This window comes from Schistocerca cancellata, chromosome 5, assembly GCF_023864275.1.
Source record: "Schistocerca cancellata isolate TAMUIC-IGC-003103 chromosome 5, iqSchCanc2.1, whole genome shotgun sequence".
In the NCBI taxonomy this organism is placed as follows: domain Eukaryota; kingdom Metazoa; phylum Arthropoda; class Insecta; order Orthoptera; family Acrididae; genus Schistocerca; species Schistocerca cancellata.
Genome location: NC_064630.1, coordinates 237,751,667 through 237,823,755, shown reverse-complemented (window position 1 = coordinate 237,823,755; position 72,089 = coordinate 237,751,667).

Sequence of the window (72,089 nt, the reverse complement as noted above, 5' to 3'; positions counted from 1 at the left end):
TCATCTTTATAATGACTTGCAATTTATACTTTTCATGACAGCGAGAAAAAAAACTCGTGTTTATAGATTTTGGAATTCACCATAAACTGAAGAAATGAGGCCGAACAGAAGTTGCAACGCATAATTAAATGGGTTTTGTCCTTGGTCAATAAAAGCTGTAATGCATTAACATGGCCACAATAAAGTAGTATCTCATCTAGAGAACACATCACAGTCATAAAAATGTAACACAATGTACCTTGAGAAAACTGTTTGCATCACTGTTAAGGATTCAGTTGCTTTATGAATGTGTATGATTATTGTAGCATGCATGAAAAAGTATTTCAGTATGCTGTAAGGATACCCAATAGCCAAATGCAGAATGTGTCTATAAAACTCCTGCAGTGTCTGAATCGAATATGCAAGGTCCCCCCTCTCATGCAAAGAATCTATTAGTTTTGTTTCCTAACAGCCTAATAATCACTTAAAATCAAGTTCACTGTAACAGCTTAGAGTTCCCATGTCTCGTGTGAAAATACCACATGATGACAATGGAAGATACATTATTCTATGAGTGTTCAAAAATCAAACTTTCAAAATTGTGAACTGTTTTCTGCAAGGGGTCTAATATTTTCATTTTGCAAAGGTTAGTTTGAAACTCACCACATACCGGAGATACTGATGCACAGAGAAGCCCAACAAAAATACTGCTATATCTCTGACCTTTCAGACGAAAGGGCCTTGTTCGTCGCCAGACACAGTGCTCATTTGTGAGGCAGTTGTGGTTGCATGAATATGTTTGTGATGGTGTGTATATTTTCTGTGTTAGAAGAAGACCTTCCAGCAAAAGCTCAAATATATACCAGGACTTTTGTTGTGCCTCTCAGCGACTCTGCAGCTCATCTATATGGTATCAGTCTATCCTTTCTTGATATCACGGTTATTCCATGCTGGATATTCTAGTGTTTGATTTCAATGTTGAAAATATTTTCACACTGTGGTACATGTTCGATTAACCAGAAAGAATTTATCTTAGCTGGTCAGTGTAGAACACACATTAAGAATTATGTATTGTATAGATACTGTAGTGGGAGCTTCTGCCACAGAATGTAACAGCAACACCTAATTTAGTGGGAAGAGGTAGAAAGCACCATGTTAAGACTCGTTCGTGCTTCCCAAGTGAGTTATTGTTTCCAGTTACAGTGCCCCCATTCCTCTGCGTCTCTGGATCCTGCAATGCTTAGGACACCGCTGTCCCCAAAACGACTTGGCACAGAATGGCTGCCTCAGCGACCCATGCACGCCCTGCTGTGTGGTCAGGCTCGTACGGCAGCAGAGTTGCAGCAGCGTCAGAATGCCGGCAGTCGACTCAGTGATCTGCGTCCCTGCTGACTCAGCGTTGCTCCGTGTGAGCCTCAAGCAGCCAGCTCTGTGCTTCTCACCGGCGTGGCTAAGATCGCGGCGACAACAAGCGCCTGCAATCCGGTGTCCGAATCTATGGCCCTCGCCTCAGGATGCCTCCAGCGTATGTTGGAATCCAGGACGACTGCCCGCGGTAGCAAGCCACGGAGTGGCCCCCAAGTGGCAGGCTACAGACCCCACGTCAGCCTCAGAGGGTCGAACCAGCGACCTGCCATGGCCTGCAACGCTGGCGCCCCATCTGCTGCTGCATGTAGCTGGTGATGTGACACACTCGCCATCCAGGAGAGCTGCCACACTTGAATGAATCTCGTTAGAAACTCGCTCCTATTTATAGGCAGCTGTGCGCCTCTGTTTTGCCATACGTGCTGCTTCGCATCAAGTACTAATATCATGCTAGGTTGGCCAGTGGGCCCCTCCTTCCTGTGATTTGCGACATGCAAAAACGCTACGTATACTCTTTCAGAAATTTGACGGCCCTGTGGCCTCTGTTCTACTTCGTAACTGCAATCCAGCCTGCACCTGGCTGTGACTTGTGTTCAGAATATTGCACAAAACTAATTTTCCCTATCCTAAACGGTGATGCCGCTATGACACAATGAGGTAGCAATGAAAGTTGTCAACACTAGTTCACAACTCAAGCAGCCATAGGTATTATGCAGGAATAGGCAGCAGTATAAAACAGTCAGATATTTGTGATGGATGAGAGCTGGGAACATACATTGTGTACTTTTGCTGAGAAGCAATGCAGCACCATTTGTAAGGTGTACATCACTATATAACATTGCTAGGATAACGCTTTAATTTACTTATTCGTATCAGTCTTCATAAGTGATGAGCTTTCAATGGTACCATTTCGTATTCCCAAAGAGTAATTTTAATTATGTGAAATGGGCAAAGTAATCAGTAAGATACAAATTCTGTAACAATACACTTTTACTGACTGAGTAAAATTCTTATAACTATGAGGTCTGACTAAAACAATGGGAATAAGTTGTATGTGACCTACTATTCGGTATCGGTAGTTCAAAATAATCAATCAGTTGTCTTTGGTAGGGTGATACACTCAACAGTTTATTAATAACAAAGTTTTGTGGTTACGAATGATTTCACTTTTGACTGTCATAAATTATTAAAGGACTTTCAGTGCTTACTAAAATGAGAGATTAAACTCTGAATATTTAAAGAAAACTAAAAACTTTTCCCACTGCATGGAAAATTTAAATCTTTCTCAGAAGCTTTGAAGCAAATAAGACAATTCTGGTATGATTACTTTTTTAGGGAGCCAAGTGGTGGAAATTTTATATATCGACCACGGCCTCTCAGCCCGGAAGTTTTAACTGAAGACAACACCAGCCGTGAAAGCATACATTGTATGATCAAGTATTTTAATTGAAGAAATGCAACTAAAATTATCTAAAGCTGAAAATCAGTATTTGCTTAGTAAAGGTCACACAAAACAACGAAGTATCAGGCAAACCCACAAATAATACATGAATTTACTTTGTACATTAAATTAAGCCCTACGTTGGGTGTCAAAATGTAATAAATTAGGGTAGGGATATGACATCACATAGACGTTACGTAAGAAAATCATAATATGGGCACCAAAAATACAGTAAATTGGGAATAGGAGCCGGCCGAGTGGTTCTAGGCGCTTAAGTCTGGAACCGTGCGACCGCTACGGTTGCAGGTTCGAATCCTGCATCGGGCATGGATGTGTGTGATGTCGTTAGGTTAGTTAGGTTTAAGTAGTTCTACTTTCTAGGGGACTGATGACCTCAGAAGTTAAGTCTCATAGTGCTCAGAGTCATTTGAACCATTTTTTTGGGAATAGGATCTGCAAATACCATTAATCAAAACATGAGAAATGAGTTACCACAGTAACACTCATTCAGTTGCACTGAAACACATAGGCTACAAGCTACAAGCTCTAAGCTCTCACAGGGATCAGAATAGATACACAGTTTTAGATCCAGGTACATACAATAATAGCGAGGACGACCACAGATGTATGAGTGGACTACTGCAGAGCTCCAACACATAATACATTGATGGTTTATTTTTGATTGGCACAACAGCCTCAGTAAACTTTAAGGAGAACAATATTCCACCAGACTGTATTTTAAATTACACTGGTGAACAATGCAACTCATGCAAATCTACTTCACTTTAACACTATAAGCTTCCAGTCCAAAGGAAGTAACGCACAACAGCAATGTTAATAATTCAAAAGCGCTAAGCTACTTCCAGTGTGCCTGCTCAAACTTGGAAAAAAACTTCCCTGAGAATTCCTGGTGTGAGGAGGATGACTGTGTCAATACGCTGCTGATAAAGTAAAGGTAAGAGGGGAAGGGGATGGCAGAAGCGCACACCTAAGGTTTTTCTTTTCTCTCAGTTTAACTACAGTTTTGAAACATCGATAGTTTATATTGAATAACATTGACATAATTAACATATATTGAAACTGGAATGTCACGTAGCCAAAAAATTGTGACATCGTCGGAGGCAAAATTAGGTGCTACTCGAAAGTATATCTACATCTACATCTACATTTATACTCAGCAAGCCACCCAACGGTGTGTGGCGGAAGGCACTTTACATGCCACTGTCATTACCTCCCTTTCCTGTTCCAGTCGCGTATGTCTCGCGGGAAGAACGACTGTCTGAAAGCCTCCGTGCGCGCTCTAATCTCTCTAATTTTACATTCGTGATCTCCTCGTGAGATATAAGTGCGGGGAAGCAATATATTCGATACCTCGTCCTAAAAACACATCCTCTCGAAAATTGGCGAGCAAGCTACACCACGATGCAGAGCGCCTCTCTGGCAGAGTCTGCCACTTGAGTTTGTTAAACATCTCCGTAACGCTATCACGGTTACCAAATAACCCTAAGACGAAACGCGCCGCTCTTCTTTGGATCTTCTCTATCTCCTCCCTCAACCCGATCTGGTACGGATCCCACACTGATGAGCAATACTCAAGTATAGGTCGAACGAGTGTTTTGTAAGCCACCTCCTTTGTTGATGGACTACATTTTCTAAGGACTCTCCCAATGAATCTCAACCTGGTACCCGCCTTACCAACAATTAATTTTATATGATCATTCCACTTCAAATCGTTCCGCACGCATACTCCCAGATATTTTACAGAAGTAACTGCTTCCTACATAGTAGATTCTGGGTTTCCAAAAACGACATGATACTCGAGCAAAAAACATGTTCTAAAATTCTACAACAGATCGACGTGAGAGATATAGGTCTATAGTTTTGCGCATCTGCTCGACGACCCTTCTTGAAGACTGAGACTACCTGTGCTCTTTTCCAATCATTTGGAACCTTCCGTTCCTCTAGAGACTTGCGGGACACGGCTGTTAGAAGGGGGGCAAGTTCTTTCGCGTACTCTGTGTAGAATCGAATTGGTATCCCATCAGGTACAGTGGACTTTCCTCTGTTGAGTGATTCCAGTTGCTTTTCTATTCCTTGGACACTTATTTCGATGTCAGCCATTTTTTTCGTTTGTGCGAGGATATAGAGAAGGAATTGCAGTGCGGTCTTCCTCTGTGAAACAGCTTTGGAAAAAGGTGTGTAGTATTTCAGCTTTACGCGTGTCATCCTCTGTTTCAATGCCTTCATCATCCCGGAGTGTCTGGATACGCTGTTTCGAGCCACTTACTGATTTAACGTAAGACCAGAACTTCCTAGGATTTTCTGTCAAGTCGGTACATAGAATTTTACTTTCGAATTCACTGAACGCTTCACGCATAGCCCTCCTTACACTAACTTTGACATCGTTTAGCTTCTGTTTGTCTGAGAGGTTTCGGCTGCGTTTAAACTTGGAGTGAAGCTCTCTTTGCTTTCGCAGTAGTTTCGTAACTTTGTTGCTGTACCACGGTGGGTTTTTCCCGTCCCTCACAGTTTTACTCGGCACGTACCTGTCTAAGACGCATTTTACGATTGCCTTTAACTTTTTCCATACACACTCAACATTGTCAGTGTCGGAACAGAAATTTTCCTTTTGATTTGTTAGGTAGTCTGAAATCTGCCTTCTATTACTCTTGCTAAACAGATAAACCTTCTTCCCTTTTTTTATATTCCTATTAACTTCCATATTCAGGGATGCTGCAACGGCCTTATGATCACTGATTCCCTGTTCTGCACTTACAGAATCGAAAAGTTCGGGTCTGTTTGTTATCAGTAGGTCCAAGATGTTATCTCCACGAGTCGGTTCTCTGTTTAATTGCTCGAGGTAATTTTCGGATAGTGCACTCAGTATAATGTTACTCGATGCTCTGTCCCTACCACCCGTCCTAAACATCTGAGTGTCCCAGTCTATATCTGGTAAATTGAAATCTCCACCTAAGACTATAACATGCTGAGAAAATTTATGTGAAATGTATTCCAAATGTTCTCTCAGTTGTTCTGCCACTAATGCTGCTGAGTCGGGAGGTCGGTAAAAGGAGCCAATTATTAACCTAGCAAGGTTGTTGAGTGTATAGAAGCAGTTATTTCAGTGTCCCAGAAAGGAGTCACAAAAGAAAACTTGTACTACAGAGGAGGCTAATTTCTACAAAGAAAACAGAACATCATGCTACATCCTAAAGCAATGGCCTTCAGCTATGCTTTCACATTCTTGTGCTGTTAGATTCAAATGACTTAAGCCAGTGTGAGTCGACACAATGTTAGCAACGCACCTTCCTTCATTATTGAGGACTTTCGTACCAGCGGGGCACTTACCATTAATTTTATTAATACCTACAATTTTAGGTATCTTATCTCTTCACCTCTGAAGATAAACAGACATGAACGATGGCAACCATTCATACAGGTTGAGTAGTCGCCAACAAACTTAGGGCCACGATGTTTGATGAATCTGGATTGTGTAGCGCACTACTTTTTCTCTTTCCACTTTCAAAATTCACCTTTACTAGAGAACTCCCGATATCCAGATTTCACACGGAGAGGATTGAAGATGACAAATCCAACACATTTTAGACACAGCTTCAAATGTACACATCCACACTTCAACCTCCTCTGCTGCTGCATTACGCCATGAATGATTTGTTGGTGGTGTTTTAAACTTCTTTCCAAATAAAACTGTTGTCGAATATATACACTACGTGATCAAAAATATCCGGACACCCCCAAAAACATACGTTTCTCATATTAGGAGCATTGTGCTGACACCTATTGCCAGGTACTGCATATCAGCGACATCAGTAGTCATTAGACTCGTGAGGGAGTACAATGGGGCGCTCCGCAGAACTCACGGACTTAGAACGTGGTCTGGTGATGGGGTGTCACATGTGTCGTACGTCTGTGCGCGAGATTTCCTTACTCCTAAACATCCCTGGGTTCCCTATTCCCGGTGTGATAGTGAAGTGGAAACGTGAAGGGACACGTACAGCACAAAAGCGTACAGGCCGACGTCGTCTGTTGACTGACAGATACCGCCGACAATTGAAGAGAGTCGTGTTGTGCAATAGGCATACATCTATATAGTCCATCACACAGGAATTCCAAACCACATAAGGCCGGCCGGAGGGGCCGAGCGGTTAAAGGTGCTACAGTCTGGAACCGCACGACAGCTACGGTCGCAGGTTCGAATCCTGCCTCGGGCATGGATGTGTGTGATGTCCTTAGGTTAGTTAGGTTTAAGTAGTTCTACTGTCTAGGGGACTTACGACCACAGCAGTTGAGTTCCATAGTGCTCAGAGCCATTAGAACCATTTGAAGCCAAACCACATCAGGATCCACTGCGAGTACTATGACATTTAGGCGTGAGGTGAGAAAACTTGGATTTCATGGTCGAGCGGCTCCTCATAACCCACACATCACGCCGGTGAAGGTCGAAAGATGCCTCATTTGAAGTAAGTAACGTAAACATTGGACGATTGAACTGTGGAAAAGGCGGCCGTGGTCGTCAAGAGGTTCTAGGCACTTCAGTCCGGAACCGTGTGACTGCTACGGTCGCAGGTTCGAATTCTGCCTCGGGCATGGATGTTTGTCATGTCCTTAGGGTAGTTTGGTTTAAGTAGTTCTACGTTCTAGGGGATTAATGACCTCAGATGTTAAGTCCCATAGTGGTCAGAGCCATTTGAACCATTATAACAGTGGAAAAACGTTGTTTGGAGTGACGGATCACGGTAAACAATGTGGGGATCCGATGGCAGGGTGTGGGTTCATATGGTTCACATGGCTCTGAGCACTATGGGACTGAGAACTTAGAATTACTTATACCTAACTAACCTAAGGACATCACACACATCCATGCCCGAGGCAGGATTTGAACCTGCGACCGTAGCGGTCGGTCGGTTCCAGATTGTAGCGCTAGAACCGCTCGGCCACTTCGGACCGGACCGGTCGGCTGCAGCCAGATTCAGGGGGGGGGGGGGGGGGGGGACTGTGACGCGATGCACAGCTCTGTCTCAAAGGACGCCACCATCACGCCGCCCCAAAGATAAGCCATTGGAAATACTATCGAGAGATCGACATGGAGCCTCCAAGTTCAGTAACTGAAACATGTCGCGTCGAAGATAAGAATTTCTTCAACAGCAACTACCGTCCACTGCAATCTTTGCTACATCAGTCTTGAATTCCCTTTTTCCTCAGTATATGAGGGTTTATGATGCCTACAAAAAAATCCAACCAGGGAATAACGTTATCATTACATTTTGTTAACAAGACATATACGAGGCGCTGCACTCTGTCATTGTTGGTTAATCCTGTCGCCTGGTCTTTTCTGCAGGACGTTATACTTGTCATAGGAGGTTGCTCCAACTGAGCTCGTCGGATTCTGGACTATAGTTTGACGACTGCGACATAATTCTCAGTTGACTGAGTGTAAGCAAATTGGTACTGTAGATCGATACATTTCTTCTTCGCCATTCTCCGTTATCTCCTCATGCTCACCTCCCCCTTGGCAGTCCCCTCCCGGTGATGTGAATGGAGGAATAGTCAGGATCCCCTCCAGAAGATGTGACTGCGGGACTAGTCCATAATCTTTTTCCGAAGAAGCGACCATTAAAATACTTTTCAATTAGAGACCATGTGTCCTGTGGATACACGTTAGGTGTCTTCAATGATGAAGTTTCCATTGCCTTCTTCATACTCAAGCCGTTGAGCATTGCTAATTCTTCAGCCTTTTCGGGGCGTTTTCCTAAACTTGTGTCCGCTCCTCCGCTCTCTTTTACAAGGCAATCGATAGAATGAGAGTAACGTTTCATGCCAGAAGTCGTCGGCTGGCACTGATGATGATTTTTACTCAAAATTTAAGCAGTAATGCGGTTCTAAACCGGTCCCAAGGACTTTTGATTATTAACGAAAGAGACTACCTCTTCTTTTCTTATCAGAATGACTTGGTACTGTCGTGCCACTTCAGTAGACCATAATCATATCATCAAATAATATAAGCTGCAAATAGAAGAAGAAATTAATTATGATCACAGAATAGTAAATTAAAGAAGAAATGAAAAAAACCGAAAACGTAGGCGACAAACCACCACCAGGCCCTCATGATCTGTATTAACAATTGTATTTATATATCTTTTGTAATATTTTAGTAGTTTCTAATTTTATTTTGTATTTTTTATGTCGAATGTAAGAGCAGGACGACGAAATCAGATTATATTCTGAATCGCAGACTAAGAGAAATCCCAATTTAATTTCAAGGATTGTATAGGCACATACGTATATATACTTCATCTATAAACGTTTTAAAATAGAACTGGAGCGATGCTGAATCAAAACACAAAACGAAACTAACAGGGAAACTAGGAGAGAACAAGCCGAAGCAAATCATATTTGAAAATACATAACAAAGAAAAACACTTATCATCAGAAGAATGAAACTAACCAACACCTTGTCGACGTAACACAAGATTCAACATGTTGGCGAAGAAGTCTCTATATTGAGGCAAACGAAATTATATGCAATAGGCCGCGAACACGTACTGCGTGAAGTTCATGTGATCTTGCACCTTCCAGAACACAATAAACGAAGTGTCCCAGAAACCACATTACGGCATGGGTTTTCAACCATGTAAAGAGGGAAGAAATTGGGCCCAGTATGATGTCCTTAGTGCATACAGTCTCATAAAAAAATGGCTCTGAGAACTATGCGACTTAATTTCTGAGGTCATCAGTCGCCTAGAACTTAGACCTAATTAAACCTAACTAACCTAAGGACATCACACACATCCATGCCCGAGGCAGGATTCGAATCTGCGACCGTAGCGGTCGCTCGGTTCCAGACTTTAGCGCCTAGAACCGCACGGCCACTCCGGCCGGCACAGTCTCCGAAGATCGAATAAGAAAGGCCAACTGTATCCCACCCAAGACGAATTTGCCATACGGCCTCCACAAGTAAAGCATTGCCGTATCGTATCTGTGGACGCACAACAAATACACAAATCCGTGTCGCTAAGCCCAATACAGAAAAGTCGCTCGTTCGTTGGAACCAAGTTATTTACTACCTTACCAAATGAGCTACCCAAGCACGACACACGACCCGCCCTCACAGCTTCAATTCTACCAGTACCTCGTCTCCTACCTTACAAAGTTCACTGAAGCTCTTCTGGGAACCTTGCAGAACTAGCACTCCTGGAAGAAAGGATATTGCTGAGACATGGCTTAGACACAGCCTTGGGAATATTTCCAGAATGAGATTTTCACTCTGCAGCGGAGTGAGCGCTGATATGAACCTTCCCGAGATATTAAAACTGTATGCCGGACCGAGACTCGAGCTCAGGACCTTTGCTTTTCGCGGAAAAGTGCTCTACCACTCCGCTGCAGAGTGAAAATCTCATGCTGGAATCATCCCCCAGCCTGTAGCTACGCCATGTCTCCGCAATATCCTTTCTTCTAGGAGTGCTAGTTATGTAAGGTTCGCGGAAGAGCTTCTGTGAAGTTTGGAAGGTAGGAGACGAGGTACTGGCAGAATTGAAGCTGTGAGGGCGGTTCTTGAGTAGTGAGTCGTGAGCCTATATCTCCTGCTGTCAATGTGGAAACGAAAACCAATAGGCACATATTATATTAGACAATGCAATTGAATACCCGTACCCACAAACAAAGAAAAGTTGGTTCAAATTGCATAAGTTTCCGAAGAAAATTCAAACGCTTGTAACACAATAGGGGCAGTGGATGGGAAGCATGCTACTAAGTGCATCCGACTATGACAGCCGGTGACAAAATTTCATATTAAAGGAGCCACAGAGGCCTTGTAGGAAGCTCTTGTGGTGAAAGATGTAATACCAGATGGATTCATCATGTTGTACCGCTCCATCAAGGAAATGCAACAAGAAAGATTAGGGTAAAATAATTGCGCCCAATTCCCGAATGTGGTCCGTATGGCAGCTGTGGAAAACTACCATGCCCTCATCTATTTCATACACCTGGTTGAAACGGAAAGAATTGATGGCTTTATGACAGACAGAACTGTCACACCGAGTGCACAAGAGACATAAAAGCCGTGAATGTCAGCATAGTCTTCTGACTCGTTTCATGCGGTCCACCACGAATTCCTCTCTTTTGCCAACCTTTTCATCTCAGAGTAGCGCTTGCAACTTGCAATGTCTAAACATATGTCCTATCATCCTGTCTCTTCTTCTTGTTAGTGCTTTCCGTATATTCCTTTCCTCGCCGATTTTGTCGAGAAGCTCCTCATTTCTTACCTGATCAGCCCACCTAATTTTTAACATTCTTCTGTAGCATCACATATCAAATGCTTATCTTCTCTTCAGTTCTGGTTTTCCCGCAGTCTATGTCTCACTGCCACCCAATACCAAACGTACATTCTCATGTATTTCTTCTTCAAATTAAGACCGCCGTTTGATACTAGTGGATTTTTCTTGGTCAGAGGCGCCCTTTCTGCCTGTGCTAGTCTCCTTTGTACGTCGCCACAGACCTCTACTTCTACCTCGGTTTTATTCAAGCAACATTTCAAGAAGCAGGGATAGAGAAGTAAAGCGATCTGTAATGTCTGTAAATTTTTCTAATCTACAACTGCTAGCAAATAAAAATAGTTCGTAATGGCCACGTTGTGTACTAAACAGGTCTTCACTTTCTGGTGACCCTCCTTCAGAGATTTAGAAATAGTTTTTCACGTCTCTGTTATTATTTTTGTTAATGTGCAGTGAGGTATTCGATTGCTCTATTGTAAACTAGAGTAGCGTCCTAATGTTCCGAGAAGTCGTAGCGTTATTGGAAGTCTGTCTTTTGCTGGAATAGCTTTTCCGAGGTGAGTGTTCTGCTTCATAACATGAGGAGCCAGTTTCCTGGGCACATATTGAAGTGTACTCTCGTCCGTTCTCAAATAATTTTCTTGATACCTTACGTCCTTGACTTGCAACTTCCGTAACAAATTTTGTTTGATACTTTTATTACTTCTTCGTAAAACCCATGGCTTCAGCCTAGTATATTTTCTTTTTTTCTGCTCCTCTTCCAAATATAAACACAGCGAAACTGTAGCACACGCAGAGCAGAACACAGTAACAATATTTCGTCAACCATTCTGAAGGAACTACGACAAAATATTTTATGTCAACGTAATACGCGTTTTCTACGTCAGAGATCTTTGTGAAAGAAATATGATGAATATTTCTTCAAATTTCGATGTCAGAGTATCTGATAATGTAATGCCGGCGTTATGAAAGATGTGCTGCCCGTATTCCGGTTCCTGTCGTCGTAAGCGATGACTTTTTCGTTGAGCAATTGGAGCAGCAGTGACGTAGATGAGTCGAATTACGGGTACCTGACGTGTACGTAAAACAATAGCACGTCGTAACGACAATCAAGTCCAAATTCAATTGAAAGCTCGTCAATGACATGCAACATTTAGCCTGAAAGCACAATTATTTCCGAACCAACGTACGGACGGAAGTCTCCTGCACGGAGGGAGCTAATATTTATACAAACATAGAATTTTTCAGAGTATGCAAAAATTATGAACTTAAGAAATTTCAGAAATCTACTAGAAATGTACATATCACTTTCAGTATAAGTACAAAAACAGTGTGCGACTAAAACTTAATAAACTGTAGATCTGTTATTAGGCTACTGTGAGAATCTATGCCTAGTATGTGGACTTACTTTACAGCTCCACAGCCAAATAAACACTAAAAATGTCTTAGCATGGTGGAGCGTCTTTGGTTGTAAACAAAAGCAATCTGTGTGAAGCACATGTGAAAGACGTCACTCTCATGAGGGTTAATGTGAAACGTTCGTCTGCCACAGTTTACTGTGTGAAGTGTGGGTGCTGCCTGCAAACGAAATATTTTTGCTTCCTTCCTAAAATGCATATTGAAAAGAAAGCGACAAAACCTTATCGGCTAGAAAAGATGTATTAGCAAAAGACTCACTTTATTTGTTCTCAGTTGCATGAACGTTAGCGTTTCGTCTATAATATACAACTTATTCCCACTTAACACACGTAATGTGGCGCTAACGGCATGCTGCTGATTACTCAACTATAATAAGTGTACTCGCGCCCATGATATGACGAAACTGGTCATGGTAATAAAGTGAAATTTCTGAAAAAATTTTGTAGATCAATGCAGATTTTGTTCAACAAATTTGGACACTCACAGGCAATACAGCTTCCGTTCTTCTTCATCTAGCATGTGAGAAGATATGTGTGAGGTAAGGAGATTCAATGCGAGAAAGTTTATTCTCAGCGCTTTTGGAGGCTGCTCTGAGATACATCAATTGGAAAAGAAGATGGAAAACGTTTAGTGGAAAACGTCTTACCCACTTCCGTTTCGCTGATGACATTACTCTGTTTACGTCTAAAGGAGATGAAATACAACAACTAATGGAAGAGCCTAAGAACGGTAGTATCAAACTTGAAATCAATTACAATTACAATAAAATAATTAGTAATCGACACGCTGGAGACTGTTCCTTTGTGAAAAATGTCTATACATAGCTATACAACTAACGTTACTCATGAAGTACAAATAGTATATATTATATAAACGATTACATTTAACACAAGAAAAGCCACAGTAGTCCCACTTTAGTTGAATAGTGTGTTCTCATTGTTATCGATCAGAGTAAACAGCTTCCATCATTCGTTTGAAGTGATGGTAATCGCCGGCCTGTTTAGTCACCTATAGAACGTTTTCATTCAAAGCAATGCTGAGTATGGGCGGAACAGGTGCGTGGAGTGCAAATAGCGACATGTCGTGGTGAAATTTATTGGTGGTTGGAACTGTTACCACTGTCCGCGCACACAAGCCATCCACAACAGGGCGACAGTTTAATTTGTCCTGTACCATTAACACATAGCCCGTAATTACTAAGCACTACTACAGCAAATTTGTCGTCCTTTTCTTTACGCTAGAGATACGTAATTTCAAGTACTGTTCCGTAGATTACCATCTGCATCAAAACATCGTCGATATAACTGCATACTAACTGCACAATAATAGTCACTTTCACTGCTAGAGGAATCGACGTTTCACTCGTTGCACTTACATTTGTAGAGTTGTAATGGGGAACGTAGACATCGAAACCAATAATTTTAGACACAGATTCTATAGACAACCAAAACCAAATCTGAAACAGACCAAGTCGCTTTCTTATTCAAAGTGATCGAGTTCGGTTATACCAAACTGAGACTAAAATCTCCATGAAGAGATGGGAGCATTGACAGGATTTATCGAGTAGTGGCATATACTTACAGCCAGTCTAATATATTATGGTGATTTTGGTATAGTTTAAATAGAACCAGTCATCAAGAATCAGTAAAATACACCTCGGAAATTCGAAGGCAGTAGTTTAGAACTAAAAACGTCGAAATGTATCATAACAAATGATGATTGGGAACATTGGGGCGAAAGAAGGAATATTTGCTTCGGATGAGGAAGTCATAAATAATATTCGGGGACTAAAGGGTAATGAATTGCTATTTAACCTTGCAAGGTGAAAACGTGATTAAAATTGCATTTTGTTTGACTTGCCACTGAGGATACATGTAGGTTAATAAGAACTGTCTTTGCGGAAAACGAAAAGAAAGTCCTAAGTTGTCGATGCAACAGTCCCCAAACCTCCTGAATCATGTCCTTCGGTATCAATTGTTCGCAGTGGACGAATTTAAATAGCCTTTTATTTTGCGTCCGTTAGGACGCAGTTCTCAAATGAGTATTTGTAATATGTGTGTATGTACCAGTTGTGGAATCAAATACGAAAAATAAATCAGCCACTGGTTTTTCCGTCAAAAGAACGGAAATACTTGCCAAGCACCGATCAAGTCAGGAAATGGTAAAATTTTTGGGGGCTTCACTAGTATACAAAATAAGAAAACACCAGATGGTTAAAGGTGGATGGCACACAACGTAAGTGAACTACCAGACATTACAGTTAAGTGAATGACAGAAAGGGTATCTTCAACAGCAGTGATCAAGCGTACTACGGTTAAAAGTGTACAACCGTACTGGAAAATGTACAGCGAGATACAAGGCTAGAAACACTTCTGATTCCTGCAGGCTTTGGCAACAGGTATTTAGAACCTTGGTGAAATTATTATTATGAACATTATATAGTGGTCCGAGGCATATTATTGTTCCAAACGTTACTGCTTCTAATGCTAGAGGCATCATCAAAAAAGGAAGAGAACTGAAATTAAAAGAAGCTGTAGAACTTAATGCAAAATAAATAAAATGGCACGAGCTCTTCTCCATCACAATCTCCATAACACACGTCGGTGCAAATCTGCTATTTTAAAAAGGGCCTGATGACTTCACAGTCCGATTGTTACTTGGATACATACAAAAGTTCGGCTTGTTAAGCTTATTTAAGTTCGAAACTGTTATCTTAGTCTTTCCAGCCTCTGATGATTACTCGAGCATCGAGATACGTAACATTAGGCACAGAAATAGGCCTCAGACCACGGTCAAATCGGGAATTATCAGAATCAGTGAAATGACATAGTAGGACTACACACTTTAACTAACGTCGTTTATCCTTGAAATACAACAACTTTTACTTGTACATTTATTCTTTGATAATAATTCCCCTCTGAGGAACATGTAGTAAAATTGAATTAATTTATCATTACGGGCGTACATAATACTGAGTAAGACAGGCGTTAAAATGAAATAATACACTAAAACAAGATCTTAAGAATATTGGCCTTTTCTTAAATTTTTAGATTAAAAAATTCTAAACAAAAGAGCCAATTACAATAATTAAAACAGTTCTAGGCGATTTTCTTCAAGCTAATTCTAGTCCAAGACTTTAGTCGGACCGCCAATAGGTAAATACTATCAAAAATAACATAGGGGTTACGGGAAAGGTTATTCAAAAAATTTGCAATATGACCTACAACCAGAATACAACATGTATTGAACATTAGAGAGAAAATTTCCTGTACAAAGCCAGTTCAAGGCCTCTTGGCAGTCAAGAAACCTCGTTTACAGTGCAAGTGAGATAAAGATACTCAACTTGAGCACAGACAGCCAGACGCGCGACTCTAATCAAACGACCAGCCGCGGCAGGAACCGCTCGATAACCGAACACAGGGCCGTAGGTAGGCCAGTCCCGCGCGGCAAGAAGCCGCCGACACGTAACACTCTCCCAGCAACATAGTAAGTGCAGATAACAAATAAGAAAGAAAAGTGTCTCACTGGATCATACTGCTAGTAAAGTTATCGTTAAATTATGATTGCACTTGCAGAGCGTTTTCATTTAGCTGATATGCCGTAATTAATAAGCTTCACTAAGAGAAATACAGAAATGGAGCTATAATTTTTCCAGGAAGAAATGTGGCCAGCCGATGTGGTCGAGCGGTTCTAGGCGCTTCAGTCCGGAACCGCGCTGCTACTATAGTCACAGGTTCGAATCCTGCCTCGGGCCTTAATGTGTGTGATATCCTCAGGATAGTTAGGTTTAAGTAATTTTAAGCCTAGGGGACTGATGACCTCAGATGTTAAGTCCCATAGTGCTTAGAGTCATTTGCATTTGACGAAATGTAATAAACGACTCGCTAGGGTGTTACCATTAGCCGTACCTCACAACATGCTTAAAACGTCCAGCTAACAACAATACCAGAGAGCCCACAAGCTTCTCAAACATCGTGTAAAGCCGGCCGGAGTGGCCGAGCGGTTCTAGGCGCTACAGTACCGAAACGTGCGACCACTACGGTCGCAGCTTCGAATCCTGCCTCGGGCATGGATGTCTATGACGTCCTTAGGTTAGTTAGGTTTAAGTAGTTCTAAGTTCAAGGGGACTGATGACGTTAGATGTTAAGTCCTGTAGTGCTCACAGCCATCTGAGAGCCATCGTGAAAACAGACATTCAAACTTAGAACAATTGGCTCTCTTGCATAAGGATTTTAATTTCTATTTTTTTAAACTAGATAAGACCTAAACCCCGATATAGCTATGCGTGACAACTGCACCCGCTAGATAAAATGGTTCAATTGGGACTCAACATCTGAGGTCACCAGTCCCCTAGAATTAGAACTACTTAAACCTAACTAACCTAAGGACATCACACACATCCATGCCCTAGGCAGGATTCGATACTGCGACCGTAGCGCTCGCGCCGTTCCAGACTGAAGCTCCTAGAACCACTCGGCCACTCCGCCCGGCCGTTAGATTATCATAACAACATTAAACGTGGAAAATTCTTTGAGAGAGAACGCTAGACAGAAGATTAGGACAAGTAACTTAAAAATCGCACAGAGCAGACAGGGAAATACACTGTTGCCAGTCACAGAATCAAGTAGCAAGGCGTGCATGACAACTCAATGAAACACAAACGCGAACATCTGCTCAAACAGCTTGTGTTGTGTGATGTCCTTATGCTAGTTAGGTTTAAGTAGTTCTAAGTTCTAGGGGACTGATGACCATAGATGTTAAGTCGCATAGTGCTCAGAGCCATTTTTTCAAACAGCTTGTGGAGCATGAAATCGGTGCACAGAGCTGAAAACTAGTTGCGCACAACATAATCGAAACAGACCTTGCCTTCTGCCCAGTCCTGGCGAGGTACAGTGAACGACAACTCGAGAAATGCGTCGTGCCTATCCACAACTCGCGCGCGCGCGCCGGAAGCACTGCTTCTGCCTCCGGCTCCACGCTGTCCGGAAACTCCCGACAACTGCCAACTCTGCGTTCTTCGGAGGCCTCTCTCCCCAGTCGCGACTCTAGTGACCGCTTTTGAAGACTGAGCGAGGCAACGATAGCCGCACAGTGGAGTAATCCCCGCCTACTGGTAAGACGGCTACTAAAACTTATCGACAGTGAAATGAGCCGCCACGGCTCACGAGGCTTAAGGCCCACAAAACTAAATTTAGTAAAAATGGAGTGATATTTTCTATTTAGTACCCCAGTTTTTGTGGCTGACGTATATATAACGTCTCTAATCATACTAGGTGATCAAAAAGTCAGTATAAATTTGAAAACAGAATAAATCCCGGAATAATGTAGATAGGGAGGTACAAATTGACACACATGCTTGGAATGACATGAGGTTTTATAAGAACCAAAAAAATACAAAAGTTCAAAAAATGTCCGACGCATGGCGCTTCATCTGATCAGAATAGTAACAAGTAGCATAACAGAGTAAGACAAAGCAAAGATGATGTTCTTTACATGAAATGCTCAATATGTCCACCATCATTTCTCAATAGCTCTAGTCGAGGAATAATGTTGTGAACAGCACTATAAAGCATGTCCGGAGTTATGGTGAGGCATTGGCTTCGGATGTTGTCTTTCATCATCCCTAGAGATGTCGGTCGATCACGATACACTTGCGACTTCAGGTAACCCCAAAGCCAATAATCGCACGGACTGAGGTCTGGGTCCTGGGAGGCCAAGCATGACGAAAGTGGTGGCTGAGCACACGATCATCACCAAACGACGAGTGCAAGAGATCTTTCACGCGTCTAGCAATATGGGGTGGTTCTAATAAAACCCCATGTCATTCCAAGCATGTGTGTTAATTTTTACCTCCCGATCTACATTATTCCGTGGTTTATTAACTTTTCAAATTTATACTAACTTTTTGATCACCCGGAACATATAATTCGCAGTTGTTACAATAATAACTACGTATGACAACATAATTATTAGCCTAATTTTTATTTTATTGTGCAAAGTATACTGTAATAAAATAGTTAAAGCAGCATGTAATATCCTTTCTTCTTAGTGAAACATCTCCCCGACATTACGCTCTCAAACACCTTAATTGCAGATTGAATGTTCACTCTGCGGAGTCGTATGTGCTGATTGGAAAATTCTTGCCAGATGAAAACTGTGTTCCGAACTAGAAGTGCAACACAAGAGCTTTGCAAAGTTCCCAGGTTTGAGTCCCGGTCTGACACACAGTTTTTATCTGCCACGAAGTGTAGCCCCTTACCGGCCGGAGTGGCCGAGAGGTTCTAGACGCTACAGTCTGGAGCCGTGCGACCGCTACGGTCGCAGGTTCGAATCCTGCCTCGGGCATGGATTTGTGTGATGTCCTTAGGTTAGTTAGGCTTAAGTATTTCTACGTTCTAGGGGACTGATGACCTTAGAAGTTAAGTTCCATAGTGCTCAGAGCCTTTGAACCATTTTATGTAGCCCCCTAATGTGTATATTATCATATTTTTAAAACACATATGAGTAGAGTTTGCTTCAAAACCAGAACATTTCTAAAAAGAGATACGGGACAATGCACATACACACTTCTCTATCTACCAATTAACAGAAGCAGCGATGAAGGAACATCCAGATAAAAGTCAAGAACAAGTGCTTTAGTATAAATCATTCACCTTAATAGATGTACAGTCTCATAAATATAGCACCCAAAAGTGGTAAATGTAACAATAAAGAGTCGCATATTAGGGAACGTAGGCTAAAATCCTATGGGTATATTAAAAGAACGAAACCAACTAGATTAACTAAACAGTAAAGCTAAAATGTGACTTTCAGTGTTGTAAAAATCATGTACATCTAATGTTACAGGATCCGTCGACGACAGCGTAGATCTGTCGAAACCAGAAAGAATTATTAACGGTATTGACAAACTTCATTCTTCAAAAACAATACAATAAAACAGAAGAAGGAGCTTATGGGCGCTCAGCGCCAAGGTTTTCAGAGTACAATAAAATGGATTACTGAATTTAAAAAAAAGACCTGGAGGAAGAGGAATAACACAATTTAAGTAGCAGACAGAACAAGTATTTGGCAGAATCTTTACGACTGGCCAGTTCGCCTGGCAGGAGGAGAGTCCGAAACAGTTTGGTCTGATGAGCGGAAATGAACACAACTGAGAGAATGAAATTAACGTGGTCACAAAGAATAGCTGGAAGAACTCTGAAACTATCTCTTCCAGTAGGGGCTAAACATGAATAATACTAAAACTACTCTACCGAAACATACATAGTAATGTAAACATGAATTTGTCTTTCTTCTTGTTAACAACACGGTTAAAAGAGAAATGAGTAATATAATAAGATCAAAAAAATTAGAATGAAATTTTCACTCTACAGCGAAGTGTGCGTTGATATGAAACTTCCTGGCAGATTAAAACTGTGTGCCGGACCGAGTTCGAGTCTCGGTGCGGCACACAGTTTTAATCTGCCAGGAAGTTTTAAATAAAATTACATTTTCTGTAGGCTAGCTTGGATCGGGCACTTTAGTGTGTGAGGTTCGTGTGCACTCTTAGTACTCGCATATCACTATGGTATTACTTATTTTTATACCTCTTTTTCATTCACGTTCAGTCTGACAGTTTATCGATGGTAAATACGTGATACTTGGTCGAGTAATATCCAGCTGTTGAGTGAGCAGGAATAGTGAAGTCGACAACAAAAGAACTAAGAGTAGTAGTGTTAGACCTGCCCGGCTTCCTAACACTTAACTGTTCTCGATGAGGCGTTGAAGTCGTGAAAAGAAATATTTATACTGGACATTCGATTAACATTTGAACTCAGTATGAGAGGAACGCATTGCAGAACGAAGCAGTGCATCTGCGCGTCAGGAACAGACACTGCGGCGAAAAAAAGTGTTCTATCATTTGAGAGATACAGAGGCGAGCGAGCGTGCAGGGACTTACCCCAATTCACTGCTAGTAGCGCCAGGTCAGCGTAAAGCGTCTGCACGTAGCACACAAGTATTACACCATAATTAAAATTAAAATTAAAAGTTTAAGTTGCTTTTCCACACCTTGTCAACATATTCTTTAAAGTAATAATGCTTTAAATGTCAAGTGTCAGATTGATTAGGTAAATGTTTTACCTGAATACTTCGTTTTAAGAAAAAAATGGCGCTAAATAATAAAGCTAGAAAGCCAGAAATTGGTCATAATGTGCAGAGGTACGTCAAAATTAACTGGTGCCAGTCTCAACGTGATTATACAAAAATTGTGGTCAGTATCTACGTTTTTAAGAAAAATTGAAGGCGCTAAATATTAGACTTAGAAATGTGAAAATTTGTATGACGCTTCAGTTCAACATAAAAATTATAACGACGTGACCCCATTAAGCTACCTCTAATAATTTTCGAGTAATTTAATGAAAACTAAATTTGGAACTAAAACGTCCATATTTGTAGTACATTAAGTATGTTATATTAATGCTAGAAAGTTTTGCTTACAGCACATGAGAAAACCTACTAAGTAATAGAGCTATAACAAGCGTGATGTTAACAACAACCAGTGCAAGGTCTCTTAAAGTTATAGTTCAGAGGTGATGATCTATTGTCAATTCCGTTTTAAAAATTCTAGAAGGCAAAGTTTTTATGCAAGCGAGCTGAACCTTCTTCTGAGATTTCAACCAACTTACCTCCACGCATGCAAAAATGAAGAAGATTCTAAATTAATTCATAACTTTGTTATTAAATACTGTGTGTGTGAGAAAGCGCCGTCCGTCATATTTACAAATCCATGTGGCAAGTGCTGATAATTATTTGCCACTTTTATGGCAAACATTTATTTTCATTATTAGTAGTTAGGGCGAAAGAAATTTGGTAGGAACTGCTCATAGTGCTGTTTAGGATAGAGAGTTTTATTGTCAGTATGAACAGAATGAATACTACATTGTTATGGATGTGAACTTTACCAAATATATGTATCAGTTAGAATTCTAAATCTTCATATATAATTATAGTCCTGATCCCGCTAAGCAAGAACAGAAACATTTCTTTCAGTGGGCTGGACAAGAATGTGGACTACCAGACTGTAAACTATGGTCTGTGTGATCTTCGTCGCTATGTATGTCGAGGCTCAGTCTTTTGCGTTTCATTGTGTATTGCTAAAGGCCGCTCGATGAGAGCTGCACAGGTCAAATAAGGATCAGGATCCCAAATTTCACTTTTCTTGTATTAGAAGCTTCATTATCCAATGCATTATGGAATGTCATTGATTTGGCGAGTAGCAGAGGGGGACGAGTGAAACTAAATGCTACAGGTACTACCACCACCAGTACATCGCAGAAGAATTGTAGTAAGTGGTAAGTGCGGAAATCCGGACAAAAACAGGTAGGGAGCAAAAATCAGAAAGCAGGGGTATCAATCGAAGGTTAACTGTTTCAAGACAGATAACAACAGACAGATCACAAACGATTAACTCATAACGTAAAGCGGAGGAGGAGCGGAGGTGTAAGACGAAGGATCGAACTGCAAGCCATGAGTTTGGGTTTATCTGTGAGTACAGTGTGAATGCCACATCATTACGAAGCAGCACATACCAAAAAACAAAAAAAAAACGGTCATAGAGATTATGTGATTCACTTAATATTTACGAAACAATCATATCTTTATCAAACTGACAGTGGGGAAAGAAGGGGCAGCGATGGGTAGGAAAGTCGTGACTTCAAACAGCACAAGACATTGTAGTAATGCAATGGCGAAAGTTGAATACTTGGGACGGACCGGAACACGAATCCACACTTAGCGCTTCTCATGAGCGCTTGCCTTAGCCTCTTTTCTTTTCATAGCAGTAATTTATTGAGTAATTGACAAGTACAGTTAACTTACATTGAAATAAATATATTAAACTTGGGTATCACACAGTTTACGTACATGAAAATAGATTTAATTAGATGAATCACAAGAGAAGTATTTGAATATTCGTCAGAACAGAAAGTAACATTTTACGAAAAGCAGTCAGTAATGGTTACAATACACTTCAGGCTGTTGGAGACAAATTGTTCAGTGGTCTAAACCCGAGGTCTAACCACGATACCTCCTCTCCCCACTTCCCTCCATCCTTTCATTGAGCTACTCTTTCACATGGGTCCTTTTTTGGTTCCTCTTAATTGTCCCAAAACAATACCGGGTAGTGCGAAAGGATGGAATATAGAGGAAAAACAGAAACAAGAAAACAAAACGCAATTAAGGCAGCAGCTACTGCCTGAACCAATCAACGCCCTGTCTTTGAAGGGTACTACTCAGCATGCTGGTAAAAAGCTGCTCCCTGCCGCTGTTGGATAAGCAGCTGCCAGCAGCAAGTCGTATACTTCTAGCTCACTTATTTGTTACATAGTTTAATTCTTAATTTCTTTGCGTGTTTTTGGGTATTTGCATTGTTTACTTCATAAATTTCGGGCGTATTATAGTATTTGAGAGTTGTAGCATCGCGCTTTAGTACCTGAATAGTGTAAATTCGCGTAGTCGTTTGTCTTCTGTTTTTGTTTTGAACGGCCAGTGTCGGTTGGTCACAGCCAGTGTACTCCCTGCCGCCGTTCGATAGCAGCTGCCAGCAGCAAGTCGTATACTCCCAGTTCACTTATTTGTTACATAGTTTCGTATAGGAGGTGTAATTTCGAGTTTTAGTTACTGTAATCGTAAATTCAGGCAGATTGTAGCACAGTCGTTAGGCATTTGTACAGGTCAGTTCATACATTCTTTGCGTGTTTCCCTTGCGTTATCTAGGCACGAACTCGTGTTTCAGTAACTGTTGTTCAACATCGATTAGAATGGGCAGGGACTGTCATTGCTGTGTTCGGATGAGGGCTGAGTTGGCATCCCTTCGCTCACAGTTGCAGGCGGCGCTGACTTCGGTCAAGGCAGCTTGAGGCTGTTGCCAATGGGCACCACTGTGGGGAGCCGGACTTGGGTTCAAATGGCTCTGAGCACTATGCGACTCAACTGCTGAGGTCATCAGTCGCCTAGAACTTAGAACTAATTAAACCTAACTGACCTAAGGACACCACACACATCAATGCCAGAGGCAGGATTCGAACCTGCGACCGTACCGGTCACGCGGTTCCAGACTGAAGCGCCTTTAACCGGACGGCCACACCGGCCGGCCGCCGGGCTTCGGTATCACGGGGATGTCAACCTCGTCCCGTCTGTTCCCAGATCGGTCTGCCACTGTGGTTGCCCCGGTTGCTGTCCGCAGTGGGGCTGAGCCCTCGCCTGTGGTTGATTGGGAGGTCGTTCCAAGGCGTGGCAGGCAGCGACAGACGTCCCCGGAGGCTGATCAGAAAGCCTCCCCGGTGCGTCTGACAAACAGGTTTCTGGTACTGTCTCTGGCTGAGCCAGATGCAGCTACCTGCCCTGTTTCAGAGTATGATTCTCAGCCTTCAACGTCCGAGCAATCACAGAGGGTGGGCCTATTGGTAGTTGGGAGCTCCAATATTATGCGCGTAATGGGGCTAAGGAGGGGAAGAAATCCAGTGTGCACTCCGTGTGCATTCCGGGTGAAGTCATTCCTGATGTGGAAAGGGTCCTTCCGGATACCACGAAGAGCACAGGGTGCAGCCAGCTGCAGGTGGTGGCACATGTCGGCAATATGACGTGTGTCGCTTTGGATCTGAGGAAATTCTCTCTGGATTCCAGCGGCTATCTGATTTGGTGAAGGCTGCCGATCTTGCTTACGAGATGAAGGCAGAGCTCACCATCTGCAGCATCGTTGACAGAACCGACTGCGGACCTTTGGTGCAGAGACGGGTGGAGGGTCTGAATCAAAGGCTCAGACGGTTTTACGACCGTGTTGGCTGCAGATTCCTTGACTTGCGCCATGGGGTGGTGGGGTTTCGGGTTCCGCTGAATAGGTCAGAAGTTCACTACACTCAGCTGGCGGCTACACGGGTAGCGGAGACTGTGTGGCGTGGACTGGGCGGTTTTTTAGGTCAGAAGACCTCGGGAAAGTACGGGGTGGGCAGCAATCTCAAAGGGTGCATGGCAAATACAGGACGTGCTTGGATCAAGGAACAGTCGGAATTGTAGTTGTAAATTGTTGTAGTTGTGTTGGGAAAGTCCCTGAGCTTCAAGCGCTAATAGAAAGCACAGAAGCTGAAATCGTTATAGGTACAGAAAGCTGGCTAAAGCCTGAAATAAGTTCTGCAGAAGTTTTTACGAAGTCTCAGACGGTGTTCAGGAAAGATAGATTAGGCAGAATTGGTGGTGGAGTGTTTGTGTCTGTCAGTAGTGGTTTATCTTGTAGTGAAAGCGAAGTAGATACTCCGTGCGAATTGGTATGGGTGGAGGTTACACTTAACAGCCGAACTAAGTTAGTAATTGGGTCCTTCTACCCGCCCCCAGACTCCGATGATATAGTTGCTGAACAGCTCAGAGAAAATTTGAGTCTCGTAATAAATAAATACCCCACTCATACGGTAATAGTTGGTGGGGACTTCAACCTTCCCTCGATATGTTGGCAAAAATACTTGTTCAAAACCGGTGGTAGGCAGAAAACATCTTCCGAGATTGTCCTAAATGCTTTTTCCGAAAATTATTTCGAGCAGTTAGTCCAGGAACCCACGCGAATTGTAAATGGTTGCGAAAACACACTTTACCTCTTAGCCACAAACAATACAGAGCTAATAGAGAGAATCATGAATGATACAGGGATTAGTGATCACAAGGTCGTTGTAGCTAGGCTCAATACCGTTTCTTCCAAATCCACCTGAAACAAACGAAAATAATTTTATTTAAAAAAGCGGATAAAGTGTCACTAGAAGCTTTCCTAAGAGAGGATCTCCATTCCTTCCGAACTGACTATGCAAATGTAGACAAGATGTGGCTCAAATTCAAAGATATAGTAGCAACAGCAATTGAGAGATTTATACCGCATAAATTGGTAAGAGATGGAACTGATGCCCCGTGGTACACAAAACAGGTCCGAACGCTATTGCAGAGGCAACGGAAAAAGCATGCGAAGTTCAGAAGAACTCGAAATCCCGAAGATTGGTTAAAATTTACAGACGCGCGAAATTTGGCACGGAGTTCAATGCGAGATGCCTTTAATAGGTTTCACAATGAAACATTGTCTCGAAATTTGGTAGCAAATCCGAAGAAATTCTGGTTGTATGTAAAGTACACAAGCGACAAGACTCAGTCAATACCGTCGCTGCGCAGTGCCGTTGGTACTGTTACCGACGACTGTGCCGCTAAAGCGGAGTTATTGAGCGCAGTTTTCCGAAATTCCTTCACCAGGGAAGACGAATGGAATATTCCAGAATTTGAAACACGAACAGCTGCTACCAAGAGTTTCTTAGAAGTAGATACCTTAGGGTTTGCGAAGCAACTCAAATCGCTTGATACGGGCAAGTCTTCAGGTCCAGATTGTATACCGATTAGGTTCCTATATCATTGAAGTCGGTGTGCAGTAGGGTTTTGGAACATATACTGTATTCACCTCGAGGGGAACGATCTATTGATACGTAATCAGCATGGTTTCAGGAAACATCGTTCTTGTGCAACGCAGCTAGCTCTTTATTCGCACGAAGTAATGGCCGCTATCGACAGGGGATCTCAAGTTGATTCCGTATTTCTAGAATTCCGGAAAGCTTTTGACACCGTTCCTCACAAGCGACTTCTAATCAAGCTGCGGGCCTATGGGATATCGTCTCTGTTGTGCGACTGGATTCGTGATTTCCTGTCAGGAAGGTCGCAGTTCGTAGTAATAGACGGCAAATCATCGAGTAAAACTGAAGTGATATCAGGTGTTTCCCAGGGAAGCGTCCTGGGACCTCTGCTGTTCCTGATCTATATAAATGACCTGGGTGACAATCTGAGCAGTTCTCTTAGGTTGTTCGCAGATGATGCTGTAATTTACCGTTTAGTAAGGTCATCCGAAGACCAGTATCAGTTGCAAAGTGATTTAGAAAAGATTGCTGTATGGTGTGGCAGGTGGCAGTTGACGCTAAATAACGAAAGGTGTGAGGTGATCCACATGAGTTCCAAAAGAAATCCATTGGAATTCGACTACTCGATAAATAGTACAATTCTCAAGGCTGTCAATTCAACTAAGTACCTGGGTGTAAAAATTACGAACAACTTCAGTTGGTAAGACAACATAGATAATATTGTGGGGAAGGCGAGCCAAAGTTTGCGTTTCATTGGCAGGACACTTAGAAGATGCAACAAGTCCACTACAGATACGGCTAACACTACACTCGTTCGTCCTCTGTTTGAATATTTCTGCGCCGTGTGGGATCCTTACCAGGTGGGATTGACGGAGGACATCGAAAGGGTGAAAAAAAGGACAGCTCGTTTTGTATTATCGCGTAATAGGGGAGAGAGTGTGGCAGATATGATACGCGAGTTGGGATAGAAGTCATTAAAGCAAAGACGTTTTTCGTCGCGGCGAGATCTATTTACGAAATTTCAGTCACCAACTTTCTCTTCCAAATGCGAAAATATTTTGTTGAGCCAAACCTACATATGTAGGAATGATCATCAAAATAAAGTAAGAGAAATCAGAGCTCGAACAGAGCCCTGTTCGGGAGTGGAATGGTAGAGAGATAGTATGATTGTGGTTCGATGAACCCTCTGCCAAGAACTTAAATGTGAATTGCAGAGTAATCATGTAGATGTCTCGAAATCTGGGCACTTGTAAGCTGGACCAGTAAGCCAAAAAGTGACGAAACACCGACTGGTCATCACTACACTCACCATCAACGACGAAACGTATAAAGTGGCTAAGCAACTCAGTGATCGTATTAATCTTTGTCCTCGGAAAAAAAGAAGTAGCCGGCAGCAGAATCATATCAGTGCAATATGCAGCTTCGGCATACCTTGTGACGAAAGCCAATTCCTTCCTGAGCCAAGACCAGTTTCCTAGGTGATAACGACAATCGACCAGTGCTGAATGGTATCTAGGAACGCACACCTATTGTATTTATGTGTGTCAATAATCCCTATACGATACCGACGCTCGTTGACGGAAATCAAATCGTTGACCACCCCGTTCTATGAAGACGCCGCTGCCATTGTTAGAAAAGGGTGGCTGATGCTGGTCCATACAGTTTTCCAGGATATTCGCGGTGATAATTGTTCACCGGGGTTGGGGGGAGTTCCTCCCCAGCAGGGAAATAAAAACTTCGTCGCGAGCACCGGACGCTATAAATGTCAGCCACCAAAGAGCTCACGGCTATGCAGAACTCTCGAATTTACAACTTCAAATGGTTCAAATGGCTCTGAGCACTATGGGACTTAACAACTGAAGTCATCAGTCCCCTAGAACTTAGAACTACTTAAACCTAACTACCCTAAGGACATCACACACATCCATGCCTGAGGCAGGATTCGAACCTGCGACCGTAGTGGTCGCGCGGTTCCAGACTGAAGCGCCTAGAACCGCTTAGCCACAGAGACCGGCTAATTTACAACTCAGACGAGCTTCGTGAACAAGGGAACAGGACTCGCTGGACGCGCTAAAGTGAACAGCTGAGACGTAAAGGTATACGAGTCTGAGTGATCGTCAAAACGGTGCGTCAGACCCATAAGACTGACTCCTTCCTCTTAATGTGAGAAAGATCCAATTCCCCGAGGGAACGTGGCTTCGTCAGAATCTCTTATCGCAAGTTGAAAATAAGGCGCTTCCATAAAGAGCGACCAGACAGCTGCTTCAGTTTCTTAGTCATCATGGAAGGAAGTGAGGAAATTATGTACAACGTAATATGCCTTGCATAAAATGTAGGTACCCAACATTCGTACCCTCTGCAATAGGGTAGGAGAGTTGTTCCAGTATTGCCCACTGGATCTTATCAGTAATCGATTACCAATTGAGAGTAGTTCTTTTTAGCAGACAACGATTAATAATAAATCACATTACAACGAACCTTCTATAGCAGGAGGAGAGGTGATGCTCCTACGTGGCGCATCCCATGTGGCGGATAGGAAAGTGCTCACCGGTTTACCGGCGGACTTGAGTGAAATAAAATAGCTTTTGCGGACCAAACATACCCTTTGTGGTTAACAACCGTAGTTGTTAATCGGAGCTTGTTCCAACTAAAGTTGACAACCTTCGAAAGTCAAAAATGGAAAGGTCTTTCAGGAAAAAAAAATTCCACCGTCCTGCTCAAAAAGGCAGGAAAAGGCTACATCGTATTCGGTGGGTAGTCAACTAGAAGACAGCAACGAATCGGAGTGTCTGCAACCATCAATATGCACACTAAAACACAAAAAGAAGATTAAACATGAGCAGATAAATTATATAGTAACACACAACATAAACTCACTACTTCAGACCGGAAAACTCAAGGAGGTCACAGATGAACTAAATAAACCAAAAAAATTTAATAACAGGGATCCAAGAATTGCGAAACACCACAGAGGACCCATTCGAATGACAAGGATACAGAATTTATAATGGGAAACCAGGACCAAGGGCAATGAAACAATGTCCCCAGTTTGGAAAAGGGTTTATGCAAACATAAAAATAATAGATTCAGTAACGGATTTCCAAGCAGTATCACCAAGAATTGTGACTCTAAGCTTTAAAATAATCAATAAAACCTATACAATAATAAATGCTCATGCCCCAACAAATAAACAAAATTGTTTAACTAAAACAAAGGAAGAGGTAGATAAATTTTGGGACCTTCTAGAACAAACTGTGAACAGAGTAAATAAAAAGAATATAAAAATCTTATTGGTAGATTTCAATGCTCAGTTGAGAAAAGAAAGGAAATATAAAGATATACTTGAAAAATGGTGTCCACATAAATTTACGAACAAAAACGGTCAAAGCCTTGTAGAACTCTGCAGAGAACACAACCTTATATCTAAATCAACATACTTTAAGAGGATGTCAAGTACACTTAAAACATGGAGACATCCAGGCTGGAGGAAGGGCGAGTGGCAGCTAGACCATGTCTGTATGGACAAAAATTTTCATAAGGAGATCCACAATGTTAATGTACTGAGAGGAGTAGACACAGGCTCAGACCATTTGATAGTTAAAATTAAAATCAAATTAACTCCGTTAAAGAAGAGGACCGGAAAAACTAATAAAGTAAAAAGGAGGTTTGACCCACATCAGCTAATTAAAAATAATAAATACCAAAAAATAACACAAACAATGAAATTAACAGATAATCTAGAACAAATAGTGCCTAATCTTAAAAAAGAAGCAGAGAATCCAGCTCCCTTGAACAAACAAAGGAAACATGCATGGTGGACATCAGAATGTGACAAATTCCATGAAGAAAGACATCAAGCATGGTTAAAGTTTCAAACATGTAAAACTGAAGAAAATGCCATCAACCTAAAAAATGAAAAAATATTCGCACAAAATATTGGAAGAATCAAGAGAGGTTTCCATAAAGATATTATAAACTCTATAGAAGGTAGTTATCATAAAACCAACTCCAAGAACTACTATAAAATCTTTGGGAAACAACTACAACCATATGAGACCCTTACACTAATACTGAAAGATGAAGATAGGAAGAATGACACACAGTAACAAGGAAAATGCAGAAATCATGACAAAAGCATTTAACAAACTTCTGAATTGCGAGGAACCCAAAGAGCCATTACAAATCAACATAAATACCACAATAAAAACCAGCCTAGCAAACTAGACCCTCCAACTTTCCAAAAAGTAGAAAAAATTCTTAAAGAACAAAAAAAATTATAAGGCATGTGGAGAAGATCAGGTTTTTGTTGAAATGTGGAAATATTCAAGTGACACAGTCAAGACCTCCTTACACATGGCTCTAACAAAGATTTGGGTAACAGAACGATTCCCCGTACATTGGACCACAGCTATCATCCACCCACTACACAAAAAGGGAGATAAGAGCAACCCAGACAACTACAGAGGAATCTCTCTCCTAGATTGCACATACAAAATTCTATCCAAGATCCAATATGAAACAATCAAGGAGCAATTAGAACAGGAGTTAGGGGATTATCAGGGAGGCTTCTGACCATGGAGAAGCTGTGCAGAGCAGATAATTAGTTTAAAACTAATAATGGCATACTACAAGAAAACCGAGCGGTGTGGCGCAGTGGTTAGACACTGGACTCGCATTCGGGAGGACGACGGTTCAATCCCGCGTCCGGCCATCCTGATTTAGGTTTTCCGTGATTTCCCTAAATCACTCCAGGCAAATGCCGGGATGGTTCCTCTGAAAGGGCACGGCCGACTTCCTTCCCAATCCTTCCCTAATCCGATGAGACCGATGACCACGCTGTCTGGTCTCCTTCCCCAAACCAACCAACCAACCAACTACAAGAAACGGAACAAATCTCTGGCAATAACATTTGTAGATTTTAAGAAGGCATATGATTGTCTCCAGAGACCTTCAGTATTAAAACTGTAAGAAATCTAGTCTACATCTAAAACAAATTAGCCAGCCTGGGTGGCCGAGCGGTTCTAGGCGCTAAAGTCTGGAACCGTGCGACCGCTACGGTCGCAGGTTCGAATCCTGTCTCGGGCATGGATGTGTGTGATGTCCTTAGGTTAGTTAGGTCTAAGTAGTTCTAAGTTCTACGCGACTGATGACCTCAGAAGTTACGTCCCATACTGCTCAGAGCCATTTGAACCATTTTTTTAAAACTAATCAAAATAATACAACTCACTCTAACCAACACCAAATCAAAAGTGAAGTTTAGAGGAGAAATTGCGGAACAATTCTTCATAAAAACAGGCTTAAGGCAAGGTGATTGCCTATCACCATTACTGTTCAACTGTGCACTGGTATACATCATCAGAGAATGGTACAAGGACAATCCAAATATGTTAAGAATTGGAAGTCCGAAAGATGATATTAGCTTAAACTGCTTGGGATTCGCTGATGATCTTGCTCTCCTAGCTTACACCGCTTAAGAAGCCAGGTAACAAGTGAAATCACTACAAGAAATAGCAGATAAAGTAGGCCTTAGAATATCATTTGAAAAACGGAGATTATGCCAACTGATCCACCACTTGCAAACAAAATTACAATAGGAGAACAGGAAATCAAAATTGTTGACAAAATTTAAATATTTAGGCGAAATAATAACATACAATCTAAATGAGAAGCCATCATGGTAGAATAGAATAAGAAAACTGAACTACGCAAATTACATTACCAAGACTACATCTATCTATAGATGCAAAATTAAAACACTATAAAACAGTTACACAACCAGGAATAACGGATGCAGCTGAAACTATCTTCAAAACAACTAAGACAGCAGAAATTGACAGAGTACTGAAAACAGAAAGGAGAATAATTAGGACATGTATAAATAAACAGTATAAAATAAATGGACATTGGAGAATAGCATCAAATGAAACAGTATATAAGAAAATATAACCAGTCATGAGCACGATCAGGAAGAAACACATCTCATTCTTTGGACATCTGATGGGAACTCCAGAAAACAGAATTAGTAAATAAATAATACAAAAATTGTGGAATAGCAAGAGCGACATTAAATGGATCACAGAAATTACGGAAGATGTAAAAGAACTCCAAATTACAGTAGATGAGTGTTCTCTATGAGCCTCAACACTAAACACTATCTCCTAAATGCGAAGCAGAAATTCATTATTTACGCAATCGAAACCCTTATTAATATCCAAAAAGAGGCACAATGGATAGAAGTAATGGCAGCAACAGAAACCGGCGATATTCTGCCACAGGTGTAAGAATAGAGCGACCAGGAAGCTTTGATACTCGCCGAAAACAGTCGCCAGCGTAGCAGACATTCTGCGATATACTGCCATCGCTACTGAATTTGAAGATAATGCAATAACCTGAGAGGACTAAAATCGTCAACTACAACCAGAATGTTCAGATATCAACGGAATTTTCCCCATCGCGAATATAGCACGGCACAACTAATCCCTACACCACCCCCCTCCCCCTTCGTCTTATCAGGTCATTAAACACAGACGTAAATATGACACTCAAGAGAGGCCAAAAATGCGTATAAAGTTTCATGGGGAGCCCACTCATACGTGTCAATTTGTGAAATGCAGAATGAACAATACATCATATACGTCATCTGGGTGAACGGTGGCCAAGAATTTCATATTCTACTCAGGCTTGAGTGGCTTACCTAGGATCCCAACTGCCGGGTCGAAGGAAATATCGCTAAATGCATCCGCATCGTAAAGATCTACATAGTAGTGATGCAAGATGTGAACTGGGTCAGCCTGTGCTGTCGGTTGAAGGCCATCAGCTGTTGTAAGAGAAGTGAATCAACTTGATGTCGAAGCAGTCAGTTCTCCTCCACTTGTGATTGTCATTTCGATCGCACCAGAAACCCTTCCATCTGTCAGTGCTTTAGCTGGAATAGCTGTGTTTAATATATCGTGTAGTCTGCAGGGGGTCGCGACCTGTACCGATATTCAAGTCGCGGCAGAGAGAATAACAGAATTCATTATTTCTCCAAAGTTCTTCGCCCTAGCAGCACAATAAGTGATCAATCTTAGACGGAGCTTCAGCTTTAAAAGAGGACAGTCCATCACTCCAAAGTGGTAGTGTCTCTCCCAGCAAATGGAGGACTACACTCCGGTACATTGTGTATCGTATCATTGAAAGAAGGCTCAGCCATGTGTGAGTCATTCAACATCAACGAGGAACAGAGTAGTTTTACCGGTTGCCTATCAAGTTGGAGAACGGAGGACAAACCACAGTACTCATAAAAGCTAGTAAGGAGAACAACGACTGCAAGAATGACATAGTGCAAGCAAACCGATAAGTAATGTCGATCAGTCCTGTTACTCGTAGCAGGAAAATGTGTAAGTCTGACCAAAGTCGGATGTTAACACTGCCAAACTTCTTTCAAGTGCATAAAATGAATCTACTCGTTCAAATCCGAACAATAGTTAAAAAGGGGAGAGTGATCAACAGGACGCAGAACGTGGTTAAAATCATCACCAAGCAACGGACCCCAAGGACTCTTACGTAAAAGGTGAATAATTCCTCTTCATCAAACGCCTACATTCCATTGTGTAACGAGAACCAGAAGGAGCATAAAAGGTAACGAACGTGAAGTCAAAAAGTCTACAGCGTATCCCTTCTGTGAGACACAAGAACCTCTACCTCAACGATGGGAATGCTTTCCGGAAAAAATTAAGCATTTCCCGTCAAAAATTCGGGCGCCGCATTAAAAGCAGTTTAAATACAAGGATAGGGGAACTGGGAAATAAAACTTTTTGCAGGAACAATATATCTGCGATAGAGTCATATAAAAATGTAGCAGCGAAGCACACTACATTTAGTGAGATAAACGTTCAAGCTTGAGATATCAAACAAAAAACCACAGAAAGAACAACACAGCAACATGACTATTTTGCTAGTTGCCCCTCGAGTCGAGTCCACTGCAGAGTCCAGTACCGAATCTGAGAGAGGGGAGCAGTACTGGCCCCAGCTGAAACTTTACCCCTGCTGTTTTGCGCGTCGCTTCACGCTCGGACTATACTCGTTGTTTAACCCGGCTAAGAGGGATAAAACCGGCAGCGTAGGCGGATGTTGTACCACGTCCATATCAATGTGTGACTTCCCAGGGTCAGAGGTCTGCCCCACAGAAAGGTCATTGTGCAAGTCACGCAGACTTCCTAATGCAGTAATCAGAGAGAATCTCAGAGACTAATCTGGGGTAACAGTTTCCGCAACGGGAGTCACAATAGGTAGCAAATCACGATTCCCATCGTTTAGAGCAGTCAGAGGAAAAGGAGGGCGTTGAGGCATTATCGATTGCACTTGTGGTAGAGGCTGCGAAGGAGAGATGGAGACGACTCCGACACGCCCCATATGACCCACCTCTGCAGCAGCATGAGTACTAGAGGCTACCTCACCTCTGCAGGGTTACGTGGTACCACGTACTGGTAGGAGTGACAGACAGACACGCTCAGGTGAAGGTGGGACAGGGGAAGGCAGAACTAAATCATCACCCTCTTGAATGCGCCGCCCTCTATTATAAATCACGCCCGCCGCCGTGCAAGCAGTAGCAGGAGTGGGATCAAGCTTTTGCCTGCTACGACGGTAAGTCACCCGCAGATACCCGAGAGTTGCCGGATGATCACCAGAAACAAGGGAAGATGTAGTCCAAAATTCGTTACCGAGGTGGACATCGTCAGCAAGGCTCAACATACGGACCTGTTTCAAGGAAGACCGTAAAGAGAAACCTCTCCGCCGGCAGCTGAGTGTCAGATGGCCTCTTTCATTTCACAGGAAACACATTCCCACCCTCTGCTGCAGGCAACATGAATACCCTAGCCAAAACTTGCAAATGAAACGTAATGTTCCTTTTGAGTAGCATCTCCAGCAAATGTGTGTCGCTATAACACGGTGGCTTTCGTCGACTTGACCAACGTTCACGGCAAATGCCTCTCACGCCACCATATTGCACTAAGGCGTCCTTGAGATCAATATCCTCTACCGCCACTCAGTATTCGAAGATTGGTACACTGAATGTCCGTATTCGCAAGCAGCACCATACTGACCGCACCATCTTTATGCTGGAAATCAACCTGATTACCATGCTTTAATAGGAACTACGAATTTCGAAAAGAACAATTAAATCTCAGTGTCGAAACAGGTGGTATGCACTTGGTCCAAGGTAACATGGAAAGTATCAGTAAGTAGTCATAGATTTCTAAGCAGTCGGCTGTAGATTATGTGTTGACTTATCAAATGATGAACTATAGCTATCTTTACGAGGAACACACTTACGGACTAGGCATCTGTTAGACAGGCACTCAACGAGGGACGAGACAAGACAACAACGATATCGCACACGCACACGCAAAGGCACAAACACCACTGAGGTGATAAACTCTCAAACCTTTGCGACGCTACAGTGGAGCGGTTAAAAAGTAAACAACGACCAGATCGCTCGGCGCAAAAGGCGGAATTATAGCTTCCGCCATCCAGATACCTTATCTATTCACCCAAATTTCCAACTAATGGCACACTGCAATCCAGAGTTCCTCGTCCATCAGCCTCCTACTCGCAAATTATTCAATCACGTAAGAGTTCGGACGATATTAGTGCATTCGCACTGAAACAAACGTCAAGGAGCCGTCGGGCGCTTGCAGAAATGTATAGATCGGAGTAGCGGTTGCCCTGTCGGACACGTCCGCAGAGCGTATATCTACATCTGCATATACGTGATTACTGAGCTATTCACAAAAAAGTGCCTGGCAGAGGGCTCAATGAACCACCTTCAAGCTGTCTCTCTACCGTTCCACTCACGAACGGCATGCGGTAAACACGAGTACTTAAATTTCTCTGTGCGAGCCCCGATTTCTCTTATTTTATCGTGATGATCATCTCCTCCTATGTAAGTGGGTGCCCACAGAATGTTTGTACAATCGGAGGAGAAAACTGATGATTGAAATTACGGGAGAAGATTCCGTCGCAACGAGAAACGCCTGTGTTTTAATGTTGGCCACTCCACGTATCATGTCTGTGGCACTATCTCCCCTATTTCGCGATGATACAAAACGAGCTGATCTTCTTTGTACTTTTTTGATGCCATCCTTCAGTCCCACCTGATGCATATACCTCACCGCACAGCAATACTCCAGAATAGGGCGGACATGCGTAGTGGAAGTTGACTTTTTAGTAGACCTGTTGCACCTTCTAAGTGTTCTGCCAATGAATCGCAGTCTTTGGTTTTCTCTGCCTACAAGATTATCTCTGCGATCGTTCCATTTCAGATTATTTGTGTAATCCATAAATATTTAGTATAATTTACAGCTTTCAGATTTGTGTGAATTATCGTATAATCGAAATTTACTTGATTTCTTTTAGTACTCATGTGAATAACTTCACTTTTCTTTACTCAGTGTCAACTGCCACTTCTCACATCATACAGATATCTTACCTAAATCATTATTATATATTACTATATATTATTCAGAAATATACATGCGGGAATAACGATTATTTGAGAACTGAATTTAAAGGACGCTCTATAGTTATGTGAGATAAGTTGGAAATATGTGTTTTTCAAGAGAAGTGTCCGGATGGCCGAGGCCATTAACAAAACTGCTCATGAGGTATATAGGGGTCCCAGTCCCTGTCCGGAACAATTTTCCAGCTCTCCCCATTGCATTACGACAATTTCCACGCCTTCTCTTTCTTTCTCCAGTCTCCGTTTCATAGAAATGTATGCACCAGCCGCGTCGTCAGGGGTGATGTCTATTCTCTCTTATTCTCTCGGATATGTTCGATAGAACAGACGTCAATCACATGTCTACTGTCATATCTACATTTCGCAATGCCGTAGTCGGGTCCGATCGGAAAGAGACCATCTTCAGATTGGAGGCAATGTTACAAGCTGTTCCGTCACGTTACCAACAATAATGAAGGCCGGAACTTTATGAAGCCCCATATCACTTGCCGTGGGGCAGCTTCTGTGCTCTACAAAATCTAGAAATGGTTAACTTGACACAGATAGGAGCTTTACTGGGGGAGAATAGTAGGAATAGAGAAAGAGTACTTACTCTTATTCTCCTAGCCCCACAAACGGTTTTGGCTCGTCAAGTTGTCTCTTGCACAGTATTTTCTCTTCGGCATCATCTTCCTTTGCTCCCAGTAGCTGGAGATCCTTAGCATCCTGGTCTCTCCGTCTGATTTTCGGCCTTCCTAGAGGTCTTCGTCCTTCCAGTTTACTCTCTGAGACTTCTCTCAGTAAAGATCCCTGTTTTTTTTATATAAACGTGGCCGGTCTATCTTAGTCTTCTTGTCTTGGCTTCCACAACTACATCTGATTCTTTTTTATAGCTCCCTGAGCTGCCCCTTCTTTCTTCTACTTTGTTCTCCTCCCTCCTAGATTGCTAAAAATATCTTTCGCAGGATTTTATTTTTCAAAACTTTTATCTTTCTCTCCGTGTATTCATCTATTCTCCACATTTCTGCTCCATATATAGTAATAGTGGTCTGATTATCGTTATATATATATATATATATATATGTATATATATAAAACGATAATCAGACCACTATTACTATATATGGAGCAGAAATGTGGAGAATAGATGAATACACGGAGAGAAAGATAAAAGTTTTGAAAAATAAAATCCTGCGAAAGATATTTTCAATAGGAACCAAAGTAATATATATATATATATATATATATATATATATATATATATATATATATATATATATATATATATATATATATATATATATATATTACTTTGGTTCCTATTGAAAACATTTTAGATGGCAGTAGTTTGTTGAGTGTGTATTATGTTCTAGATGCAACATTGATCCTCGCCTCTATTTCTTGCTTCTCATCGTTAATATTGTTTTCTGTTACCCCCATATATTTAAACTCAACTACCTCATCAGACATCTGTTTATCGATCGGCAGATTTTCCCGTCTTTATGTTTTATGAATTCTTTCTACTCTCATGAATTTTGTTTTCTCATTATTTACTTCTAATCCAGATTCCCTTTTTTTTAAAGAGCCTTTTTGCCAGATTTTCAGCGAGTAGTGCTACCTCATCTTAATTCTCTCTTCTGCTCCACTTGCTGCGTCCAGCGCTTCCAGTATTACAATCGTGAACAAGAGGAGTGAAATTCCATCTTCTTGCCTCACTGCTGTTTTTATGTCAAACACCTTAGAATATTCTCCACCCATTTTCCTTACCACTTTCGAGCATTTCAGTGCCACTTTCAGAAGACTTATAACCTTCTTCCATATTCGAATCTCTGCATTTTCTCCCACAACTTGTCCCTAGATATACTGTCACAGGCTTTCTTAAAATCAACAAATAGTAATGTTTTGTTATACTGCCAAAATTTGGATATGGCTTCTTTCAGTATGAATATCTGGTCAGTAGTTGAAAGATTCTTCATAAACCCCCTTGTTTTTCGTTTATTAACTCTTTTAAATATGGTTCTAAAGTTCTAATTTTTCTGGAGGATCTTGGACAACACTTTATAGGCGGTGCTAATTAATAAGACGCCTCTGTAAATCTTGCATTGTTGTTTGTCGCCCTTTTTATGAATTGGTATTATTATCGCTTCTGTTCACTATTCTGGTATTCTTTCTTCATTACAGATGATCGTAACAACTTTGTGTATTAATTTTGCAATTTTCATTACTCCCTTCTTGAACGATTCAGTTGTTATGCCATCTCTCCCTGGAGCTTTGTTGTTTTTTTAGTATTCTGGTTGAGTCTGTTGTCTCTTTCAATGTCGGCGGTTCCACGAAGGGCTGCACACTCTCGTAATCTTGTTGTTGCTCCATTTCTGCACTTCTGGCTGCAATATTTAGAAGCTCCTCAAAATATTCCCTTCTAATTTCCATACCTGCGGATCTTTCCAGAACTGTATTGACACTTTTATCTCTAAGGGGAGTTGGAACCCCCTATCCTGACAATGTTAAATATAGTAACATGGCTTCCCTGTATTTTAGGAACCACTGTAGCCATTGACGTGAAACTCTTACAGGACATTAAACTGTATGTTCTGAGTCTACGGAACTACAATAATTGCATTTCAGCCACTGCTTTCGGAAATACAATGTTTTTAAGTACATAGTTAAAATTTTGTGCACTTCTCTGTACTTCATCCCAAATAATTTTACATGTACATAACATTATGCTCTTATTTTAGTTCAGTAGACTTAGGATATGTGTCTTATTAGTTCCTGAAAAATGAATACTCTTCTCGAAGCGGTTTCTGGGATTTTGGGAAAAACACGACAGAAAATGTAAATTTTCAGGAATGGCGGAAAAACGCGACAGAAAATGTGAATTTTCAGGAATGGCTTCTAAAGATTCAAAAGACAGTAACTCACTTAATATATGCTCAATTCTTTAGTTTTAGTCACTCAGAAGCACCCTGCACCATACTGTACATCATAATCCACTTGATCGTTTTCCAAGTTTTTTCCTATTTTTTTTCTCTCTGCACTCTTTAGTAGCCAACTGTTCTGCATGCTCTGCTTTAGCAATGCGAACCTTGTTCATCCGTTCAAGTTTTCTGATGCAGTTTGCTCCAGGATTAATTCCCATATGCTGTAGCACTTTCACCCTACCAATGTTGCCATCATTAAAAGCAATAACAGCAACACTGACCCACCCCCCCCAATTCGGTGTATTCATTCAAACAGAAACATTTTGATGTAAGCGAGTCCATATAAGATTATTGAACGACTCATTGGGATTTTGAATCTGACCATGCAGACACTTCTTCAGTAATTCAGGATTTTCCAGGTCTCTGTAAATAGGTTTTACGATATCCATGACATCTGCTGGGATGGAATGTTTATGGTTGTATGAAATATTTGAGTATTGGGCATTACGGTAATTGCACCTTCAATGAGGTCCAGGAGGGCAAAGGTGGTGTACTGGGTTGACGGTCTGGGAAACTAGGTAGCCTATACTGCTTGCTTCATTTTCAACAAATCCTCAGTATTATTTCTAATAGCCATCCCATAATACTGCCTTACTTCATCCTTCATTTTGTTTGACAGCCTGCCTCTTATGATTTTACCATCAGAAAGTTTCTTGTCTCTCAAACTTTGTTTCAACTTTCTCAATATGGTGCCCATCCTCTTCTGGACATGACTAACACATTCCAATTTCCTGATAATCTTCTCACTATAAAGCTGAGCGGCTACTGCTTTTGAGTCTCCAACACCTAAGAACTTAATGTAACACACTCCCCTTTCATTCACAGATCGACTAAAAATTTCAGTAGCTGCAGAGGCCTCCATCACACCACTTGTTCCTTCATAATTTCTGTCACAGATATGCCCTTCTTCATTCCCTGATTTATACTGATAACAATGTTTGGGTAAAATCTGTAAATCTAATACGTTTCAAGTATCCACCCTAGTCACCGTAGCAACAGAATAAATTCTTAGAACAGTAGCCGCACTTCTGCCAAGTGCCATCAAAAGCTACTGGTATGTCAGTCATACAAACATTTATTTCAACAGCTTCGTCCGCAGCACCCTTCGTTGACTCACATGCAACAGATTCCACAGCAGCTCCAATAAATCCCGCATACTTGTCGATTTTACAAGGTGGGTATAGCATATTCATTACGGCACACATTGTTTCTGCTGCCGTGTGCCCTTTGCCAATAGCTCCCAATCCATAAAAACACCTAACATTTACTTCAAAATGATTACCTTTGAACTTACCAGAATTTCGGAATGAAAGAGTCTATTTACAACTAGCACAATTAATGATGAGTTTCCTGTCTAGTCCATATTATGCCTCATTGTCTTCATGGAATCTAACTGGCCACCCACATATTCTACAACACACACATCACCTAACGCCCTTCTTACGATGTGTAAATCTATTAGAATATTACCTAACCTATCATTTTTGTCACTTTCGTTTTGAGAAAACTGTGAATCACAACATTTTATTTGAATCTTCGAAGCACTAACGGGTGTTTCTCTATATACTGACGAGTTTACCGGTATTTCATTGTCTGTAACTTTACACGCCATATGCTGAATACAATGTTTCCCTTTATTCGAAAACCTATTACCACGAAACCACTGTTTCTTAAACACTTCGGTTTGGCGTCATACTTTACCTTTTAGGAGATTTACCAATCTATTCGTCACTTTTCCGCAGAAAAACGTTAGCACTTCGACATACAACGCTTGTTTATACTACAAAACGATACGATACTGTTTTTGACAGTGCTGCCAATACAAACACATAATTGAACCTTTATAACACAGCAAACCGCAGCCTTCTGTATAAAAAATTACCGATTTTATTAGATCTGGAAGTAATAAATGTAAAAATTTTAAAATTTTTAACTAGTGTAGATTACCTTTAAAATATAAAATAAAATACTTCCCATATAAGTGATGTATATATAATTTTATTCACAAAATTGCAAATTTTGTAATGAGATAAAAATCCGAAAATGTGAAAAAAAACTATTTCTTTCTGTTCTAACTCTCCTTAATGCCATACATCCGTGGTATATATATTTATCCGAGAAATCTGAGTGGTCTGAAAAAACCTTTTCCATTCCCTGCACTTTTACCCTCCTCTGCTCTTTTCATTAAACTGTCGACATTTTCTCCCTTTTTCCTTCTGAGAAGACTTTTAGTTTCTCAATTCACATTTTAATATGCTTCTTTACTTTCATTGGGATCTTCTTGCAGATCTTTTTCTTTCACTGCTCTTCTTTCTCTCACTTTCTGCTCACATTCTTCTGAAAACACGGACTTTTCTGCCTTATTTTTCTCTTTCCGCAAATTTCTATTGCCGCTTCTTCCACATTTGAGGAATGTGTGTGCTCATAACCCCTAGGTTGGCTTCACTTGCACAGCTTAGTAGCCTCACTCCATTATTTACCAGTGGTCTCCAATGTCAAGGTTGTCTTCCATTGTCAGAACATCAAATTGGTTTTGCTGCTTAATGACAAACTCCTGTGCTTTGCCGTTATCCTTCAATCAGTCTTGTCAATGTTATGGCCTTTTATGATCTTTTCCTCCCTTGGCTTTCCTATGGCAATTCTTTGGCGTACCTCCGCTAAGAGCAGATAATGATCTGTGCCTGCTTTTGCTCCCCTTATGATTTTTCACATTCATTATACTGCTTTTATGTCGTTGATTCATCAGGACATGATCCATTTGCTTATTTGTTCTTACATCTGGTGATACACAAGTTACCTTGTCAATGTCCTTCCTAGGGATGTGTGTGTCCGCAGCTCGTGGTCTAGTGGCTAGCGTTGCTACCTCTGGATCACGGGGCCCTAGGTTCGTTTCTCTGCCCGGGGACTGGGTGTTTGTGTTGTCCTCATCATTTCATCATCATCTTCATCATTCGGTACAGTGGCTAGATTGGACTGTGAAAAAAAAAACTTGACTGTGAAAAAATTGGGACTTTGAACGGAAGCTGATAATCGAACAGTTGAGCGACCCACAAACCAAATATCATCAGCATCATCAACTGAGGAATGTGAGTGCTCATAACCCCTAGGTTGGCTTCACTTGCACAGCATAGTAGCCTCACTCCATTATCATTACTTTCAACATGTAGGCTTTCTATCCCAGCTATTCTTGTCCAGATGATCTCCCTTTCAACTTTAGCATTGGCATTTCCCACAATGAGCTTCATATCATGACCTGGTGTCTTACCAATTACCGCTTAGAGAATTTCATTAAAACTGTCCTACTTTTCGTCTTTCTGCCTTTCGGTCTCATTACAGCTACTCAATAATCACTCGGTTAGAAATCAGTTACTGCCGCTGCTAACCTTTTGGTGTCCATAAAACATACTCCCTCCTGGAACTTTGTACCTTCCGATCCACTGTAGTATAGTGTGTGCCTGTCCGTTTCCAGTTTACCTGTTCCTGGGTATCTAATTTCTTGCAGTGCTAAAAGGTCTATTTCATATCTGCCGCGATCTTGTGGCAGAATATTTAGAGCTCTAGGTATTGCCAAAGTCTTAAAGTTCCACGTTATAAATCGTAAGTCGTTGTTCTGAAGACATTTTCTAGATTCCTTGTTTATACTTTCCTCCGAGGCATTTTCTTGACGTTTCGTATCAAGTTCTTTTCTATGGCACGAGTTGTTAGCCCATTGCCCAACCACCTGCCTGGAGGACCAGACCAGTTATTTTTTCACAGTGAATGTTTTATTTCCTCACTAACCTCTGATGGCGACAAAGCCAGCGAGCTTTTCCCAATTCCGAAGGGGAGCTCCACACGGACTGGACATGGAACAGAGTCTGAAAAATAAATTAAAGGGGGTATTGGGGGCAAAAGTTATTAACAGATTAAATAATTAGCACATGATTTTGGAGAGCGTGAAACAAATCTAAGGACTGATGACAGAAAAAAAATTGTGAAATATTTAAAATGTAGTAACAGGGAGATGTATGAGGATGATAGAAAGAAGAGGATAAACGCACACTATGTCGTGATACACTTCGTTGTTATGTCATCGTTTCTTGTGTGTCCTTAACAACATACTTCATGTAGGTACGGATGTAATTGGATAGCTGTTGCATTATATGTATTTTCTCTGTAATCGGAAATTCTATCCAGAAAAAAAAAATATTATTAGCATCCAGGTATTATGGCATTTTATTGCAAATTGCTTGGCGAAGTACGTTATCGGTTCCGGATATCGCTTTTTATTGTTGCCACACCGTCAACCAGAGATAAACTTTGTCACTATTTCCTTGACATATTGTTCGACTTTGCCTTCCATTAAATTATGTTCCCTAATCTTCGATATTTTCAGTGCCAGCACACCTTTTCTGGATTTCTTTTTAATAAACCTCTTAACATATTGTAACCTGGGAAGTCCCTTAGGCTGTACATCCTCGCACATTAATAAGTCAGTCATTTGTCATCTTTGTTTCATACCTTACAAGTGCATAATTGTTTTCGTTCATTTGTCTTTTAATGCTTCCAATAGATAATAGTAAATATTTAAACATAAAATCCTGAGGCAGTGCAGTCCATTCGCACAATTCATCAACAAATATAAGTAATCTCACACCTTGCAGTAGTATGATTCAGAATTTGATGTGTTGTAGTTGTGATTGAAGTCGCTTAGATTTCTGTAAGTTAAAAGACAGAGAGCCGTTGGGTATCAGATACAAGATTACAGTGTTTGTTACAACGGTTAATTTATACAGCTTAGGACGTCATTTTTTGTTTGTTTTACAAATATAACATTCAAACAGTGGCCACAGAGAACGAGAAGAAAATGTTGATGTCTTCTCACCATTGCTGTCCGTCGACTAAATTTCACTCTGACCACCACGCCGATGGTCCGCTACCAACAAAGTATTCGATGCTGTGTTGCACGTTCAACAGTAACATCAAAGCTAAACGTTTGGTAAATACTTACCAAGTAATAATGGGTAGTCTCATTATCTTTTATGAAGCAACAGGATCTAAAATTCTGTCACTGTACAAAATTATCACCAAACTGATGGTTCAGAGCACACAAAAATTATTATGTACTTGGGCACATATGTCATGTCTTTGTAAAGATATTCAACTACGAATAATGCGCGGATAAAGCCAGTAACTGTAAGCAACTCTCAGAACGACCTCTCGAGTCTTGGAATCAGATGATACGACGCAGGCGTTCACTTTTCCGCGTGTGGACACAAAACTTTTTCGCGGAGGAGACTGGGATGTATTACTCCGCGAGCACGCCGTGGTACTCTGTAGAGTTTTTCTCGATTCGAATCCCCTCGGAGATGCGATCAACGGCTTCTCTGCCGGGGGCTGTAAATCTCGAAACTTCGCCAAAGTAAACTGTCGTATAGCAAAACGGACCAACTTCGTACCGAAGACGGAAAGATACCGGGAGATTTTTTCTGTCACCCTTCGTCTCTTCAGGAGCAAAGTGGAGGATTTTTGAAACCGAATCATGTAGATTCTCACTGATAATAAACAATATTTGTGAGGTTTGTTGAGATTATCATCAGACTTCTATTATGCAGGATGATTCAGTTGCCCCACTGCTGCCGTTTTATGCAACCCGCAATAACGTAAACCACGCGCAAGCTATTAGTCCAGCGGAAAGAATAAACTAGACCTTTTTTGTAGTAAAGTTAATGTTGATAAATTTTGTATTTGAATACGTTATTTCTAGCTGAGTTTTCAAGCTATCCAATAAAACGTAAGAAAGTGGCCTTCAAACTCACTCCCACATTCCACGGTCAGGATTTCTTGGATGTTCGTCACAGCACTCCTTCCCACCAGTGAACCAATATTTGTGACTGTATGAAAAATTTCCCACATTCTACCTTCTTTGGGCTTCATTGACTGACATTATTACGGCACCAGCTTAGTCGAGCATTTACAATCTGTAAAATTAACGTTTCTGTGAAATCACGTAACAATTTTATGGTGTTTGACGGTATAAAATAAACAATTACGTCGTTATATTCGTTAGGCCTCCTGACTACGAAGCTACTGTCCTTATAAGAGTCAAGATTGATCGAATTGTCAACGTAATTAGTTTTGGCTTAAAATTAAGAGGACGTCGTTTGTCTTTCGTTTCCGTCATAGTCACATTTAAATTAGTAATGTCCTGGTGTTGGCTAGTCTAATCAACAGAGAAAACTAAGTTCGGATACCGGGAATAGTTCGTGTAGTCAGAAGTTTTTGTTCAATGGTAGGAGGTGGTTCCATGAACAACATACAAGAACGTTCAACCAACTTTCGGGCTTGCAGCCTGTCGTCGTTCAATTAATTTCACGATATTTCGACTGGGCACGTGCTTTTACTGGGCGGTAGACTGAGGTACAGCGTCACCGGTGGGTGGTGGTCTTTCTGTCTTGGTGCAAGAGTTAAATTTTTCTGTCGTATAATGACGTCATTGGAGTGCACGCTGAAGGTGTGGCGGTGGGACTTGAAGACCCGTACCTCTCTCCGCCGGTGTAAGTTCAAGGTATGGGGCAAGATGGAACTCAACCACTTAGATAGTGATCGTGCCATGGACGTCACATATTGACTGGTCGTATCAAGACTAAAACATTATTAGTGGCCGTAACAAACGATGACTTGCTCCGTTCCGCAATATATACCGCGCTACGAGTGTTCCTGCATTCGTCAAATGGAATTGACAGACGGAACACACTTCCCGGCGGCAGTTCCCTCGCTAACAGAACCGCAGAACTGAGTTGGCCCCTGCCCTGTCCTCGCCGCTGCCGTTGGTGCACTCTATCGCCTTCAATTAGAACAAATCGTGGAGGTGACTGGGTTCCATGGTGTACAACTAGCTACACTAAACTAAACTCCGCCCGAACAGGCCATAAAGGCCCAACGGTACCAGGCCCAACGGTACCGACCGACCACCGTGTAATCTTAAGCCCAAGGGGGCAATGGAATGGTACATGGAGGGGGGGGGGCATGTGGTCAGCACACGGCTCTCTCCGGCCGTACGTCAGTTTACGAGACCGCAGCCACTACTTCTCAATCATGTAGCTCCTCAGTTTGCCTCACAAGCGCTGAGTGCACCCCGCTAGCCAACAGCTCTCTGCAGACCGGATGGTCACCCACTCAGCCCGACAGCGCTTAACTTCGGTGATCTGACGGGAACCGGTATTACCACTGCGACTAGGCTGTTGATGTTGTGCAACTGGTAGCCACTATTACAGTTGATAAGCTTTTCCGCTATGCGTATTTCTACGGCTTCTTTATTAATGGAGTCTCAAAAAATGTTTGCTGTGTTCGGATTCATAGGTCTATCTTACTTCATTGAAAGTTCACAGTGTTCAGCAATAGCGGAGAAATAACGGATTTTCTTGGTTGCCAAAGGGAGCGCTACGGTGATGTTCAGTGCAACGTTGTTCGACAGTCCTATGCAAGTCATACAACCCTGAAAAAGTATTTTGTAAATTACGGCCTTCTGCAATAGCAAGTCGTCTTTCGCTAGGTACAAAACGTCTGCGATCTTAGACATTGGACGAAAAATCACTTTCACCTGAAATAAGTCTGAACATTCAGTCCGCTGGGAAATTTTATAATTCATAACATAAAATAAATCCTGACTGGTAATGGGACGAATATGGGTTGGATGTGTGATTGAAGGTCACTTTTATACGTTTTTCATGAATAACTCGAGAACCGTGGCCTCCAGCGATAACATAGCACGTTACAACATTTTACTATATTAAATTTCCTACAAAAATGTCTCGCACATTTTTCTGTGGCACTGATAGCTTGCTGGTAGCGAGTGAGAGAATATGAAAATCTCGGCAGGCTTTTCAGCTGTAGGAGCAGCTGAATCACGTTGAATAACTCCTCTATCATGGTCAGCTAGTCGTTTTACAATTTGATGGCCATATACAGAGCTGACATGATTATCTACAGATCAGACCCTGTATTCATGTAGGCTCACGACGTGCCTTGTCTTCTAGGTGCAGCTGTTGGTAAACTCCGACACGCACACACACTATTTTCTTCTTTAGCATATCTGTGATACGACCGGAATCGAGTGACCGCTTTCCCCTTTTCTGTGTCTCTTCTTTGACGTGTTGCTAACTTCGTGGTTTATTCACATATCTAGATTTTCTAGCCCTCTTCCTGTCACTTCATCCCTGGAATCTTTTCTCCAATGATTCCCTGTTGCAGGCAATTTCCATGCAAAATGTATCCAAGGAAATGCAATAGCCTCAGTCTTACAATGAACAATCTTTTAATTACTATTGCTCTGAGGAGAACTTCTTAAATACTCAATCTATCAGTGCACTTCACTTGATGTAATTTGCTTCACAGCAACATTTCAAAACTATCCTTGTATTTTTCCTCTGTCTTTTAGCTGTCGGAGACTCACCGCCATTTAATAAAGGCTCCAAACAGCGTGGTTGCTATTGTTCGGTTTTAATGAGTCTTTTACTTTTGCAAAAGTGCTTTTATCTACAGTTATTGCACTTCTGTTTCTCTGTTCCTTATCTCTTCGATACAGGGTATCAACTAACTTCCTAATTACCTAAGAACCTAATGAATTTCCCTTGCTCCAAGGTCTTCGCTTTCCGTAACATTTTCATGATACATTCTCAAGTGCCGATATTCAACAATATGGTGTTTTCAACATTCTATACACTGATCACAGTTTCACAACCATCTCCACTGTAAATTGTTGATCTACCTTTGAGTCTGTCAACACACACACACACACACACACACACACACACACACACACACACACAGTGTACAACATCTTTCTAGCAAACAAAGTAAATTTAGTCCAAATCGCTCGATTCCGATAACGACTTCGAGAGGTCTCCCTTGGCCATCAGGTGAATTACGTCAAGGTGCTCCAGACTGCGAAATCAGACACTGGATTGTCAGGCGAAACCTGTGTCAGATACAGACTCAGGTCTCAGGATGCTCACACTGAACGCTAAACTGAAGTTTAAGAGAAGCAACGTGCCATGACGTGGCATGCGGAGACAATGCGGTGTGATCATGTGCTTTCGCAGCTGTGTCTGTGATGCTGAATTCCACAACCGGTAGTGCAGTTCAGGATGAATGAACATTCCTGAAAGTGTCAATCACAGTAGTTAGTCACTGGAATATTGTTGTGGGAATGTCGACTACAGGTAAAGAATGATTTGTCTGATAAATGTTTCAGTTCGCCTACAACAGAAGAATAGAAAGTATGTTCAGGAAAATAAAGGACTATACAATTACGTATTTCGTGGTTGGTTGGTTGGTTTGATATTGAAATGGACCAAACTACGTGGTCATCGGTCCCTTGTTCGATTAAACTAAGTCCATGGGATAAAACGGAAACAAACAGGACACACCACAGGAGTTGTAGATGGACACAAAAAAAAAGAAAATAAAAAAAAATAAAAGCTGAATACACTAGGGACAACAGAAGTATTTTGTGGTCATGGATATCCGAAGCTTTATTAAACTTGTCCTGCATGATCTGGTATTCTGAATTACTGTATTCGCCCTAATAATATTCATCCGAGCGAGGTGGCGCAGTGGTTAGCACTCTGGACTCACATTCGGGAAGACTACGGTTTAAAACCGCGTCCGGCGAAGCTGATTGATGTTTTCCGTGATTACCCTAAATCGCTTCATGCAAATGCCTGGATGCTTGCTTTGAAAATGGCACGGGCGACTTCCTTCCCCATCTTTCCCTAATCCTACGGAGCATCTTTCTCAAATCAACCAACAAATCAAGCAGTATTTCATTTGCAGTAATTTCACATTTATTGTCAGTATTCTAGCGGTTGTATTTTACTGCAAGTACATTCTGACACATATCACGACTGGAACAAATAGATATGGATAGTATATCACCATGAAGTACGTAATTATCTTCACTTGCACTGTGATTAATAGTAAAGTTACAAATGTACACTGATAATAAACTCATTCTGATGTGAAGGTCGATGGTAGCATGTCATGACCTCACTCAAATGCAGGATGCCTTCCGATCGGTAACCCTGGGATTTGTAGTAACATGATAGAGGCTAGCACGAGTGGGATGGTTGTAGGAATCTGGGACATTCTATAATAATTCGTACTGGAATACTTTAGTAAATAACTTTTACTTAACTTTGCCCTGCTACTGCACTCCAGGAACATAATTAATAACTAATATCTTTCTTCGGTACAAATGACTCATTAACAAACATTAACTGGATTATATAACAAGTAAGATAACACAATTCTCGTATTACGTGCGTAATACGTCAGCGAACTAGAGGCTGCGAACCTAGCGCGCTGAAGGCCGTTCTAATCGACCTGCAGCTGACTCGGTCGGAGTGATCTGCCAGTCTCTGTCCGTGCCATACGGCGGCGCTGCAAGCGCCAGCGAGTCCAGAGAGGTTGCAATTGCTGGACCGCTATCGATTAAGGCAACCTCTAGTGTAGTGTCTAACGTAGACACCACAGATACTTGTTCTGAAATACAATTTCTAATGTTATACATCGAGCGAAACCTTTATGACCGAAGAAGTATAAATATGTTTTTACTTAAGACTTTCTTGTGGTGAAATAATGCTAAATACCAAGGTATTACACCTGTGTACCTGAAGTAAACCATTACCGTTTTTATTTTCTTTAATTACTGCCTGTAAAATAAAAATGTTGTTGAATGACCTAAGTTTCACTGGTTGAAATTTATATTTAATCGCAATGCTCTACAGGACAGGTAGATACATTTCGTAATTAGATTAGGAATAAAATATCAAACCTTCTTAGCACACATATTCCCACTAGCAATATTTTATCGTCACATAATATGCGAATTAACCAGGTTTTCTTGTCTCAGTAGGGGGGTATACGTTGGGTATACTATCCTGGAGCCTGCCCACAGCATAAACGTAAGTCCAGATACGTTAGTTTCACTTCTAATAACGAATTGTTTCTTCTAAGTACTGTTCGCCACAGTATTGTTTCAGCGTACATGGTTAAATTTTTTAGTTCTACTTGTCAAACTCAGAGCCGAGATGACTAACTCCGGGCTGGTATGAAAATTTGAATGTGAACGAGATGTATCACCCCTGAAGCGGACGTCATGGCACCAAGACAGCATTGCCAAACAACCTCGGAGTGAGTCAAGCAGTGAAGCAGAAACGCCACAGTGCTACACCACATGTGGTATGAGGTGCAACCACGTGACTTCAGTGTAAGAGAGCGACTGCAGTAGCCAAGCGTTTCCAATTTCTTTGAACCAGAATAATTATTGAACTACGAAAGCTAGAAAAGGAACAGTAACGAGACCAACAAACGACGGCGAACCGGTTATATACCGAGAGCCACAGCGTCAAAGGGGTGGGCACAGATGCTCAAATAGTACTGATTTCGGAGCTCAAAGGCACATCTACTCTTACTGCCATTCTGAACGTGCCGCTAGAACCAGAGAGAATGGCAGTGTAAAGTTTCAGTGAGACCACAACAAATCGATAATGGTCTTCGATAATGGCCTGACGGCTAACGAGTAGTTCACTTCAACACAGAAATGCAGCCCACCTAATACATACAACAGCCATGGTCAGCCCTTGTTCCCTATTGGCACAACATGGACGAAGAGGAGACTAGTTTGCGACCAGCGTTCGTCCACTGAGGGTCAGTCGCGGATGACCTGCAAGCTGTCATCTCCACTCTAGGCAGGCATGGTGTGTTGACGAAGACTCCTGGTTTACTGTTGGACATCTGCTGCGGTCTTGGTCGACTCATGGTGGATTACCAGGGCCTAGCTTTCACGAAAGGCGACATCCTGTACCACATAGTTGCGTGTTCCCTCCCAAGAGCGAGACAGGCTGTCTACGACAGCGCTGAGGAGTGAACCAGACTGCACTGCAGAACGTCTGGACGGGCGATGTCTCCCTGTCCTCATGCTGCCGCTAGAACAACACACGGCCATGGCTCACTGACTTGTGTCCATGAGGTCAGCAGCTTTTCGGACCACGCAGTTATGCGTGGCTGCCGTCCGACGCTCTGAGACATCCTACAACGCTGTAACCTCAAGCTGAAATATAAATATTTTTGCCGACGCCACTGTGACACTAAAGACTTCGGGTGTAAACCACACTGCTCTCCCACACGTTGTGTCCAGCCTTCTGCACTCTTCGGATTGGAATAACTCGATTGCACGCGTAAGATTCCACGAATAAATAACAATAGTTTTTAGTACGGTGCATAGTAATAACAAGTGCAAATGGCACCACCGGCTTTATTTATTGCGCGTAACTACCACTTGATGAGAAAGAGTTGAATATTGTAGTACATTAAATCTTATAATGTGGAAGCTTAAAGGAAACATCAGTATTGCAGTGTCAGTTACTCTAATAATTTTACTACGTTCTATAAGCAGAACACCCACTTCACAGTAGTTCCATGAAACCCAACTCATTATAAACAGATCGTTGTGATATATCTGCTATATCACTCTTAGTAAAGGTTCATTATAAAATGAGAATTGAAAACATACTATAATATTTTGCGTTCAACACACAATAAATAATACACAAATATGCTCCACTCCTGTGAGTTTTATCTATTTTTTTGATTGAATATCATGCAACGTTCCAGTATCGTTCTGATATAACGTTAATGTTAAATGAAAATGTCATCTTCTGGTTTCTATGTCAAATAGTGAACAGAAATATTTTAATGTTTTCCTGTTTCCTGAAACTATAACTATCAAAGTTAGCTTCTTGTATTAAGGGCCCATAGCTTTTATCATTGTGTAAAGGAAGTGATTTTACATTAATGGCTGAAAGAGGTTCTATTCTTATGTTGCACTATTGGTGCTACTTCTCTGTCTAGCACCATCAAATATAAAAGTAAATCGACCAGATCAAATTAATACGGAGGCAACAATTCTATGCATGACAAACTAGGAAATCTCATAAACGTACTTAGAAATATCTGATGCCATATCGCGGTACAGACACAACTTGGCACTAGCAGCGCAAACAAGAAGAGAATCAAAATATCTGAAAAGTTGTGCTTCGGGTAACTAATTGAATTCGGGACAAAAGAGCTTTGCGGCAGAACTTGGGTAAAGGAAGGGATAGGTTGATGGAACACATGCCGAGTGAACTCTTACGATATACATTTCAGATTTCCTGTGTGATAAGTTTGATTCTTTTTACCATTGAGTATACTTTTACTCTGTGCTGTACTCGTATTTGTCTGTCACAACCAGAAACTCTAAACTCAGTGAAGATCGCCACATTCAGTATCAGTTTCGTAATGTTGAAACAATTCCGTAAAATTTCTTTTCATTAAGACATTTTATCATTTGTTCTAGTTTCCACCTACCCTTGGTGCGATAGTAACAAGCCACTGGAAGAGAAAAAAGCGGCTCTGCTCACCTTATCCGCTTATATTTCATTCCATGTATTGATACTATATGCACATTTGTGCTCCTCCTGTTCTCTCACTCTGTGAATGAGAAAGAGATTGCATGTCTCTTTTGATGGCAGCATTCGTTCGTGTTGGGAACCTGTAGCTTGGGGTAACAGTGTTCCCAGCCCGTAGAGTGTAGCGAGTATCTCAGAGAGATGATCTACACCGACTGTTTAGTAGGAGCACATGTGTCTTTAAAACATTTAGCAGTGATTTTGACTGAAGTGTCCTTGTTAAACGTGTGGTTCTGTTCAGTAGTTTCCCTTGTGTTCCCACGATGCTACCTGTGCCTTCACCCATCACGGTCAAACTTCTTTTGCAGTGACTTCTATACTTATGCTGGAGGTGCCTGTTTTTATTCCGTAACCGCATTTCTACAAATTTCGCGAGTTTTCTTTCACTCCCGCTGCCTAGCCTTAGCCCATCAGATCAAACCAGTGTTGCTGTTTGTATATGAACAAGTGATTCCCGTACAGAGTACGTAATCTTAACATTCTGACGAATACTTAGATGTATCAATGGTTTCTTTTGATTTAGGAAATATTAAATGTAAATGAAAATGTGAATAGAATAGTCCATCAGACCAGTTCGTACTTCTATCCTGAACATTTTGTATACACCGATTTTTTAAACTTCTTTTATAGTAGCTCTTGAAGTTAACCTTCTAACGAACTACTAAATGTCGAGGAAATGTCTTTCGATCTAGGAAATGATAAATTTAACGGATTTTTGTGATCTTGCGTCGGTCTGTGGATGAAATAACTCACTAGCTCTCTAGTGGTTCATCGATGGTGTAGGCATTTCTTATAGGATCTCCTTCTTTTGACTGCATGAACGAAACCATTTATTTGTGTCTCTTGTGGTTAATTTTCACTTTATTGTATACTTCTGATGACCATTTTCACTTGTCAGTGCAACCGTACCTACTTGTCAGCCTTTAACTGAAATGTAATAAGATGCAGGGTGTTTAGCTGCCAATAATGATCTTCATGGCTACATTGTGCGTAGAAATAGCTGAAGCGTAATATCCCCCTTGCATTGCGCATGACCTGTTTTTCTATTTCTTACAATAAGTTTATAAATGAAACACACTACAATTGTGGCTTATATATAACAGTTCTCCCCAACCCATTGGGTAAAATTCTTTATTTCTTCGTTAGTATACAAATATTGTCTGTTGATCATGGTAATTTATTTTCAACAGAATAAATTCAGGAATTCATTCAATAAGGGCAGTCAAGGTACCCTAAGCCGTTCCCTCTCCCCTCTTTCCCACGAATAAGCTAAAAGTGTTTTTCATTAAACGAGAGTAGACAACTTTAAGTGTTTTCGATTCATCTCAAGGTTTACATAGCAGATTGATAACCTGTCAGTATTTAACAAACCACAGCAGTTGTCCACTTACAGTGCTGTGGGTAAAGTTAGAGCTATAACACAGGCCTATACCAGGCATTATTCGCAGTATTCACTCGTAGGATAGGTGTTATGGGGTTTCATAATGGTACACGATTTACCCTCCCTCACGTGGCTTAAAATTACTTATGTTGGTTAGGTATGGACAATGTTGTAAAGATACGTGCATCCGTGGTGGGCAATTTTGTCGTTACATAATTGTTTCCCTATGGCTGCTACCCTAAACATGTCGCTCTGCTGTATTTTTATTGTGTACTTCAGTGGCTTGACATAGCTCCTCAAGCTAGTCTGTCATGAGCAAGTCTTTTCAACTGAAAGTAGCTACATTCAATTCATCCTTCCTTTTCTATTTAAGCTTTGCCCACTGTATACAACTTTTTCTCCCATACTTCTGCCTATAGCAAAACTGACGATTGGAAGCCTCAAGATGTTCCCTATCAATCGATACTTTTTTTTAATAAATTCATGCATTAACTTTCAATTGCTATTTAATCAATTCGATGTACAGTGGACTACATCTTCATTAACTACCCGACAGCCCCTTCAATTCTTCGGCATTCTTCATTAGCACAAGTATTCGAAAGACTGTATTCTCTTCTTGAATGAAATTCTTTTCTTTTTTATCGTCCACACTTCAATTCTGTACAAGACAGTTGCCGAAAATACCTTCCAAAGCAATCTCATTCAATTTCTCATCTTTCATCAGACGGATTCACGCAAAATTGAGTGTTATATACTAAGCATATGCCATACAGTAAATACATAATACACTAAGCTCGTATTCTTTAAAACATCCTCCATCTTTATTAGTACCTTCGGCTTACAGGTATGAACCGATTTGTTAACCCTTGAATGCCTTTATACAGAGTGATCACAAGCTTGTAAGTATGTTGCAAAGCAGGTTGTCCTGACTAACGATTTTGAAGAAAAAAACTTCGATAGGTTGCGCCATTTCCGAGTTACTTTGCACTGAAGTTAATCAATCAGGACGCTACGAGCGTAAATGCAAGCGGATCACCAGGTACAGTTACTGTAAGTTGTTCTCACAGCGTGGATTATTGCGCAAGAGAGTGCTCAGCCTTTGGCTCGGGTTCGATATTTACTAGCGTCCCATGTCCAATTTAAATCACCCTCTTGTTCGGTTTTAGGAAAGAAAACGAAGATCACGTTTGACGACACTGCCTCTGGTAGGCCGCATGAATTTGCGCTCGCAGTGGCTTGATCTGCTAACTTCAATGCTAATTAACTTGGAATCGGTGCAACGTAAAGATATTTTTCCTTAACAATTGTTTATCAGCACATCCTATCGCACAACAAAAGCTATTCAGATTCTCTGACCAACGTTTCCAACATCTAGGAATAGTCCCAATTGTGAATTAATTAAAAATTGTATTGCTAATCTATTCACTATTCTTAATTTTTGTCTATTAGTTTTAAAAGATCGTTTCTCAAACCTTCTTTTCCCCTAAAAAGCGCGGCAGCTGCTCACATACCACACATATTTCGGAAGAAAGCAAACTATGAAGTTTCAGTCTTGGTTTACTTTTTACAGGAACCTGCTTAAACGCTTCACGAAAAGCGTTATTTTTACCCTATCGGTTGGTGAAAGTGAGCTCTTTATCTAGCATTACTTGCTAATTTCGAGCTTTAGCTCAATTTCAGTGCCCAAATTGAGGACGACATATGTTCCTGGTAAGTACGAGGGCTATTCGGAAAGTAAGCAACGATAGGTCGACAAATGGAAACCACAGTGAAAATCGAAACTATTTTATTTGTAACGTTTATCTACACCTTCCAGCTACTTCTCTACACAATCGGCGCTCAGACATGACATCTGTCGTAGTATTGTACCAAATTTTCAGTTCCCCCAGTGCTTTTCGATAATTTTCTACTTTGGATTGCAGCTCGTTGTCTGTGTCAAAATATTGTCTTCATAGCTAGCGGTTCATCTGAACAGAGATGAACCTCAGGGGTGGCCAATTACGGGGTTTATTGTGGGTGATCAAACACTTCCCATCGAAAACGCTGCAGGAGCATCTTCGTTACCCCTGCAGCGTGCGGCCGAGAGTTGTCGTGTAGAACGAACCACATCACAGTTACTTTATGTGGATTGTGTAGCTTCAGGCAAAGTCTTTCGCCAGGCCCTTTTACTTGGCGGGAGAAGCTAATTTCTAGCCATCTTTACGTTCTCACTGCGAACTGAGAACTGAAAATAGCGACAAAATGCGATAGACGGGCGTACTAGACACAGTGCCGAGCGCATCGGTGCAAAGCTTCATCAGATTTTCACTGCATTTTCCATTTCGCGACCGATCGTTCCTTATTTTCCGAATAACCGTCGCCTATGTCAAACGTCAGATTTACACATGCCATTGTGTCATGATACTTAACGATTCCACAAGCAGTCGCCCATCGCAGTTTGCTAAAGTAGACCGTGGACTGCCGATTAAACGGTTTCTGCTCAGTGGTCTGTCGTCAGAACACACACAACAGACCGATCCCACAGCTCACCATAGCTGGCATTCCTGACTCTGACCTCGCGTTACCTGCTACGATCGATAACGAGCGTCTGCTTTGTGTAGTGGTCACATTGTGCTTTGACCACTACGCTGGCACCGCTGTTGGAGTATAGCCGCTCCAGACTCCAGTGTGGCGTGGGCAGAGAGCTGTGTGTTGGGATCTCCAGTGCTATAGCGGGCGTAGATTCAAGAATGCTTGCTCAACAACAAGCCACTTTATCAGTCGATGCTTCTGCACAGGAGGTCGATGAGTGCGACGAGGGGCACGGTAGTGGGCAGTGAGTAGCTTGGGAGTGCACTGAGACAGCGGAATACCGCGGCAGCATAACAACGGCTGAAAGCGTTTCCTTCTCCCCGTACATCAATAAAGTCGTATGTTGACATGTACTGCTGGGAGTGTGTTGGGTTATCATTTAGTCCAATGTACTGAAGATGGCTATTTATTGCTTAAATCTGGATATGCAACAGCAATAAATCGATGGGATTCAGACCGATTACTTTGTTCCTAGCCTTCATTACAGTAATATACAGTCGTTGTGCACAACAGTTCCGTTCGGAGTCAAAGTTGGTGATTTTATTCTTAACAGCCCTTTGCAGAGTTTCTTCAGTATGAGCAACATAGTGGCCAAGGACATGCGGCATCCAAACACGACGTAATCAACAGTTGCCCGCAGAAGTTCCGGTAGAATCTGAGGAAAATGTTCCTGTATGCTGGGCTTCAGATCAGTTGGAGACCGAATGTATCCTTGGTAAACACATACATTTAGATATACACAGAGCCAAAAGTTACTTGGATTCAAATCAGGTGATCTTGCAGGCGATGAGCCTGGAAAATCACTGGAGAAAACACGTTCGTGGAAGGCTGCAATAAGCAAATCTTTCCCTGGGCGAGCGACATGAGGTGGTACTCTTACCTTGCATGAAAACAGTGGTTTCCACACAGTTCCAGTTCTTCGAAGCAGGAATCGCAAGCTATACAAGGAGGTCTCGGTGCACATGACAGGCTCTGTGGTAGAATTCTCTTCAAAAAAGAACGTACAGAGAATGAAGGGGCTTGTGAATCCACATCACACATTCAAACAGGGTGAGTGCAACGACTCCTCGTTCGCAACATGCGGCGTAACACCACCTCAGATTCGGACGTTCTGTGTATTCACTGCACCCTGTAGTGTAAAGTCGGCCTCGTAACTCCACAGAATTTTGCCTGGCCACATGTCAATTCTATCGATTCCAGAAACCGAAGACCTAATTCAAAACGTTGCTCCATATCATGAGGTTTCAGCAGTTGCACCGTCCGGATCTTGTGTGGGCAGTAGTGTAAAATAGGCCGCAAAATATTCCTTTCCGCTGACCATGGGATGGACAATTCTCGTACTAGTAGTACCAGTGGCACGTGCTTTACGGTCATTTACAGCAACAGCAACCTCGTGAGTAACTTCCACAGGGATAGGACGCCTTGCTCTTCCACGTATTACACCAAGATCACCCATGTTTTCGAATTTTATTATCATCTTTCAAGCCATTTAATGACATTGGGCCTCTCCTCAGACACTTATGCCGGCGATACTCTCTCGATACAGCACAGTAGTTGCTGCCACTCACATGAAACAGTTTCAGTAACAGCGCATGGTCTCTGTTCTCCATAGCCATGCTGCTCACTCATGTTATGGTCTATCAAAGAACAATTAGTGTACAGCGCCAGATTTTCGCCTGATGGCCAAAATTGTAATCATTTCTTACCAACGTAAATCGCTTCCGTATTAACGCTTTAACGTATCTAACAAGTTTCGCTGCCATGTGATAACTGCAGCCCACACTGCTTTTAAACTATAACCAACAATACATTTTGAATGAAAACAGATGCATTTCAGCTATAACACGTTCGATTTTCTTTCTTAGGATTGGAAACAGATAAAAAATTCGGTTTGTTTTGAGTTACGTGCGCACTCGTGGTGAATGCTTGACAGAGATGGCACTCTATGGCACTGAATGGCACACACAACTCTAGCGGTAGCAGTGGAGTTTGTGGACTGCTTTTGTAGGTAATACTGCGAATAATGACCTCGAGGTGGGTGTCATGAACGCTGCGCGCTTGTCTAGTTGCCGAGCAATTCTGACGCGTGATGACAGAATGAATGCCACTTTCTTTCCATCTATTTTAACAATGGATGAGACGTGCTTGCGATTTTCAGTGGTCAAACAAGATACCTAAAGAAGCATTCACAGCGGTAATGAAATAAAGGCGTTGACGTTGTGAAAAAGGTGTACAGCTGCACGTAGATTACATTGAGAAGTGACGCAAGTTTTACAGCTTTCATGTGATTAGTTTGTGAGAAAATAGTCGGAGGTATCCTAACTTGAACTCACCTCGTGATTATGTCAACCAAAATCACTCGCGGAGATAACAACTATAATCTGTTCACTTATTATCGTTCCATGAGCGGTGGGGAGCGCGCGGTGTAAGACCTGTAGAAACCATCACAGCTGTGTATTGCATTGTCCGTTGCATCGTCGGAGTTTTTGCTGTACGATGTGGGAGTTCGTAGGACTGCGAGTGACTTACATATAAATGTTTGTTGAAAAAAATCTGTAAATGGCCAGTGGCCATTCAGTGTTCGTAGTATAAAAAAAATCGGGTCTGCTCGGATGTAGAAAAGGCGCGCTTTCCGACGTACCAAGTACACGATTTATAGCTCGAAACAAGCAGTTTAGAAAGCAGTTTCATTTCCTACAGCGAGAAGTAAGAGTTAAGTCCTAAGCAAAACTGTTGAAATGCAAGAAATGTGAAATAAGATGAAACTGGATAATAACTTCGTGCAGTGCAGTTTAGTTTTTTCAGCTACAAAGGAATGTTTGATAGTGTTTTTTTTGTATAATGTTAATATCTATTGATTGTGACTTCAACATCGAGAGAGAAAATGAATATGACGAAACGTAATAACTTAGTAGTAGAGCTATGTAAATGATTGATGACAAAACGGTTCAAATGGCTCTGAGCACTATGGGACTTAACATCTGAAGTCATAAGTCCCCTAGATTTTAGAACTACTTAAACCTAACTAACCTAAGGACATCACACACATCCATGCCCGAGGCTGGATTCTAAGCTGCGACCATAGCGGTCGCGCGGTTCCGGACTAAACCGCCTAGAACCGCTCGGCCACAGTGGCCGGCGAGTGATGACAGACCGAAAGGAAAGTGAATTGTGGAAGACGGATGCTTCATCACAATACCTCGAATCACAAGACTGTGGCATGTGAGTAGCACTACATATTTTACTTATTGTTTATTTATGTATTACAAAGTGCTTTTTCTCGATACCAATACTACAAGTGTTTAAGGTTGCCGTACAGGAACCACTAGGCCATAAGATGTGACGTTTTTCTGTATTTGTGGTATGGCTGTAGTTAACCATGGGGTAGGTTAGCTTGAATGAAGGGGTCTTTGAGGAGTAAGCCACTGAGCCTTTTACTAAACATTTTGTTTTGTCAGACAAGGAAGGTTAAAGTTTCGCTTCAATTAGTTCTTGAACAAATAATTTTACTGCATCGTTGAAATTTTGAAACAGATCGGCGACAGGGCAACGGGCTTTGGCCCTCGAACTATTAACAATTTTACAGTTACAAAGATTTTCAAACAAATCTTAAGAAGGAACAACGGGTTTTGTCCTTTGAAACAGTAAAAATTTCAGCCATTTAATTTTTATGAAGAAACCCTACACATCTACTCCAGACTTGCAATAAGAAAGCTCTTTGAGGCATTACGTCAAAATTCAGTTACCTAAGTTGCACAATGAGAGCATCCTACTACTAAACATCTTGAAATCCAAAAGCTGTAATTAGCACTCCATTCCTTAAGGAACTCTGAACTATAGTGCAGGGAGGGAACCACAACTTACTTCACACCGGCTGATAAAGTTTTACCAGTGAAAAAAATATTAACTCAAACTATTAGTAATTAACAACAATTCACAAAAATAAATACACAGAGATACAGCAATATTAATAAATCCAAACTGTGATGACGGGTCGTGAGTCGAGCTTGGGTAGCTCAGTTGTAGAGCACTTGCCCGTGAAAGGCACACGTCCCGAGTTCGAGTCTCGATCTGGCACGCAATTTTAATCTGCCAGGATCTTTCGCATCTGCGCATACTCCGCTGAAGAGTGAAACTCTCCTTCTGGATTAATAAACAAACTGAGTCGTTGAAGTTAAATCTGATGTTGCATTTTACGGAACTGTACCGTGGAGTGCATTCAGGGAAGTGATATGTGCGCTGTAACACCCGGCTGAAGCAAAGATTCTCAGACAGCCACTTGGCAACCCACCATTACCTCAACTCATACAACAAGAATAGGCTTCTATAACAGAGAGAAAAGCACAAATAATACATACATCACAATAGGGCAAACCAATTCTACACGAATTCACAGTATTTCTTGGCACAGACAGGCAGTGAGAGAAATTAACTCTTAAGGCAATTACAATCGTACTGGCTAACACCTCAGTAACACATCGCGGTGCACACTGGCAACCACCGAGCCCCATAGTGCTCAGAGCCATTTGAACCACTTTTGAGCACTATGGGACTTAACTGCTGTGGTCATCAGTCCCCTAGAACTTAGAACTACTTAAACCTATCTAACCTAAGGACATCACACACATGCATGCCCGAGGCAGGATTCGAACCTGCAACCGTAGCGGTCGCGCGGTTCCAGACTGTAGCGACTAGAACCGCTCGGCCACCCAGACCGGCCCACGGAGTGCAGTTCAACGCTTTAACCCAAAAGCTTAATAAAACAAGTCATCACTGACACTTGAAACGCTAACTGCCAACTGAATTCAACAGTTCTCTCAACCTGAATAACCTTTACTCGAAATGGAATATCCAGAGAGCTCTGACCGTCAGTCAGATGGGGGAGACGAGAGAGAGCAAGACCACAGCCTGCAGCACAGTACGGCCTGCACGTCCAACGCCACGACCCATTGGGCCGGCACGAGCGTGCGGCTCTCTTTTGTGTATGTGCCGGTCAGCGGTGGCTGCAAGACTGCCTGACCCGCTGCCTGTTCGTGTCGGGCGTAGAAACGAGCACGTGACCCCTACAAACGCAGGCTTCCTTCATGACCATTCCACGTTTCGCTCTCGTCTCGAAAGTCAAAAGTAGACCCCCTTCCAGTGCTTACGCGTCGCTGGAAACCGTTCCAGACCACGGCGCGCGCCCTCTCGCTACGAAAACCAAGTGTAACTCCTTGCGCTATTGTATCCCACTCCAGGGAGAAATCGATACATATGTATCAGTTTCCCTAATATAAAGATTATCGCTTGTACATGGGCTTTCAAGCTGACGTGGAGACATTTTAAGAATTGTGTGGGCGCAGTTCTAGTCAAGAAGACTGCTGGTAGCCAGCTTTGATATTTTCTAAGACACACATCCAACGGGAACAACTCCAGCACTATATGTCATCTGCTTCGCGAGACCGTAGATAATTTCAAGTGAGACACTACATTTTAGTAATTTTTTTTGTTTTCAACTTATTCTCACACTTCTTCATTTACGGAAAGCTTTTACTGTGTTGTTTAATTCATTGTTTCGGTACCATGGCAAAATAAAAAAATTGCCGCTCTGAAAAGTCTGCCGCCCTGGGCAACGGCACAGTTCACAACCACAGCCCCGTCATAGAGCCGGCCCCGAGTCGTAGAACATAGCTGATGGCACTGCTCGATGAGGCTGTAGCAGCTTTACCATAGATTCAACTAGTCACTGAGTAACACTGTTATTGTTATTACCTATACCTGTCTTATCTAACTTACATGACTGTTTTTACTTAATGTGACTTTGTACCATCAATCTCTATGGTGTAACATTCATGTAAGTGTTTTATTCATTATTTATGTCAATTTATGCCAATGCAATTAATCAATGGATACAATTTAAAAAATAATTTTCTGTTAAGGAATCAGATAGTTATAACTTTACTTCTATTACTGGTTCATGCATAGGCAAACTTGCAAGGAAGTCCCTACGCAACGAAACTGGCTTGGGGAATAGAAAAGTAGGATTTGGGGATCGAACTGCGAGTCTCTTTTGTGGCAAGACTTACGCGGTGGATAGCGGGCAAAATTTATTTATCTTGTGTACTGAATGCGGTGAGAAAAACAACATATTATGTAATGTAGCCTCGGAGGTGGAAAAAATTTTGCTTTTTATGCATGGCTTACTTTGGTTACCTCTGTACTACGAAAATCCTATACTAAGAAGAGAATTTCCAGACATAGTTCTACAGCAAAAGCCATGGATAATTTTCCTGCTTTTTTTGAGTAGCCACAGGAGATCGACATTACCACCACCTTCATCTCAAATTATCAGTTGAGTAGCGTATGATAGCATGGATCAGTTACGCAATTTCTTTCTTTCTAATAAGTTTTTGTTCTTTATAACTTGTACCGAGCACCCATTCTTCATCCCCAGTCATCTACCTAAACATGGTCCTGTTCCAAGCGCTAAACCATTTTCGAGTATCCTATTTCATTGAACTGAGAAAGTAACTCCCTTCTTTAACAAACGCTAATAAACTTTGTGGAGTAGTAAATCTGATAATTTTTTGTAGCCGGAAGAACTCCTTATATTTTTCAGAAAAAGATGATTAAAGGGCCATCAAAATACTGTTACAAAGAGAAGAATTAAAGCATTTACCTTCTTATTGAAGTCTTAGTTCAGTATTAGAGGTATCTGCAAAAACTGTTATGATTCATTGTAATTACTGGCTAATAGACTTTTTGGGCGACCAAAAGGATTAATTATTGTGCAGGTTTGGAAGCAACAGTGTTTACAATTTCATATGTATGTAGATAATAGTGTTTCTCTTATAGCGTTGTGACTAAAATGTGCAGCCTTGACCTAAGTCAGTTGATAGATTGGTTTATGGGTCCACACGTTAATTGTTGAGCCATATTTAAATTTCATATTATAAATCGAGCATTATTGAAGTGTATTTCTAGTTCTATAACGTTTGTGTGCCGTAATAAGCAACTGTCTACAACTACTGAAAATATGCCAGATCTAGATACGACGTGTCCCATTTGAGCTAAATAGTATAAGGAATTAAATCGTCTATGAGAAAACAAATAACTATCAGTAAAAGTATTGCAATTATCTGAGAACCATTTCAGTAACAGTATTTATCAATAGTTCAATTGATAAAAGAATCACATGTCCAAGTTTGTAATGCTCCACCATTAACAAATGTTTCATTTATAATGATCATTACTTTGCTGCCTTATTATATAGATAGTAAGTGTTATCGAGTGACAGTTGTTGCAAAAACGATTAATGTTCCTACTGTGTTTTTAATTCGAAAAGTACCGCTACATTCCTTGCTAAAGTGTGCTACTCTCTTCTATATTATTTGCCCAACAGAATTTCAGTATAAAGTACACAAAATCCCAATAGTTAAATTTCTTCATAAACAATGCTAGTGCTTGGTACAACTTTGTCGATTTACGCTGGTGACAGTTCCCCTTTACGCAGTTACAGTTTACTTCATTACTAAGAGTATCCTGGTTCTAATCCTGTTTCTTCGGCTACTGCTTCTGACATATTTGCAACAAGAACGATCACAAGCAAATTAAAATCCATTCACAAGAATAACATTATGAAGCTATCGCTAATTTAGTAGTAGCCGGTAGTGTTATACTTGGCTTTTTCCAGTGACAGGACTAAAATACTGGTTAGGAAGTGAGTTACAACTGGCCTAGAGACTATGGAGGTCAGCAGCACGGCCCCAAAGTGTTTACACTGACAGTGAACCGGGGGCACACGTAAACCCTCTGGATGAGATTGTTAGTGTGCAGTCCTAAAGCATCGACTGCACACTGTAAGGCGCAGCGCAGCGAAAGGGCATCGAGAGGGCGCTGACCCGTGCAGAATGGAAAGGGTGAGCAGGGCCACACTTACAGGAAGACAGAGTTCAGTGCCACCTGGTAACGCTGATTTAAGCAGCAGCCCATCCCTGGTTGGCCCAGTTCAGTGGCAGACTTGAGAGCATCAGTACTAATAGAAGGAAGTTACTCAGCCGTCTTCTGCGAGTAGTAACAGGCAGTAAACAACTTTTGTGTAGGAGGCACAGGAACTATAGGAAACAATTTATGTTTCTTCCCTTAACAGAAATAAGCTTTTCTGTTAATTAGAAAGTGTTTTCTACAGATGATATTGGAATCCTGACATCGGCCATCGCAACTTGTCTCCTCCCTTGTTTGTATCATTACTGACTCCCACAGTAGCCAACACAACAGTTAGGAAAGGAACTGGATCCCTGTCACGTAGTCGGTTGTTTGCTGCCACAGCATGTAGCGGTCCATTCAACCACTTGCGGTGGATCGCCAGGTTACAGAATACTAAAACACCAGCATGAAGGGGTAGATAATATTCCACCGGAAGTTGTAAAATAGTAGGAGGAAGTGTCAACAAAATGAATATTGACGTTGGTGTGTGGAATGTATGAGACTGGGGATATACAATCATACTTTGCGGAAAACGTCATTCGCACAATTCCGCATATTGCAAGATCCGACCAGTGCGATAATATCGCACAGTCAGCTCAAAAGTTCATGCGTTCAAGGAGCTGAAAACAATAACATACAGATGAATGGACAAGACAATAGATAATCTGTCACATCAAGATCAGTTTGCCTTTAGGAAAGGTAAAAGCAACAGAGAATTTGCGGTTGATAAAGGAAGCAAACCTGAAGAGAAATCAAAACACATTCATAGAATTTGACAACCTGGAACTAGCATTCGACAATGTAAATGATCAAAATTCTGAGAAAAATAGGAATAAGCTATGGAAAAAAAAATAGAAAAATGTGCAAGAACCAAGAAGGAACAACAAGACTGGAGTGCCAATAACGAAGTGCTCGGATAAAAAAAGTGTAAGACAGGGATAAAGCCTTTCGCCACGATTGCTCAGTTTTCACACTGAACAAGCTACGATAAGAGTAAAAGAAAGCGTCAGTTTGTGATTAAAATTCAATGATAAAAATTCGCTGATGACGTTGCTATCTCCAGCGAAAGTGAAAAAGAATTACAGATTATGTTGAATGGAATGACCAGTCTGATGAGTACAGAATATTTATTGAGAGTAAATCGAAGAAAGAGGTAAGCAATGAGAAGTAGTAGGAATGACAACAGTGAGAAAATGAACACCGAATTGATGATCAAAATGTAAACCAATTCTGATACCAATGCAGCAAAATAACCCGTGAAGGGCGGACGAAGGAGGACATAAAAAGCATCTAGGACTGGCAAACAGAGCATTCCTGGCCAGAGACGTCATCTAGCATCAAATATAGCAGTTAATTTCAGGAACAAATTTCTGAAAATGTATGTATGGAGCACAGCATTTTGTGGTAGTGAAACATCGACTGTGGGAAAAGCGCTACAGAGAAGCATTTAAGAAATGATGCTGTGCGAGCCCCGATTTCTCTTATTTTATCGTGATGATCATTTCTCCCTATGTAGGTGGGTGTCAACAGAATGTTTTCGCAATCGGAGGAGAAAACTGGTGATTGAAATTTCATGAGAATACCCCGTCACAACGAAAAACGCCTTTGTTTTAATGATTGCCAATCCAATTCACGTATAATGTTTGTGACACTATCTCCCCTATTTCACGATAATACTAAACGAGCTGCCCTTCTTTGTACTTTTTCGATATCATCCGTCAGTCCATCCTGATGCAGATCCCACACCGCACAGCAATACTCCAGAATAGGGCGGACAAGCGTGGTGTAAGCAGTCTCTTTAGTAGACCTGTTGCACCTTCTACGTGTTCTGCCAGTGAATCGCAGTTTTTGGTTTGCTCAACCCACAATATTATCTATGTGATCGTTCAATTTAGGTTATTTGTAATTGTAATCCCTATGTATTTAGCTGAATTTACAGCCTTCAGATTTGTGTGACTTATCGCGTAATCGAAATTTAGGTGATTTCTTTTAGTACTGATGTGAATAATTTCACACCACACTTTTCTTTATCCCGGGTCAATTGCCATATTTCGCACCGCACAGATATCTAAATCATTTTGCAAGTCGTTTTGACCATCTGATGACTTTAAAAGGCGGTAAATGACAGCATCATCTGCAAACAATCTAAGATGGCTACTCAGATTGTCTCCAGTGTCGTTAATATAGATCAGGAACAATAGAGGGCCTATAACACTTCCTTGGGGAACGCCGGATATTACTTCTGTTTCACTCGATGACTTTCCGTCTATTACTACGAACTGTGACCTCTCTAACAGGAAATCACGAATCCAGTCGCACAACTGAGGCGATACTCCGCAGGCACGCAGTTTGGTTAGAAGACGCTTGTCAGGAACGGTGTCGAAAGCCTTCTGGAAATCCAAAAATATGGAATGAATTTGACATGTACTGTCGATAGCAGTTATTACTTCATGAGTATAAAGAGCTAGTAATGTTTCACAAAAACGATATTTTCTGAATCCGTGCTGACTATGAGTCAATAAATCGTTTTCTACGAGGTACTTCATAATGTTCGAATACAGTATATGTTCTAAACACCTACTGCAAATCGACGTTAGTGATAAAGGACTGTAATTCAGCGGATTACTCCTACTTCCCTTTTTGGGTATTGGTGTGACTTGAGCAATTTTATAGTCCTTAGGTACGGATCTTTCTGTGAGCGAGTGGTTGTATGTCATTGCTAAATATGGAACTATTTTATCTCAGAGGAACCCGACTGGTGTACAATGTGGACTGGAGGCCTTGCCTTTATTAAGCGATTTAAGCTGCTTTGTTACACCGAGGAAATCTTCTATGTTTGTTTTTGATTCGAATTCAGGAATATTTAGTTCGTCTTCTTTGGTGAATGAGTTTCGGAGAAAAACTCTGCTTTAGTGGCACTGTCGTCAGTGACTTCACCGTTGTTAACGCGCAGTGAAGGTATTGACTGATTGTTGCCACTGGTGTGCTGTATGTATGACCAGAATCTCTTTGGGTTTTCTGCCAGATTTCGAGACAGAATTTCGTTGTGGAAATTATTAAAAGCATCTTGCATTCAAGTACCCGCCATATTTAGAACTTCTGTAAAACTTTGCCAGTCTTGGGGATTTTGCGTTCTTTTAAATTTGGCATGCTATTTTCGTTGCTTCTGCCACTACTATCTGATCCTTTCTGTGTTCCATGGGGGATTAGTACCATCACTTATTAATTTATGTGGTGTATATCTCTCAATTGCTGTTGATACTACCTCTTCGAAAACATTCCACAACTTTTCTACACTTACATGATCAGATCGGAAGGAGTGGTGACTGTCCCTTAAAAAGGCGTTGAGAGAATTTTTATCAGCTTTTTAAAATGTATATACTTTGCGTTTCTTTTTAATGGTTGTAGGTGTTACGCTATTCAGCCTAGCAGAAACTGGCTTGTGGTCGCTAATCCCTGCATTCGTCACAATACTCACTATTTGTCTAGGATTATTTTTTGCTAAAAGGTCAAGTATGCTTTCGCAACCATTCTCGCTTCGAGTGGGCTCAGGAACTAATTGTTCAAAATAATTTTCTGGGATAGCATTCAGTACAATTTTGGATGACGTTTTAAGCCTGCCTCCGAATTTAAACGTATGATTTTTCCAGCATATCGAGGGTAGATTGAAGTCACCACCGACTATAATTGTATGAGCGGGATACTTGTTTGAAATGAGACTCAAGTTTTCTTTGAACTGTTCAGCAACTATATCTTCTGAGTCGGGAGTCGGTAAACGATCCAGTTAATAGTTTAGTCCGATTGTCAAATATCACCTCCACCCACACTCTTTCATATGAACTATCTACTTCAGTTTCACTACAAGGCCAACGGTCTCTGACAGCAATAAATAGTTCACCACTAACTGCATTTAACCTATCCTTTCTGAACACTGTTAGATCGTTTGAAAAAATTTCGGCTGAACTTATTTCCGGCTTCAGCCAGCTCTCTGTACCGACAAGTATTTGAGCTTCAGTGGTTTCAATTGGGGCTTGGAGCTCTGGTTCTTTCCCAACATAGCTGCGACAATTTACAACTGCAATACCAATCGTTTCTACAACTACCTTACTGTATTTTACCTGCCCAATTTTAGACGGACGCCGCTTCTGTGTTTCCCTGTGACCCTCTAACCTAAAAAATCGCCAAGTCCCTTCCACACTGTCCCCGCCACCCGTGTACCCGCCTCCTGTGTGTAGTAGACTCCTGACCTATTAGGCGGAAACCGGAAACTCACCACCCGATGACGCAAGTCAAGGAATCTGCAGCCTACACGGTCACAGAACCGCCTGAGCCTCTGATTCAGACCCTCCACTCGGCTTTCCACCAAAGGACCACAATCGGTTCTATCGACGATCCTGCAGATGGTGATCTCCGCCTTAATCTCGGAAGCAGTCTTTACCATTTCCACTAGCCGCCCGAAACCAGACAGAATCTCCTCCGATCCAAAGCGACACACGTTACTGGTACCGACATGAGCCACCACTTTCAGTTGACTGCACCCAGTAGATAAACACAGCCTCCACATCCAGCATAGATTTTAGAAACCCTGCAGCTCACTTTTACGAGATGCACTCAAGTTCTAAGGCCTCCGATTTTTTTTCTCCGGACTGGAAAGAGATATAAACATGCGCATTGTTTTAAAATGAGGCAGCGTTCATTGTCAATACGTCCCAGAGATGGCAGCACCGTACGGCAGATGGAATTTTACCGCCAGCGGCGAGAATGAGAACTGTTTTAAATAATTAAAATGGTGACGTTTACCTTACTTGAACAGTGTGCAATCATTCGTCTTCTGAATTTGCGTGGTGTGAAACCAATTGAAAATCACCGACAGTTGAAGGAGACATGTGGTGATGGAGTTATGGATGTGTCGAAAGTGCGTTCGTAGGTGCGACAGTTTAATGCAGGCAGAACATCGTGTGACAACAAACCGAAACAAACTCGGGCTCTCACAAGCCGGTCTGACGACATGATCGAGAAAGTGGAGAGAATTGTTTTGGGGGATCGCCGAATGACTGTTGAACAGATCGCCACCAGAGTTGGCATTTCTGTGGGTTCTGCGCGCACAATCCTGCATGACGACCTGAAAATGCGAAATGTTTCATCCAGGTGGGTGCCAGGAATGCTGACGGACGACCACGTGGCTGCCCGTGTGGCATGTTGCCAAGCAATGTTGACGTGCAACGACAGCATGAATGGGACTTTCTTTTCGTTGGTTGTGACAATGGATGAGACGTGGATGCCATTTTTCAATCCAGAAACAAAGCGCCAGTCAGCTCAATGGAAGCACACAGATTCACCGCCACCAAAAAAATTTCGGGTAACCGCCAGTGCTGAAAAAATGATGGTGTCTATGTTCTGGGACAGCGAGGGCGTAATCCTTACCCATTGCGTTCCAAATGGCACTACGGTAACAGGTGCATCCTACGAAAATGTTTTGAAGATCAAATTCCTTCCTGCACTGCAACAAAGACAACGCACCCGCACATCGAGCTAATGTTACGCAACAGTTTCTTCGTGATAACAACTTTGAAGTGATTCCTCATGCTCCCTACTCACCTGACCTGGCTCCTAGAGACTTTTGGCTTTTTCCAACAATGAAAGACACTCTCTCTGACCGCACATTCACCAGCCGTGCTGCTGTTGCCTCAGCGACTTTCCAGTGGTCAAAACAGACTCCTAAAGAAGCCTTCGCCGCTGCCATGGAATCATGGCGTCAGCGTTGTGAAAAATGTGTTCGTCTACAGGGCGATTACGTCGAGAAGTAACGCCAGTTTCATCAATTTCGGGTGAATAGTTAATTAGAAAAAAAATCGGAGGCCTTTGAACTTGAAGGCACCTCGTAACGTATTTATTTCACATGATTACTTCTGAATAGAAGCCGATGAGGCAAAATTGTATGACAACTACCCACCGCGAGAATGAATGCTGTGTGGTGTCTTTGCCTGTATGTGATTTGTATATAGCATCACATAAATAAAGCCTACGATTGATCCCTGAAACACCACCTCCATACCGTGGTGGCTGGGTCGGTGCTTATAAGATGTTGAAGCACATTAATGTGACCATTACGTAAGTTCAACGTCAGAGTGCAATAACCACTCACAGACGGAAGGTGGCAGCACTAGCAGTAGAGGGTATATAAAGCGTGTCGGGAAATGTGGAAACCTCTGCGGTCATTATCGTATGGTGTAAATGGAGCGATTTATCTGATGTCGTAAAGGGCATGATCTTTGACTTTCGCGCCAACGGTGGAAGCATTTCCGCAATGGCTAAGTTTCTAAACTGTTCGCCTGCAGGTGCGGTTAAAGTATTGCGTCCACGATAATTTTGCGCTATCCAAAACCGACGTCATGGTAGCTGTGGTTCACCATGGGCCGTAGGTAACAGGGGTGAACGGCGGCTGCGGAGCTGTGTTCGGGAGAATAGACGTGAAACTGTCTAGAAACCGAGTGTCTCTTCAAGCAGCATTCAGCGAACTTCGCTGCAAATGGGTCTCCACAGCAGACGCCTGATGCTGTTCATCAGCGATAAAAGCTGGAATTTGCACGCCAGTACCGCAACTAGACATAAACTGAGTAACGCCAGATGGCCTTTCCTGGTGAATCACGTTTTGTGCTTCATCGGAAGGATAGCTGTTGGTGTGTACGATGTGAAATGTCTGAAAGCAAGCACCTTGCTTCAGTTAGGGAGGGTTATGGTCTGGAGAATGTTTACGTGACATTCCCTGGGTGATCTCGTCATTGTGGAAGGCACAATACACCAAAACAAATTTGTGTCTATCGTAGGGGGCCATGTCCACCCGTACATGCAGTTTGTTTCTCCTCGGCACGATGGCGTCTACTAGCAGGGGAATGCAACGTGTCACACAGTTCGCAAGGTACGTACGTGGTTCGAAGAGCCCTAGAAGGAATTTATAGTATTCCCTGGCCACCAGATTCCACGGACTTAAGTGCAATCGAGAACCTATGAGACCACCTCGACCGGGCTGTTTGCGGCATGTATCCTCCACCGAGAAACATAGTGCAACAGTCCATTCTACTGGAGTCGGCATGGCTCTACCTCAACTTCCTTACTGCACGTTTCACTTTCCACAAGGTGGCTGTCCAGACTTTCGATAGGGTTCACAACAGTGTGACAGAACTGTGTAAACAGCACATCTGTGTCTCTTTGTTTTGCTGCTGCTGTCTGTGGCGTCCAGTACGGAGACTGTTGTAATGTGTTGCACTTCCATATCATATCACCTTAAACCCTTTCTTGATACCGGGC